The sequence below is a fragment of the Adiantum capillus-veneris genome, chromosome 16, assembly GCF_014529385.1.
Source record: "Adiantum capillus-veneris isolate H3 chromosome 16, ASM1452938v2, whole genome shotgun sequence".
Classification (NCBI taxonomy): domain Eukaryota; kingdom Viridiplantae; phylum Streptophyta; class Polypodiopsida; order Polypodiales; family Pteridaceae; genus Adiantum; species Adiantum capillus-veneris.
In genome coordinates, this window is record NC_140946.1 from 101,031,130 (window position 1) to 101,103,218 (window position 72,089).

General features: G+C 42.6%; 1 protein-coding gene and 1 pseudogene across 1 annotated transcript; both read right to left on the bottom strand.

Annotated features, from left to right (window-relative positions):
• Positions 1–27,700: 27,700 nt before the first annotated feature.
• Positions 27,701–34,041, bottom strand: LOC147439543 (uncharacterized; annotated as a pseudogene).
• A 12,922-nt stretch (positions 34,042–46,963) lies between these two features.
• Positions 46,964–57,276, bottom strand: LOC147439544 (protein ESSENTIAL FOR POTEXVIRUS ACCUMULATION 1-like). The gene is made up of 9 exons (XM_086485368.1): positions 56,989–57,276; positions 54,339–54,430; positions 52,691–53,545; positions 52,470–52,593; positions 52,216–52,383; positions 48,700–52,153; positions 48,430–48,620; positions 48,256–48,351; positions 46,964–47,762 (listed from the first exon to the last, which is right to left on the bottom strand). Exons 1-9 carry the CDS (start codon positions 57,089–57,091, stop codon positions 47,362–47,364), a joined length of 5,484 nt encoding a protein of 1,827 aa, XP_086341494.1. The 5' UTR covers positions 57,092–57,276; the 3' UTR covers positions 46,964–47,361.
• Between the last annotated feature and the right edge of the window lie 14,813 nt (positions 57,277–72,089).

The window sequence follows — 72,089 nt, forward strand, 5'->3', positions numbered from 1 at the left end:
CCTATTTGAGTCGCCTTCTACCAAAGGATCTACCAAAGATCTGTTCAAAGGCCGCTGTCTCATGTAAGTATTGTTACATGAAGCATGAGTGTAACTCCAGCCATAATTCTGAGGGGCCAAACAATGAAGATCTCGTCAAGGACTCTGAAGCACTCTCGTTGGAAAAGATTCTCTATGATGGTACATAAATATACCATCATCCTGGGGGAGGGCTAATGATAGCCGTTTTTCAGCTCTCCATAATTGCCATAGTAAGTTACTCCACCCTACCAAATTCACCCAAACGCTATGGCTATCCCTACCATTTCACTGTACATAGGCGTGTGTGAGTTAGGGGGCTTTTCCCATATCTTCTTAAAAACCCTCAGCTAGCTAGTCACTGGGCTAGTTGAGCCAAAAAAATAAAAAAAATAAAAAAATAAAAGTATATTATGGCCTCTTTGTGTGTAAATATTTCATTGTATATATGGCCTAAATATAGGGATTTTTAATAATTATTTTGGCATTTTATTTAAATATTTCTACTTAGGTGTGTGTTTTATTAAACCTATGTACACCTTCTTTCATTCTCTTACACTATAATTATATTTTTTGCCAATATGTACATACTCTAACCTCATATTTTTCCTTTATACAAATCACTCCCACATTTTCACCCTCACCCTCGTGAAAACAAAAAATTGATTTCTACTCATTGGTTACTTTTATTATATTATTTACTTGCATACCTTTTCCTCTTTCACCCAAAATAATTCAAGGAGGGACCATATCATATGATTCCAATATCTTTCCATATCCATAACTCCTCCATATTTTTATTATTATTTTTACTCATTATTCTAACACCATGTGCTCATTGAGCTAAAGTCCATGAATAGTCCATACACTAGTCCCACCATGTATATATTTCTTTATTCACCAATAATCCTCCTCCATGCATGGGTCAAGGGCAACTTGGATGCTTTGTATTATAATATGACAAAGGAGGGGCTCACTCTTGGATGCATTGTACAAATTCAACAAAGGAGGGGGCCACTAAAAGACTTTTGCAGGCATAAAAAACAGGCTTTTTGGTGAGAATTTTGGCACCTATCTCCACTCTGAATTTGGAGCGGTGGTCAAAAGAGAAAATGTATCCCATGCTCTGAATAATCACCTCAAATTTTTCCATGATTTTTGGAGCTACCAGCGGTGAGCTATGATTTTTTGAGTGGACCCCAGTCTGCCCACTTTTCTCACAAGTAGCCCTTAGTCTTCTCTCACCCTTCCACACACCTACTCACTCTTACACATCCCTCCCTCTCCTTCCCTCACTCAAACCTGCAATTTCCATGGCTTCTCCCACCCTCTTCACCATTACCCTTCTCTCTCATCCCTATAGTTCTTTTATGAACCTCTACATACATACACCCTCTTCATGTCTCTCTCTATTGCTTCTATGTTACAATTTCATTTACCTCTCCTAAAAATATCTAAAATTCAGTATGATAACTTCTGCAAATTGAGGATTTTTCATCAACAAATCCTCTTTTCATCGTGGTGGTCAACCGTGGCGGCGGCGTAAAGAAGCGAAGAAGAAGAAGACCAGCGGTCATTTCTTTCACAATCTACACAAGGGTGAGTTCAAGCTTCTTCAAAGCTTCACCATCTCAATGATTCTCTTTTAATTCACCCCTCTTCCTTCATCAAATCAACTCATCCTACCCATTGTAAATGTATCACTAACAATTCTAGTGATTATTACCACTAACAACTAACTTCTCTTGTAAAAATGCACCCACACTATCAACATATGGAGTAGGCAACCGCACAAGTAAACCAAATTCACTGACTCCCATGGAAGTTTCTCTCCTTTCACCAGATCAATAATTCTCTTACTTGAGCCCACATCCATGTGACTCAAGAGAAAAGAGAGACCCCATTATCATTTGAAATTCATAAAAATTTATAATCTTTGATCTTTCCTAATAAAATTGATTAGGCTTAATCCTAATCAAGGTTTCTAAAACCTATAAATAGAACCCATTCCTCCTTGTAAAAGACATCACTATACCATTGCACACTAGATTGAGCGTACCACACGCCAGTTCTATCTTGGTTGTAAAGAGAGAGTAAGATTTCTATACACCATCACCTTGGTGCATAGAAAAGCTTGAGCTAGTTTGAGTGAGTGCGAGTAAAAGATATTCTTCCTACCATTGTTGTATCTACCCCAACATCAATGAATTGGTAGTTTTGGGTGCAATTCATGTCCAAAGGCTCACGCTTCTCCTCCAATTTGGCTTGGCAAACTCATTCAGCTTCATAAGGTGACTTGTTTCATTGAAGGTTGTTGTTTTGTTGCTTGTGATTCATTGGCTATTGTTTGGCTACAATTGTAAGAGGGTGGATGGTGAGAGGGCTCCCATAACCCTAAGACAATGTGCTAGTGATGCTATAACCAAATCTTGTCACTTGATTCCGCAAGCTTTAAGTTCCTTTTTGTGCAAAATATAAAGTTGAAGCTAAGTTGTACACCATCTCTCTCTCTCTCTCTCTCTCTCTCTCTCTCTCTCTCTCTCTCTCTCTCTCTCTCTCTCTCTCTCTCTCTCTCGTGTTTTAGTGTGTGAGTGTGTGAGAGTGTTCCATTGGTGTTAGGGTTAGTGTAAATTCATTGCTTGTTTGTGGGTTGCTCTAACGATTCTCCTCTTTTGCGTCCTAGTTCGCTCTTAAACTAGGTGGTGCCCCTTGTGTAGTTGGGATTTGGCTGTGGGTTTGTTGTTTTGGTTTGTGTTGTGTTGTGCCCCAGCCCCATTGAGTAGCACGGGAGCCTTGAAGGGTGTCTAGAGGTTGCTCTTCTTGTTGCCCGCCCCGGACCGCCTCAATTTTGGTGCCCCCAATGAGGACAGGCTTGTGTATGTTTTGTGAAGGCTCAACCTTTAGCATAATCAAGTAGCTTGCATGAATCACGAGAATTTGTATGATCGCTTCATTCCCATTGCAAGGCAAAAGGTACACATAATTGTTAGTACTAAGTTGCAATTTCAGCGAGTAATTCGTAGAATTTTAGGTCCTCTTAGGTTGGTAGAGATAAACGCATCAGTAAATCCTTTTATTTTGCCTCTCATTAGGTACGACCTTAGTTTGGACGTCTATATTTTTGTTTTGTTTTAAGAATTAGGTCATGCATAGACCATGGATAATGGCCCAGGAATACAGGTTTTTCCCTTTCATTTCACTCCACACATTAGAGTAAACATTGCAATTAGTAGAAAAATCCATTTTCAACAACGTATGGTATTCATGTTTAGTGCCCAAAGAGTAGGAGAAATTCTCGCGTCACCAAACCCTGTCATTCTACCTCTTATTGATTATCATAGGTCATTTGATGTGAATATTTTTATTTTGTTGTAGAATAGATTGCAATTTACAAAATATTATTGTGTAAATCTTTTGAAGAAAGAAAAAAACAAAAACGCGTCACTTTGAAATCAATTCAATGGAGAGCCAACGCCAAATGTTTGGATATCCTCTTTTCTTTGGAGAGCCTGGAGAGGATGCAGAATTATTTCTAGCGAATTTCAAGATGTCTTGCCGTATCAAGAGGATAGTAACTGATCAAGAACGTGTAGAAATGTTTGAGGTGGTCCTTAGGAAAGATGCTAGCACTTGGTTTGACTCTTTGCCTGAGGAAGTTAAAGGGAATTACACAGAAGTTTTGAATCGTTTCAAGAAATACTTCTTTGATCCCCAAATCACTCAGAAATTATGGCAAGACATTGTTTCTCATAAGCAAAAAGACTTAGATGACTACTACTTGTACAAGCAAGAGTTCCTACGTCTTTGGGCTCTATGGATACGAAATGTTGCTAACCCATGTGATGGTGCAGAATTTCTAAAGAAGGAGAGGTTCATAGCCGGACTCTTTCCTGACCTTAAGGTAGAAGTTGAGGCGGGTGCACCTGCTACCTTTGATGCAGCTGAAACTAGGGCTGCTGAGAAATATAGGAAACTCAAGTGCTTAAGGGGGGAGGTTCCAATAGAAGGTCTTAGACCCAAAGGTAAGTCACAAGCATCAACATCTAAGGAGCTTCCTGAGGTAACGGCGAAAGTGATTGAGAAGTTAAATGAATCTTTAAGCAGCTTGTCAATTCACCTTGCACAAGATGTAGGTCCAAAGGGACAAGCAAAGAAGTCTGAAGAGCAAGACCCACGACCTAGGAGAGTCTTGCAATGTTCGAATTGCGGTGAGTCTGGACATGGGATGTATAATTGTCCTTGGCCCCGTGGGGAGCCAGGGAGACCTAACTTGAATTACCCAGTGATGAATGCAGGTGAAGGAAGTAGTCAGCAACCACGGCTTATACAAAGGCCAAATGGAGCAAGACCACCTCCACAAGGAGTGGAAGGAGTTCCACCTTTGCCAGACCCAAACGTGCATGTGGTAGAGGTGACAAATTCAAGAGAGGTTGACATGGAAGCAAATGGCATTAAGCGTGGCCGACGGAAAGGTAAGGAGAAAGAAGGAGTTACATCACAAAGTGACCATGGAGACTCGACGTCGTATCAACCTCCAAGACTTTCCTCTGTCGGCAGCATGTAGTCACGTTTTTTTTTTTTTGGGGGCATTATGAAGCTCCCCTGTTGGGGTTGGTTCTCGTGGCCGTAGCTTCTCAAAGCTGGCCATCATTAGCTCTCCCCTTTTGGCTAGAGGCATTTATACCTCTAGCTCTGCTTTTGATTCTCTAGCAGCGGAGTTTGAGGGTTCTCCCTCCTCTGGAATATCTACTGAACTTTGGATCAACCCTTAGGAGTACCTCTTTAGCCTCCATCCATTAATTCTAGTCTTGTGAATTCGACCATCTACCTCCATCAATTTGTAGCTACCATTGGCGTATCGCTTTTTGATGATGAATGGCCCTTTCCACCTGGGTTGAAACTTTTTATCTTTCCTAGTGTCGAATCTGCTATCGTATCTCAATACTAACATGCCTTTCTTCACACCCTTTTTCTTAAGCCCTTGATTGAATGTGAGTTGGCATCGTTCAGCTTGCATCGCACAGTGGTTGATCGCATCTTCCCTGTCTAGCTGAAGCCTTTCTAGATCCAAGATGTGGTTGTGAAGATGGGAAATTGGGCGCTGTATAATTGATTAGTCATGATTCGCAAGCTGGCTATATGTACCTCAATGGGTAGAATGGCCTCCTTTCCATATACGAGATGGAAAGGGGTGAAACCTAGTGATGTTCGGTAGGCCAAAGAGCGACCATGAGATGCTTATCCCAATCACTTGTGTGGTGATTCACCTACTTTGAGATGATCTTACAGATCATGCCGTTTACCTTTTCTACTAGACCATTGCACTGTGGATAATATGGAGTGGAGTGTCGACGTGTGATACCCAGCTTTTTCATCAGTTCTCCCACCAAGTCGCCTCTGAAACCTGGCCCTCTATCATATATTATCTCCAGAGGTGTGCCAAAGCGGCAAAAAATGTGCTCAAATATGAAGTTCACCACTTCTTGGGTTGTAGTGTGTGTGGTGGCTGCTGCTTCCGCCCATCGGGTCATGTAGTCTACACCAACTAGAATGTACAGCTTACCCCAGTGAGCCCTCGATAAAGGACCCATTGCATCTATTCCCCACTTCTCAAATGGGACATATGAGATGATAGGAGTCTGTGGCTCATAGGTTAGTGTTCGATCACTGGATACTTGACAAGCTCGGCATGTTTTACACTAATGATGCACATCCCTGTTCAGACTAGGCCAAGAGAATCCTGCCTGTAGAATCTTCCTACTAGTAATATCTAGAGCATAGTGGCCGCCGCAAACACCATCATGGAAACTTGAGATCACCTCCGTGATTTCACTGAAGATTGGCACTCGTCCTGAGAATCTGGTCTTTGCCCTTGCAGTACAAGGTATTGTTTATAAGGCGGTATCTTGTTGCCTTTCGGACAAGCCATTGTTTTGGCCCTTCGTATACTCTTCAGGACATTCTCTTGTATCTAAGAAGCTGATGATATCAGGCATAACATTGCTACCCTGGAAGAGGTGCAGCTTCCGTTTGATTGCTCTTACATAAATATCTTGTATTATTTCCTTGGCTAGAGTGTCTGCTTCTTGATTTTCTGCCCTAGGGACATGAAATAGCCGCACCGCTTCAAACTTTCTTAAAAGATCCTTAACTTGGCGTAATTGGCCAGGCAAAACTTGATTTTTACAAATCCAAGTGTCATTTATTTGCTCTATTAAGAGCATGGCATCACCAAACACATTTAGGTGCTAACCCCTTGCAAAACACATTGTTTTAATCCAAGAATTAGGACCACGTACTCTACTTCGTTGTTGGAGTGGGACTGTAGTAGCTTCCCAAATAGAGGATACCTTTTCCTTTTGCTCATTGAAAATGACAATGCCGGCTGCAGCTTGGTCCATTATTCTTTTGTATGCTCCATCAAAGAAAAGAGAGTGAACTCCTTCTAGCTTAGGAATTTCCGCCATTGGTGTCACTTCTTTGCCTTTTGTGTTGACCTTCAGCTCCTTTTCATACTGACGATGAGTTAGAATACCTGCTAGACTAGCTCTGGTGGAGTTCTTCACTTGCATAGTGTAATCAAACTCTTGTAATCTAACGATCCACTTAGAGATTCTAGATGACACATCCATGTGCTGCATCACATACGGAAAGACCTCTTCCATTGTTGCTCATTTTCTTCACTCCATAAGAAGACATCTCTATGGGTGACTTTTTGTAGAGGGAGAACCACTTGAGAGAGCAAGTGAATGAACCTGCTCAAATACCTTATCTTCTGAACGAAAGAGATCAATTGCTTAGCTGTTGTGGGTGATGACAAAGATACTAAAGCCTGAACCTTTCTTGGATCAACTTCAATTCCTTTTGCTAAAATTACATGGCCAAGAAGAGTGACTTTGCTTTCACCAATATGACACTTATTTATGTTAAGCTGGCCACCCAAGGTTTGCAACCTAGCGAGGTCATCATAGACCTTGCTCAAATGGAGGGAGCGAGATCTATAGATGCAGAAATCATTTATGGAAACCTGTATTGACTTACCAAAGTATGGCTAGAAGACAAAAGATACATAGAGTTGGAATGTGGTCGGAGTGTTGGTGAGGCCAAAAGGCATCACCCTATAAGCAAAACATCCCCATGGTGTTATGAAGGTTGTCTTTTTCTAGTCTTCTTTTGCAATGCTAATATGAAAGTAGCCTAAGTAGCCATCACATACTGTGTAACACTCATGACTTGCTACCTCGTTGAGAATCTCGTCTTCTAATGGGAGGGAAAAATGATCCCTCTTTGTTGCTGCATTGAGAGGTTTGTAGTCTACACAAACCCTCCACTTACCGTTCTTCTTTGGCGTGACCACCTTTGGAGAGACCCACTCTGAGTCCTTGACGGGGTAAATGAAATCTGCCTGTAGAAAATTCCTTACCTCTTTTAGCCATGCCTCTTGCTGAACTACCCCAAGCCTTCTGAGCTTTTGCACTACAGGCTTACTTCCTTCCTTGAGTCTTATGCGGTGTTGCATCACTATGATGCATGTGATCTTATCATAACAATCAATGAAAAGTGTGGTGAAGTTACCCAGCATAGAGATGTATTCTTCTCTCTCTTCACTAGTTAACTCCCTGGAGAGAGTCCAATGTAACTTACTTGTATCTACCAAGGGTTGCGTACCCAATGGTCCCTCTTGGTTCTCCGGTGGTGTTTCAGATTGTGTGAATCTCTTTAGATCTCTGGGCATGACTCCGATCACTTTGATGCTACTATTAGTCTCTTCAATTGTTGTCGTCTCTTCTTCCAAGGTGGTCAAAGAGTCACTGGTGAATTCATCTTCCGATGCCTCCAAGATCATGTTGCGTTGCTTCCTAGTCTTCATAGCGTAGAATATGGACTTTCCTTTAACATCCTTCATCTGAATCATTCCGGTACTCCAGTCTTGCTTAGCCTCCATAGCCATGAGCCATGATCTTCCAAGAATGATAGGGTAGCCCTCCCCTTTGTGCGGCATGACAAAATTTTCTACCTCCACTTTTGTGTTGAATACCGTCACCTTGACTGCATTCACAATGCCTACGCACTTCACTTTGACGTTATTTGCCATTTTAGCTCGGCAAGGTGCCAGCCTACTTACCTCTAGGCCTAGATGGTGCATCATTTTCTTGACGCATATCTGTGCACCGCCACCTGTGTAGATGTTCAAGATGCATTGCCCCTTGACGTGGGCATCCATGATAGGTAGGATGTCGTCAAAATTCCTCCTAGAGATAGCCCTATCTATCCTTAGTCTTGACTTATTAGTACTTACCATCTTCGTCCATTGCCTCCGCATCCTTGGTGCAAGATGGAGTAATTGGGGCCAGGTGATTTTCAGACCCTGCATCAAAACATCTTGAACTAGGTCATATGGTTTAGCATACTCACCCAACAAAAAATCCACGATGTCGATCTTCCATCTAGGCTTAGACGCATGCTTGCTAGACTCTCCTTTTCCCTTCATCGAGGCCTCTTTGTGCCTGGCACGCTTTACTCCCATGGCATCCACTTCTTCTACTTTTCCTTTTCTTTTTTCCTTATCTTTGACACGCTCTTCTACCTTTGCCTTCCCTTTAGCTTCAAGGCTGATGACACTTACTGCTTGGTTTCCAGTAGGTGGTGGCTGTAGTGGTGGAATGAGAGGTTGCGGTGGTGGTGGTTATACGGGATGTCACACGATTTGGACCGGTGGAATCGACTCTCGTTGCCTGGGCGGTGGTGGTCTTGACCTTGGTGGAGAGATCTGATTCTGCCTTCCTCCTCTATAAAAGGTCTACCTTCTTGGATGTGGATAGTAGTACATGCCATGGCCATCCTCTCCACAATTGTCATAATGGTAATCTTGATTCTATCTTCGTTGCCCTCTTCCTTGCTCTAGATTTCTGGTAGGTGAATGCACTTGTTGCACCAGATATATTGAAAGATTCTCTAACTGGTTGGTGATTTGGTTGAGCAGGTCTTGTTGATCTTCAGTCGTTTCCTATGGCTGATTCCTTTGGACGGCTGTTGCAGGTGCGGCTAGGTGTGGTCGGGCCCTTTCCGGTTCCTCTTCCTCAGTAGTTATGGCTTGTAGATGCAACTTCTTATCTTTAAGGTGGGCTACTTCAATTGCTACGTCATATCTAGCACGAAACCTTCCCTTCACCTTCTCTTTAAGAATTGGCCATAAACCATCCGCAAATCGGTCTTTCTTTAGGAAATCGGGTGCCCCTTCACTCTCCCTCAGTGATGCAACCCATCACCCCCATAGATCCACAAACTTTGATTCATTCATATTCAACCATACTTCCTTATTTCAACTCCATCAACAATTACCATAGTTTCTCGAATCTGGTGCCTTCCCCAAACCGCCATAGGAATGCTGCTCTTAGCAGATTCCACCTCTCCTTGGTGGCTAGCACCAAGGCATTGTACCATGATCTTGCTTCCACTTTCATTAAAAATGGAAAAATACACAGACATGAAGCATCGTCATCCCTTCCAGAGACGATACATGCTATTTAAAGATTATCCCACCTTACCCGTGAAGGTTGGGAAGGAAACATTTGTCATTGCAAAAACAATATTTTTCAAACTTTTTTTTTTGTTAAACACAAATGACTTAGCGGCTTATAGAGGCTTTCTTACAAGGCTGGGTGGATAGATTAAAACAGGATGAAAATGGAAACATTGAAGGGGTGATGGTAATCGGACACAGGGAGGATAATGGGGTTTGGGGAGCTAAGGATCTCTCCTAGCACCGCAACACTAAATAGATACACAATATTCTGTTGATAGAAGATTTTTCTATCAACATATTTATTTTCGTGCATGTGTTGCAGAAACCTAAGCGGAAAAGCGGTTGGTCCGTTATCCATGATGCACAGAGTGTAGAGTACTCACTTATACCCTTACCATGCCGATGTTGACAAGCCGACACATCCACAAGAGGTCATCGCCCTTTATAGGCTCCACCTTCCCTTCATTGCTCAGCATGTATGGAGTGATGGCAATGCGTTTGACCACTCCTAGCCTTTTAGCTAGCAGCAGTTGCAAGTAATTACCATAATTGGCTCATTGCATGAATTCCACACCATTTAACTGCAACTCTTCGTCTCTGGTCCACAGGGTTTCACCCATGGTAGACAGTTTCTTTAGGATGAGTTGTATGGGGAGAGGAGGAAGGCCCTCTACCCGCCCTCCAAAACAACAAGGACAATAGCCAAACCACTCCTCTCTAGGGCATGGGAACCTCCTTACCACATCTGCTTCGGGGTTGTCGAAGTGAACTGGCAGCACTCGCATGCGCCATGCGAATCGATAGGCAATCTTCCACCGCTTTGCTTCAGATGACCTTCTTTTTGGTAGCCTAGGAACAATTCTGCTTTTCAAACTCGAAGCACTCGTGTGGCTAGGTGTTTCTTCTTCCTTGGGGGTCATGTGATTTAGGATTGGCCTAGCCCTTCTTTTCCTTTGGCACGAGCAGCCCCTTTGGGCCACTTAGGAGCACAGGCTATACCTTTACTTTCAGATTCCTTGGGGAAGAGAGGCTTTACCAAACTCTTTCCTTCCTTAATCTGGATTATCTCTTCCCGATGGATGACGATGTAGAGGATTTCCGCTTCTCCTTTACCTTCATTATTTGACGGCACTCATTGATAGAGTGTGGTGGATGATAGTAATGAGGGCAGTCTGCAGCCCTCCCTCTGGTGGCTCTTGATCTGCATTTAGAATGAGAGATGCGAGACAAAGGACTTACTTCCTGGATGTTAACGACGGTGTATTTCAACAACAACACTTCAATGAAGGCGGTCAGTGTTTCTTCAATTTCTTCCTCCTCCGTTCTCCAATTGGAGAATTCTCGTAGCCACTTGTCCATGGTCAACGACATGCATCATTTTCAGCATTGTAAACTGAAGGTCTCCAAGAATCCCTCCTCCATGGGGGCACCAAATGACAAGTGCAAGCACAAAATGAACCCTAGTGGCCTCTACGCCAGAATTGTGCATGCCAAACTCGTCACGGGGAGTGAACAGGGGGCACCACCTAGCCTTGAGCGGCTAGGACGTGGACAACATTAATTAAAATAACACTAATACAGCACATCGTAGAGAGAGAGAGAGAGAGAGAGAGAGAGAGAGAGAAACGTAAATGTTGATGATGAAAACCCCTCAAGATGTGAGGGCAACCAGAATCAAAGTGGTATTTATAAAAAACTTAGTTTCGGCGAGATGGAGACCGTGGTGAGAGAGAGAGAGAGAGAGAGAGAGAGAGAGAGAGAGAGAGAGAGAGAGAGAGAGAGAGAGAGAGAGATAGAGAGCCTTTAGTGCGTTCTCTAGGAAAAAATTCCATAAACATGGAGATCCTACTCTTGTGTGGCGACCCTTAGAGTCAGTGTGTGTGCATGGCTTCCTTCTCAAGTGCTGACCCCAAGTGCTACCCTTGATAGTGGCCTCTCAGTATTCTTTTATAGGTGCAGACTGCATTAGTTTAGGATAATCTGATTACGTTTAGGGCCCTAATCACAAGAGACAAAGCAAGGAGCCAGGTCCCAGATGGTTGACCCTTGCTTTGTTTTAGGAGAACTTTAAAAGGATATCTCCTAGGTGGGCCTTTGTGACCATCACCTAGAGAGAGGTGGCAATATACAAATGTTTTTTATACATGGTTTTGGCTTGAAAATGGGAAAATAGATTACTCTATGGATATTTACTATGGAGATGCGTCGTGGACGAGATGCCAGTGAACGGAGGGCTTTGCTGGTGCGTCGATGTAGCACGTTTGTCACTTTCGGGGCGGTGGTCGGGGCATGCCTTCGACGTCATTTCTTGATTTATCATCGCCATTGCGATTTCGGTCGTCATTCTTTGTTGCTTTGGGTGTCGATTGTCAAGCTCCTTCGGTTTTTCTTCTTGTGTATGCGTATGGCATGCATGTGTTTGTTTGAATGTGCACGTGCGAGTGTATATGTGCTTGTGAGTGTGTAGCGTAAATGTGTGTGTGTGTTTGTGAGTGTGGTGAGTGTATGGTAAGAGTTTGTAAGTGTTTGTGGGCGTATGTCTGTGTGTTTATGTGTAGGAAAGTGTGTGTGCGGAGAGAGAGAGAGAGAGAGAGAGAGAGAGAGAGAGAGAGAGAGAGAGAGAGAGAGAGAGAGAGAGATGGCGAGAGTGAGAGAGAGAGAGAGAGAGAGAGAGAGAGAGAGAGAGAGAGAGAGAGAAATCTTTGTTGGACCCTCGGGTTGATGAACAAGAGGGAGAGAGAGAGCCTTTGGCTGCATGCAGACGAACGAGAGGGAGGGGGGGTGGCAATAATGGAGGAGAGGGAGAGGGTGATTCCGGGGGGGGGGGCACTGCGGGCCACAAGTCAAGGGGGGGAAGTGGTGAGGTGGTGGCAGCATGCAATCACATTTTTTTATTTATTTTTTGTTTGCATTATGAAGCTCCCCGATTGGGGTTGGTTCTCGCGGCCGTAGATTCTCAAAGCGGCCATCAATATGAAGAAGACCAAAGCTACAAGAAAAAACATATATGGAGTACGTCACACTCATGGTAGCACCTCCCAATTGGTTTCCTCTACCTCCTCCTGTAGCTGCATCAAAAGGGCCACAAGTCCATGCTTGTACCCATAGTTCTCCTCTTGGCGCATCGGAGGGTACTTCATAACAGCTTCTTGCAAAATATACAACTAACGATAAGATAAAGACTCAAATAATAAATAAATATTCTACAATTTAAAGCATACGTATAATGCTTATAAACTCATGCCAAAGTGTTTCATAACCCCCACTCCCAAGATGTGACGCTCTAGCAGACTCCGTACTTGATCTGGCTGCATGTCTATGCTGCTGAAATCTTTGAGGATTATTTTGTGTCTCTTCTGCAATCCCCATCCACTCCTCTACATCCAAATATGCTAGCTTTGGACTGTCGGCCTTGTACCTATCGCTCCCCTCTGACCAACGGTGTGACATTGTGGAAATCTCCACACTCAATATCCAGTCATTTGGGACTGGAGATCTTACCCCTCTGCAGACGTGTACTCTCTATGAATGGCCTCAAAAATGTAATTCTTTCTTTCATCATCTTGAGCATCCCAAGTCTCCATCACAAAGTGGCCGAACTGAACTGTACAGAGCTCTCAAGTCCTCTGTGGCATGGCTTTTTTTATCCTATCTGCCACAACAGCCCCATCTATGGTCTTGTAAACCTTGCTAGGATCATGCTCGTGTGATCCCCAACATGTATGTTTGTACCAATCAGTGAGATATCTACTAAAGAGAGTGGTTGACACTCTCTTAGTGGTGTGGATGCATCGGTATAACTACTACCACAATAACCACCGTCTCCAGCACAATGCCTATCTCGCCGCAAAGAAGAACCAGCCGTCGATGTAGGAGACACACTCGTCTGAGGTGTAGGGCCAGTCGGTGTAGGGGGCATGCTAGTCCTAGGCATAGGGATGGTCATAGTAGGTCTAGAGGAACCGACTGTCCATAGGTTTTGGGTGTAAGCAACCTACTCTAGTGAAAACCGTGATAAAAATGTACCCATATTCTCGGGTGACATGCCGATCGGAGTGATAGAAAAACTAAAACTAGGAGAGTATGTATCATCGTCATCAGCCATGGCTATAGATACACAACTAACACAAATACAATATGTTAGTTCACAAAAGAAAAGCTTAAGCAATGCAAATAACAAAAAACAAAGCTACAACACAACTCATTATCCACTCTTGTAGATAAGTAAAAGAGTTTTACAAAAGAGTTCCTAGCACAAATCAATAGTCCATCTGTCATCTTCTATGAGAGTTGATGCACCAAAGATGTATACTTAATCTGCATCTTCATCATCAAACTACACTTCTTTGTCTTCTTCGTCGCCTCCACATCAACTTGCATGTTTGAAAGCTCATTTCTAGGTTCAGGCATCTACTCACCAACTAACCTCCTCTTTGAAATCCTCACTTACATCATCTACCGACCGTGCACTTTGATCATGACGCTCTTCGGCCTCATCTTCCAATCCCTCACACACGTGCTTGCTTCATGGAGCAACTTGAACAACATAGAGCCAACTCTTTAGACATATCTTTTTCATTCTTTACTGTACATAGTGGATCCATTGTGAACACAATTTTTTCACAATGATGCAGAAGTACGAATGTATCCCGCGCATCTATCCACACCTGCCTAGAGTTCACTTGAATCGATACACTATTATCTTTGTGCATAGTTGCATTGGGGCCGCTGGTAATAACTTTGAACCACTTGACATCGAAGATAAAAATATCAAACTTCCTAAAGCTAGCCTTCAAGATGTCTTGGATGTAGCCAACGTATTCAAGTTGGCTTGTCTCTGTGTTCTCATCCTTGGCACTACTCCTACGTTTTTGGACAAAGCTTTTCCTAACGCCCCTGTCGAATGTGACCCTTTGTTTGTCTATCCGTTTCACTTTAAAGTGTCCCCCATGCGACCTCAAAGATCCCATATTTTGTATACTTTAGCCACCAAAATGAAATGAACTTTAAGTTACTAAAGTAATGTCATCAAGTGGATCTGCAAAAGGACGTTGTGAAAATATTTACATGCCAATCGCAGCCCCTTGACATCTCCTCTTTCTCTTCAGTAATCAGCACTCGGTTCCTCTTTGCCTCTGAGATTGTCGCATCTAGACACCGCCTAGTAGGAAAGTCAGGCAATTTTTGAAGATGATCTAGAAAAGAAGGTTTCTAGTGGCATGGTTGCACTTGAATTGCAAGCGATCTGTCAAGCATTGTTTCTTTTCCCCTTCATACCTCTCTAGCCACTTTTTCATGATGTCTGAGTTGAGAAGACAAGATATCATAACCTTTTGTGGAATTGTGATATCCATCTTCCTAATGATGCCTTGTCCCAATGACTCTCCCCTATCACCTTGACAGTGACCTCAATAGTCCACAGTCCTAGTATCTCTAAATCCATTGAGCCCAAAAATTCACTGATGAGAATAAGAGACTCTTGTACAAGCCATCCTTTGGCCATGCTACCCTCAGGGGATCCCTTTGATGAATAAACCCCTTTAAAGTCTTCATGAATCTATCTTGAAGAATATCTACATGCTATAGATTACCCCGTCAGTTGCAACTTCATCGACCACATGCACATGTAGATGCATTTGGATGGTAAGAATGTTTTTTAGGAAGTCCTTCTTCACCATACACATTGCTTCAATAGCATTTAAGTGAGCTGCATCTATACTGTCTTTTCTTATCTCTTTTGAATTGATATAGCGTACCAACTCACTGATTTTATAGATTGTTCTTCGAATTTCAATTGTTAGACAATCCTTTATGGGTATTGATAATATCATCTGTTAGACAATCCTTGCAGCTCTTCTGCACGACTCAAAACCCATGGAACTTTTGGTATAGCAAAATTTCCATTGGGTTTAAGTCAAGCTCACATCTTTGGCATTCTACCCACAGCCTGTAGGTCATCTCTTTAGGCCTTGCTCTCCCTTTTTCCAGTGATAGTTTTCCATAGGATCTCCCGCACATTCTTGAAGATGTGCATTGGGTTGAGAAGATGATTAATCAAGGTCACTCCAATATGAGAGTTCATGGAAAAAAGAAAGTCTTCTCATGGAAAAAAGAGAGTCTTCTCATGCTGGGTGGCTTGAAATTTCCCCTCTCTAGCCACATGTTTTCTTCCAATCACTCGCTTTCAATGGATGCATTTCATGCTTGCATATGTTTGGTCCACAAAGCACATGTCCTTCAGACAAAAATCTACCATGATCCTTATAAATTGTCTTGCTCAAATGATCAGAGTGGAGGAAGCCAAGTGGAGGATTGCATTTTGGACATGCATGATTGCCCGAGTACCTCAAGCTTAGAAAATCATAAAATTAAATTAAAAGCATTGGCATAGCTAGGAATAGCATATACGTGAGGGTTTCAAAGATACTTACCTAAACATTCGTTGAAGCCTGGCCAATTGTGCATGGTCCACATGAGAATGCCTTTCACATGTTCAGTTTGTCATCCAATTGGTTGGGACATGTCAACCACATCGATCCCTGTCCATAAGATTTGGAGCTCTTCTATAAGTGGTTCCAGATAGATGTCCATGTTCTTTGCTTTCGTGGGATGATCAATGCCAACAATAGATGTCCCTTCTTGATAGCTAGCCATGGTGGAAGATTATAATTAACCAAGCAAATAGGCCACGTGCTCCATGAAGAACTTTGTAATCTAAATGGGTTTACTCCATTGTCATACCAAAACAGATACATCAAGGTCCATCCTTAAATGTAAGCCATCTTTCCTCTATGTGCTTCCATGTACGAGAGTCACCATGTATCCGCATCACATCATCTGTCGATCTAGTATTTGAGTTCCATGTCATCAAAGCGGCTATAGACTTGCACCTGAACATGCTTTGTAATCTTGGTATGATAGGAAAGTGTTGAACGAGCTTTGTAGGGACAAATTTTCCTTGTGTGTCCTCTCTATTCTTGTTTGATCCACAATTGGGGCACTATTCCAAATTTGCATACTCATTGAAAAAGAGTATACAATCATTAGGGCATGCATGTACTTTGTGATAATCCAAGCCCAAGTTAGTAAGAAGCTTTTTAGTGGCTGGACGGGTAGTAGGGGGCATGTGATTGCCTTCCAGTAAGATTTTCCCGTTGAGAAACCTGTCATTACATCAACAAGTGAACACAAAAATTATATTATTGATCCGTAAATTAGACTTTGGCATGCTTAGGATACAATATATTTAGCTGAAAATCTCTGTGATGGAGGCATCAGACCACCCATAGACAGATTGCAGATTGAGCATTGCCAAAGCGGTACAAAGAACTGAGATTTTTGCACCATTGTAAAAGCGGCATATGTGCAAGATTCTGCATCATGTTTCCCTCTTTATCGTTGCTATCCTGCCATCGATATGGACGGGATGACTGAGGTTTTTTTGTAGTGTCGTCTTGAAGGTTGTCGCCTTCTAGGTTTGCAATGATGGGATCCATGTCAAAGAACACATCTAACATGTGCTCCATCTCAAGTTCTTGAAATGTGGAATCAGATATTGGTGGGGTGGACTCCATCAATGGCTGTTTGTTTGATAGTCGTCTTCTTTAGGATGAAATTAAAGCAATATCTACTTGCTTTAATGGCTGTTTGTTTGATAGTCGTCTTCTTTAGGATGAAATTAAAGCAATATCTACTTGCACGGGTTGATCTACTACCTTCGGGCCATGAGATCGATAACACAGATCTTGTAGTTTCTTTATGGGAAAGCGATAGTCATTGCATATATGCTGATGAGATTTTTTGTTGCAACGCACACAAGGACACGACATCCTATCGTCTATACTTTCTCTACCAATGATGCAACAAATGAACAAATCACTCTTGTTTTAAGTACACACCCATGACTACTGAATAATGCATGTACGAAGTACACAAGTCGTTTCTGAAGACCACTGCATTTTTTAAGTCCGTTTGTAGTTTTTCTAGCATTTGTTGCTAGCTCTAACAACCTCACATTATCTAGCCATGCCCGATCCTCGCACACCTCGGTCTACAAGTGCATGGAGATCAAGACCATCGGGTAGTAATCTCATCTTTATTGGCCAATGCCTATATATTAGGGTTCCACATCAGTACACACCCTTAATTACATGACGATGCATGTACAAAGATCCAATACAAACCGTAATCCTCAACATGCCGCAATTTTTGAAGACCATTTGCGTTTTGAAATCTGTTTGTGTTTTTAAAGTCTTTGTGCACTATTGAAGTCCGCTTGCATTTTTTACTTCGTTTGTCAAAGTTCGTTTGTGTTTTTTAAGTACACGAGCAGATTCTGAAGACTATTGCGTTTCTAAAGTTTGTTCATGGTTTTTTTACTATTTGTCGCTAGCTCTAACAACCTCACATTCTCTAGCCATGCCCTATCCTCGCACACCTTGGTCTATAGGTGCACGGAGATCAAGACCATTGGTAATAATCTCGCCTTTATTGGTGGTCAATGCCTATATATTAGGGCTCGATATAAGTACAAACCCATAACTACATGACAATGCATGTACAAAGATCTAATACAAACCCTAATTCTCAACAGACTGCCATTTTTGAAGATCATTTGCGTTTTTGTAATCAATTTGTCTTTTTGAAGTCTAAGTACGCAATATAAGTCTAATACAAACCCTAATCAACAGACAGCCATTTCTGAAGATCATTTGCATTTTTGTAATCAGTTTGTGTTTTTGAAGTCTAAGTACGTTATTGAAGTCCGTGTGTGTTATTTTACTTTGTTTGTAGAAGTCCATTTGCAGTTTTCTACCAATTGCCACTGGCTCTAGCAACCTCACATTCTCTAGCTATGCCTGATCCCCACACACCTTGGTCTAGAGGTGCACGAAGATTAGGATCATCGGGTCATAATCGTCTTTATTGGTCAATGCCTACATATCAAGGACGTTCATACGACCAAAATCATAAGCGACTATCCCTACCCAACTAATGAAGCAGGTAGGCTTAAACATTTTGACCCGCAAAGAGGTTGTTAACCTAAGTGGCTAGCCCAAAGCAACAAGCCCTAAGCCATAAGTCTTAAGCAGTCTGAATACCGAATCACTCTAAGCAGCTAGCCTTAGTTAAATGACTAAACAAAAAAATAATGATGCGGGTGGGTCTAAGAGGCGTGGCTAAGCAGCTAAATACCTAAGCGGCTAGCCCTATGCGACTATTCCTAAGCGGCTAAACAAATAAGGGGGTAGGACTAAGCGGCACGGTTAAGCAACTACACATCAAAGTGACTAACACTAAACGGCTAGCCGGAGGCGGCTAACACTAAGCAGGTAGCCCTAAGCGTATAGCCTTCAATGGCCTAAACTACGGAGTTGTCCGGCCTGAGCGGCTAAGCGACTAAATACCCAAGCGACTAGCTTTTAGGGACAAGCCTTAATAATACCTACACAACTAGCCCTAAGCGGCTAAGTGACTAAATAACAAAGCTAGTCGAGTTGTGGGTATGAGTAAGCAGGCTTGGCTAAATGAATGATTACCTAAGCAGCAACCTCTAATTAAGCAGCTAGCCTTCACCGGTCTAAATATGATAAGTCCTAGGCGGTGAAACAACTTATTACATAAATGGTTGGTACCTAAACGACCCGTTAGTCTTAAGGGACTAACCTTAGTTAAGCAAATAGCCCAAAATGGACAACTATGTCTGATCGACATAACATCGCTTTGTCCTAAGTGATTGACATAACAACGTAGATTGACAATTTGCAAATTAACGAATAAATTTAATCAAAAGTACTTGGTACCGAGCACTAAAAAGTTTCTAATTACATTTACAACACCTACGATAAGTCACAATTAAAAAAATAACAATATAATTTCTAAATTTATTTACATAAAAATAAAAAAACCAATTATAGAATGACATAAACCAAAAAACTCTTTCTTTTAATGATCAAATTTCATTATCTTTCTTTGTTAATGATGATTTTTTATAAATATTATTTATAAAATAACAAAAGTTATACTATTTTCTAGTTTTTATTTTGTTTTTTGAATTGAAAAACGGTGCATGCGTCATATATAGTGTGTTAACATTGTTTATTGTGCATTTTTAATTTATTTGTGTGCATGTGTATGTGAATGTGTGTGTATGTGTGCATGCAACAAAAGAAAATGATAGAGCACTCACATGTGGCCTGTTTGAGCAAGAAACACTTGAAAAAATGTCGTCAAACCCGCAAAAACAATCACACACACACTATGTTACTTTCTCTCTCTCTCTCTCTCTCTCTCTCTCTCTCTCTCTCTCTCTCTCTCTCTCTCTCTCTCTCTCTCTCTCTCTCTCTCTCTCACACACACACACACACACACACACACACACACGCACAAGTGAACAAATCTCCTATGAAACTTGTAAAAAAGCTTACCTTGTTGATGGGGAGCAATGTATGAGTGGAAATCTCAAGTTCGGCAAGCGGTGTGGCAGCAGATCTGTAGCAAGAGAGGAGGAGAAGGGCAAGAGACAAAAAAAAAACCGAGCGAAATGAGTAGGAGAAACCCGTAGGTTTCTGTTTTTGTAGAGTCCGTCAGTACATGCACCAATATGTGCATCAAAATGCACGCCGAAGTAGGCGCCGGTATAGGCATTTGAACCGGCCTCATCATGCCAATCGGTATAGGCATTAAAAATGTGAAATTTTTGTTGTTGAAATTTGATCTCCATCCAGGTTTATCTACACATATGCCGACGCGCTCCATTGACGTTCGTAATTTGACGTCAGAATTTAAGCAATTTTTTGTAGTGCTCCCTAAAGCCTCAGACGCTCTCGTTAGCCTAGTCTCTGCTACTCTCCTCAAAGAAAACACTGGGCCACTAAAGACCACACCAAGGTAAGTGTATGCCTTTGTATACTCCACCGTCTCTTGACCATATGCAAAGGTAGGTGCGATTCTCCTAACCTACTATGGTGTGGTGTTGAACACCATAACCTTGGTATTGCCAAGGTTCATTGATAAGCCGCTATCACTAGCAAATGTGTGCAATGTATTCAAATGTCATTGCATTCTCTCTGGGAATCTAAGATTAGCACAATTTCATCTACATATAGTAGCAATGTGATCCAAGTCCCTACTAATTTTTTCCTATCCTCTCAATGTAATCTGAAACCCTCATCCACATAAATACCAAATAAAGTATGGTAGAGTGGACAACCCTGTTTCACCCCAATAGTGGAGTGAAAACTCTTAGAAACCCCCTAAGGAGTACAGACTTAACCATTACAGTGCCATGATCCCCCAAATCAGCTCTATGGGTACACCCATCTCCTGTAACCTACGCATCAGTTGAGATCTAGGGATTGTGTCAAATACTTTGTTGAAATCCACAAAAGTATAGTAAATATTAATCCTCCTACCATGTGATCTACCTCCTCAATAATAGCTATGAGTGTCAATATGTGATCAAGAGTAGAAAAACCTCTCCTGAAACTTGCATGTCTTGATGCTCATATGCCTTCTCTCTCTGCCCATCTATTCAATTGTTGCTCAAGAATAGATGCATATAGAGTGGTTAGTGTGTGATAGTTCACAGGCATCATTGGATATCTTGCCTTGACCTGTTCTTGGGAGGGAATTATAAGACCTAGGGGTGCTAGACCTTGAGATCCTCCTCCCAACCTCCCATTATAAGGCAGGCTCCTAGCCTCTTGCCCTAGATGGATCCCCTGTCCACATTGACTAGCCCGGCCGCCTGCTAGCCGTAGTCCATGACTCCCTGGCCTTGCCCTTGTCGTGACATTACTCCCCCCTTAAGAAAGATTTTTCGTCCTCAAAAACAAAAGTGGGAAACTTCTTCTTAAGAGCACTAATGTTTTCGGAAGTGGCGCCTTCTTCAGGTTGATCTTTCCACTTGATTAAAGCTTGTCGACGTACTTGATGACGCAAACGTAAATCATGATAGTCAAGAATTCGTTCAGGTTCATGTGGTGGGAGAGGAGGTTCAACGAAATCGACCAAACTCTGTTAGTCAATGACATTGTCGTCCCCATGTAGTCGCTTATGTAAACGGCTTACATGAAATACCGGATGGACACGAGAGTGTATGAGTAACAATAGTTTGTAGGCATGATCACCAACTTTCTTGCATATTTTGAAAGGCCCACAATATCGTGGAGATAATTTTGGTGATAGCCCAGTTTTCAGACTTTCTAAATGCTCTGGCATATGCAAAAATACTTCTTCCCCTTCCTCAAAGGTAGCTTGCCGCCGTTTCTCATCAGAGTACTTCTTAAACGATCCTGCGCTTACCGGACATTTTTGACGAGCGAGTTTCAGCATATCCATATGATCTTGGAGAAAATCCTTAACCTGTTGGATTTTTTCGGTTGCCAACCCCACCGTAACAGGTGACCTAGGTTGAAAACCATACGTGAGCATGAAAGGACTAAATCTAGCCGTGGCATGCTTAGCACTAGCACTTGGTTAACTCGTTCAGTCTGACTATCCGTTTCTGGATGATCGACTGTACTGAGGTTGAATTGTGTACCCAATCATTTAAACACAGCCCTCCAAAAATGACTATTAAACTTGGAATCACGATCATTCACAATGTTACTTGGCAAGCCATACAACCTGTACAGATTGTTCACAAATAACTTAGCTAATTTTGGAGTCTTAACCGTCGACTTGGTTGGAATAAACTTGCATAGTTTAGTCAACCGGTCTACGACCACCCATACTGAGTCATGGCCTCGTACAGTGGTTGGTAAACCCACAATAAAATCCATAGAGATACTTTCCCATTTCCCATTGGGAATCTCCAAAGGATGTAAGAGTCTTCCTGCCTTCAGGCACTCTGCTTTGTTAACTTGACATTTTTGGCAGTGCAAAACATAATCTTGAACAAAGCCATGTAAACCTGGCCAGTAAAACTGTCGTCGTACGAGAGCATAAGTCTGTTTAATACCCAGGTGCCCTGCACTTGGACTGTCATGACATTCATAAAGAATTTGGCACCGAATGTCTATGCCCGTCGGTACACAAACTCTCCCCTTGCGGAGTAGGTACCCATTGTCGATGGTAAAATTCTTCCATTGTTGTAGTTCATCACTCGATACAGGAGAACTGTGTGTGGAGGTTAACAACACACTACCAGCATTGGAGTGAGAAGGATCCCTCATTTGCACATGACTCCACACTTTGGAATATGCATCATCATGCTCATATTTGCCCTTTAGAGAATCCAAAAATTCATTGCGCAATTTTGTGAACAAAAGAGAATTGATCTCAGGCATATGACTAAGAGCATCAGCCACCACATTGTATCGTCCTTTACAATACCGGAACTTTGCGTCATACTTCTGAAGTATCTCAGCCCACCTGGCTTTTCGACCCTTGTTGTGTAAACCATTTAATACTTTCATGGTCAAACACAATCTCGAATTGAGCTCCATACAAACAATGTCGCCAGGTCTTCAAGGCAGACACTATTGCATAGAGTTCGCGTTCATAAGCAGAATAATTTTGTTGTGCTGAATCAAGCTTCTTGCTTTTAAGTGCAATTGGCCTCCCTTCTTGTAGCAGGACTGCTCCAATAGCATGGTTACTGGCATTTGTTTCCAAAACAAATGGTTTCAAAGGATCCACAATAGCTAGAATAGGAGTTGTGGCTAATGCATTCTTGAGTGTATCAAAACTATGCTACTGAGCAAGCCCCCACGGAAGGTCTTGGCTTTGTCTTTCAGTTGGTCCGTCATGGGAACAACAATATTAGCATAGTTTTGTACGAACCTTCGATAAAAACCTACAAATCCCAAGAAAATCTGTAACTCTTCCATAATTTTAGGAGAAGGCCACCACCACATGGTATCCACTTTGGGTGCAGCCCAGTAGCTGAGATAACATGCCCAAGATAGTGAATTTCCTCCTTGAGAAAATCACACTTGGATTCTTTGGCATATAATTGATTTGTTGGTAACAATTCAAACACCTGCCTCAGATGTTGCAAGGGTTCTTCCTCAAAAGCACTGTATACTAGAATGTCATCAAGAAAACAATAACAAATTTGCCCAAGTACAGTTTAAAGACACTATCCATAAGTGTCACGAATGTTGCGGACGCATTGGTTAACCCAAAAGGCATAACCAAAAACTCGTAATGCCCAAATCTTGTTCGGAATGTAGTTTCGGAATGATATCAGCAAGTCAAATACGTACTTGGTGATAACCCAACCGTAAGTCTATTTTCGTAAAAATACGAGCATGAGTGAGCTTGTCAAACAACTCATCCACGTGTGGCAATGGGTACTTGTTCTTAACAGTAACTGCATTTAATCCACGGTAATCTACACACATGCACATACTACCATCCTTTTCCTTCACTAATAGGATAGGAGAAGCCCATGGTGAAGAACTGGGTTGAATAAACCCTCTGCTAAGATAATCAGTAAGCTGACCTTCCACCTCAGTAGCTTCAGAACAACTCATTTTGTAGGGTGATTTACTGATTGGTTTACAGCTTGCAACCACGTCGATGCTGTGTTGCACCAATCATGTCGGCGGTAATCTTGATGGTAAATCATTAGGAAAAACATCATAAAATTCCTTTAATAAATTTTTTAAGTCACTAGCAACCTTTGCTTGTTGAGAAGTAGCCATTGGTGCAAGAGATGAGAGAGAAACATGCGGCATTGATGAATGTTCAACAGATTCAACATTGGAAAGAAAATGACACAATAAGTAACACAAGAAAGCTTCATCTATTTTATTATCAGAAACGAGCTACATAAGCTCTGTTGTACATATCAGTGGTGAGGAAGGCACATCCTTCTCTCCTAACAACAACACATGTGCGCCATGGGATTCAAACATCAAGCTGTTGTGCTCGTAGCTACACTTCAGTGTGGTTCTAAGCTATGCAACCATTCCCTACCAAGTACCACATATGCCCTCTCCATATTCATAACCTAAAAATCCAAGGTAGCCTTGTATTTCCAACGGTACAGCTCTGACTTGAGTATCCCATATTTCGGCACCATAACCATTCATCATTGCTACCTTGTAGTGGTGGGAACTTGGAGTTTGTGGCAATTTGAGAGTTTTTTCACTAATCCATAGTTAATGAAATTGTGAGTAGCACCATCATCTACCAAGATGCGCACCTTGTGCCCTTGAAGAGATCCGTGATACACACTAACTCATGTGGACCAAAGGTCTGTTGCCACATGGAAGCTGTGATACAGCATTCATGCACCACCTCAGTGTGTGTTACTTCCACCGTAGAGAATCGTGAGGAAGACTCAAGAGGCAGCACTTGCACCGTGTGCACTGCTTTCTCCTTGCCGTGAGTAGCAGATTTTCCCTTGGGACAATCCTTTTTGCCAAGGCCGCTTCCCAAGCATTGAAAGCATAACTTCTCTCTTTTAGCCTTGTCAAAGTCCTCAGGAGAGAGAGGACCACGGGACCCCTTGGGTTTTTTAGCTGCTTCAGAATTGGCTACTATATATTTCCTTTTATTGTGCCCATACTGTGTGCGTGTATTGCCATGTGTATTAGCAGGCACATGATTATTATGTGATTTCTTTTCATTTGGATCATCATGAATGTGTGCTTTCACTATGGCCTCCTCAAGTGTTTTAGGGTCCTGAGTCTTGACGTGCTTCTTAAGCTCGGGCGTTAAACCCACATACTTGCTGAAAGGTGTCTAGTCCTTCCAACTTGAGGATAACATCTCGATAGTAAGAGATATATTCAAGTAATGATGGGTGTTGGCACATGGCACACGTGTCCCAAGCCGTACAATTTCAATCTGCCTCATTCGTAAACAGAAATTCTTTTTGAAACATAGCCTCAAAGGTTGCCCAACTCTATGGTATGCTATTCTTCTCCTTGAGAGACATCCACCATTTGAAGGCCTTGCCTTCTAGAGTCAAACTTGTCTCCAGTGCTCTGTTTGCATCCGGAGTACGCCGTAAGGCGTGAATTCCATCCCACTTGTTGAGAAAGATATTCACTGCATCCTTATTGCGATCTCGGTCGTTTCCCTTAAAAGTCGGTGGTTTGGTGTTTTTCAACAACTTGTCCACCTCCTTTGCAGTGAGAGAGTGCAAAGAGTCCAGAGATGGACCTTGTCCATGATCAAAAGGGCCTTGCCCCTAATCGGCAACGTGCTCATGCATGTGTGTGTCAACAAAGCCCTTGGCCTACTGCTATATAAATTATATCGCTAAAGTGGATAATTTAGTGACATGTTCATTTAGGGATGCAAAATTTGTTTCCATTACTGAGATGCGTGTTTGAAGTGCTCGAAATTCCTGAATATCGAGCAATTCATAAGCGTCATCACCTCCCGTAGCGTCGCGGGCACCCTCTGTGAGAGTATTCGGTCGTGAGCCATCATGGGAAGGATCAGGCATATTATGCTCGAAATCAAATGTCATATTGATATCTGAATCCATGGCAACACCGTGTAGTGTAAGAAAGAGAAAGAAGAATACCTTGATTCAAAAAACAATCTTGTAGCCGTAGTATGCACCACAAAAGGTGAGAATTGGTCGTGCTAATTATGGTGTTCATCAAAGCTTTGTAAGTCCACCCGTTCACTTACATTGCTTGAACGCATCGCCGTCGATTCAAGCTTCCAAAGAAAACAAGTGGTGTTGGATACTTGTTTGAAAACCTTAAAGCCGTTGTAAATTAACCTTGATGCAGTGCTGCAATTTTTGTAAATTTGCAAGAAATCGACAGCCTGTCGAAGAGTTCTCGGCCCTTGTCGACATGGTTATGTTGCCCTTGGCCGACTACAAAATTGATGTTCAATCTGGAGGTATTACTGTACAATAATTGCGTGCAAGATTCTGCAACTTTAATTACTCATGGCTTGCTGAAAGGAATGCTGAGAATCAAGGACCTTGCCCCACTTTGTATGCCGAGGCATGTTTGGCTTGTATGGGGGTATGTCTGGGTTGGCATGCACCCTATGTTGACAATTTTGCCCAAGGTCGTTGGCCTTAGGGCACCGTGTGAAAAGCCAAGCCAAAGAGGCGATGGCGTGCTGCTGCAGAGCCGCGAGAGGCGAGTAGGACTCCTTGTGTCGCGTGAGCGTGTTCGATTGCACCCACCACAGAGACGGACTTCCTTCAGCTCGGGCTCACGTGCTATTGAAGGCTGAAATCGCTCGGTTTCGTGCAGGTGATCTAGCCGCCTTCCCTCCTCGCAAGCGGGGTTGCCACCATAGTGATCGCCGCCGATTGCCCTATGTAGAGCGGCTTCACGCCTCATGCACATGCAAAAGCTAAAAGTATGGGTGGCTCTCGACGCCTTTGTGTCCCAAAATAGTGGTTGGCTGTGATACCAGTATAAGACCTAGGGGTGCTAGACCTTGAGATCCTCCTCCCAACATCCCATTATATAGGCAAGCTCCTAGCCTCTTGCCCTGTCCACATTGTCTACCCCGGCCGCCTGTTGGCCGTAGTCCGTGACTCCCTGGCATTGCCCTTGTCCTGACAAGAAGGTGTTCAAGAGTCGAGCACTTCTCATAGTCACACAAATTGTGAGGTACTGTTTTTTTGGGCATATGTCTGGAAGGCAAGAAACAATCGAATATTCGAGAGCACATTGGAGACAGGTAAATTCACAAAGATAGTCCAAGCAAATAGGGAGGCAGTCATGGCCTTCAGAAAATAGAAAAGTATGATGAGTGGAGCAAGGTTGCTACCGTTATGTCGGTCTCTCTAGGGTGAAAGGGTGGTCTTATGACTTTCATTGGGGGTGCCTCCCCCATCAACTGATGTAAGGTTGACCTAGGAAAGTTGTCATGGCTCGGCTTGAGCATGGTATGAACTTGTATTTTTCTCGCTGCGTTGATATAATCCACTCACAATTGTGATTTTTGCCAAGAAGAAAAAGAATAAAAAAGAAGACAAACAAACATCATGGATCTTTTCTCGTGTTCATGAGCTCATTTCAAATCTTATATAGCAACGTGGCTCGACAATTGAATTCATAATTGACCATAAAAGCATGAGGTAAGAGCTTAAACTATTAAAGCTACAACTCCATTATTATGTCATACATACACATGTCATCCCTGATAAAGTCACATGTGTATATATACACATGTAACTTAATTTGTATGTGTATAAATGTTTGTATCAATGGCTTATTGTCCATTTGTGCCTGAAGCCCAAATGGTTTCCCCTGTTTCCTGAAGGTAAAGGACAAGATTCCCATCATCTTGTACGGCAAGGTAGGTTCGAGACCAACAACCAGGTCCACTAGAGCATTGAGTAGGGGTCCACCAAAGTGGCTTACCATTAACATTATACACAGCAAAAGTCCCGTCTAGGTTGATATGAGAAAAACATTGTGTACCATGATTTAAGCATTTAAAATCTGGACATGCCCATATTGGTTTGTTTGTACCATCGGGCATGGCATGGTATAGCACCAAATTGCAATCGCTTTGCATAATCAAGAGGGTGAGCATATGAGGTCCGGGTAATTAGTGTTAGCAGCTTCACTCATAAGCACATTGATATCATAATTAGACGTGAATAGACCATAATTCCATGGGGGCCAATCTTCTAAAGAATCTTCCTGTGAAATGAGGCTCGTTGTATTGCTAGTATTGAACGATACTCGTGAAATGTTGTTGGTTATGTTGCTACGAAGAATATGTCCATGTTGAGAAGGATGGCTCTCATACGTGGTGTTGATGGGGAGTGAATCAATATTTTTGCTCACTACTGAGCTTCTTTTTCTCTTGGGAACACCTGAATATTTTAAAAAACGTATGATTAGGTTGTCAAAATGGACTTTTTTAAGCTAAAACATAGCTCATTCTGGAAATTGTCCTTTAATCAAACAAACACATATAAAATGATCACTACAATCTTCATCTTCTCAAAGACCCCCCCCCCCCCCCCCCCCCCCCCCCCCCCCCCCCCCCCCCCCCCTTTTGCCTTTGTGTGTGTGTAGGCAGTTGTGCCGCCTCCATTTTTTACAAAACTTAATATATGTGAAAATCCATACATGATAGTACCTGTAACCACAAAAAGCTCATCATGACGATTAGAATTATTATCTGAGCCACCCTCTGCTTCTCCTGTGTTAGGGGTGGATGCTCCATTGTCAGCTCCACCTATCCTCTCCACCCAATAATAGAATTGTGCAGAGAGACCTTCTTGAACTGAGTTTGGATCACCTGCACCCTCCACCACAACTCCAAATCCAAATCCACTTCTTATTTGATCCGTATGGTATCAAGAATATTGTTGACAAATACCTGTTCATGAAAAGGAAAAAATGGTGATTAGTGTACCATACCGAAGCTTAAAGCAATTTAACCTTATGCAAGTTGAGATGGTGGATTTTTGTTTCTACCTTGATTAAGGGCTGAATGTTGGATATTATGTAATTTTAAGATTACCTTCAAGCTACAATTTTTATAAGATGATTTTGAGGTACTATATTACAGAATAATCTTGTTCATGATGATAATGCAGTTTGCGTAGAATGCACATGTTTGACTGTGTGTATCATATATGTGGGGAGAGGAACACAATGACCATGCCTGAACAAGGTCGTATCCAATGATTGCTCCAACACCTTGTCCAAAGCATCCACCAGTATCGTAAAGTACTAAACTAATATGAAGGCGTAGAGTATTTGAGATGTCGACGTCTATGGTAGATATAAATCCTGGTGGATATTACTGATCACTATGAATAGGCGCTGTCATAAAGTCCTCAGTGTCTTCAATTGCGTCTTCTTGTGCCTGGACATTTAAAGTGACAAAATTTAGTAACGGCTACTATTATCACTCTAAATACACACATTTATTTATTTTTCCAAGGCTGCAACCTGTTATGGTGATATTATAACTTCCTCATTTACAACAATGAGCCTTATAGTATCATCAACAAGAAGCTTGAGCAAAAATAGAAAATGGCACCAGGTTTTAAGCGTTGGAAATATTCACATTTGAAACTCATTCACATATTGGCCCCAGTGAATTGACCTTGCCTTGTTCTTCGTCTACAAAACATGATAGAATTCAAAGGCTTGGCCTTGTTTATACAAGAGATAAAAAAGTTGGCATTGTTCTTTAGGATAAGGTGAAATACCAAAATTTCTATCTTTGTTGTGGAGAGCGGTGATGACTGAAATTCGGCAACCCCCCCCCCCCCCGCCCCCCCAACACACACACACACACAAACCCACCCCTTCTTGAATTTTCGTCCGATACCCCTACTTTTATAGCTACATTAGCATATCAAATGCTCTCTTGGTTACCACCACGATGCTATGCCAATGATAATGTGTTCACGTGCGTGCATGTTGGCGAGAGTTCTTGTAGTCATGAGATGAGGAGTTGGTTGTGATTCACCTTCGTAATAATCTCTTGTGTTTGTTCTCACTTGCCGTTTAGATATGTGTCCTGCTCAACTCTTGGAGAGGTCGCAATGTTTTAACCTCATATGCATTGGAAGTGCAATAATGTGGTCTTGCTATGACTCCTAAATTGTTGTGCAAGCTGCTCATAATCATGCGTACATGCCTAATTAACACTAGTTTTGTACTTGGACGCTCAAGTGTCCGAAGACACAAAAATGTTCCTTTTTTTTTTTAATCAATCTAACATAATTATTTGTGAAACAAAATTTTCTTAATTAAATTGAATATAATTTCTCATCAAAATACGATTTTGCATAGGTTTTGAGGTTTACGATAAGAAAGTGTTTTATAACAAGAACTTGAGCTTCATAGATTTTTTTAATGATAAAAAGACCCAAAATCTATTGAAAGACAGTAAAATTTTGGTATTTCAAAGCCTCTTTCATTAACCTAAGGTTCTGTGAAAAAATGTAACGTTTTATAATGTATCTATAGTCCGACACCATCAACTAGGCGTTTTCAAGGTTTTAAACTCACAGACATCTTGTGTTTTGAGCTCATTTGAGATAATTTAGAGTGTAATATCTTGCAAAACACACATTGCTATGAAAAACCAACGCAAGTGTGCATATGGACTCTCCAATTGTGTCGATATGATGTATTTGTATACAAACAAATGAGATGAGAAAATAAATCCAAAAGTGGAATTTATTTTAAGATTGATCTAAATAATAATTATTTTAACAAGCATAGTTTTTGGGCTATAACATAAATCATCAAATGTGGCTTTCATACACATCAAATAGTATCATTTTAAATAATGGCGTGGTAGATCTAGTATATCTACATCACAAGAAAATGCAAATTTAGATGAATTGAATGTTTTTCGTGGTCATTAATTGAATGCACAAATGGTGTATATTTGACCCACATAACTATATATAATTAATTATAGTCACAAAGAATCATTTTTTCATATGAGAGTTGCAAAAAGGTCAAACACAAATATATGTAGTTACCATCAATTATGTTGAGGTTCATGCAAGCTAGCTGGACGCCCAATATCTTACTAACCCATCATTAACCTTATCGTTTATAATGTATCGAATAAGGAGCTATGAAACATCGTTATCCTCATTGTGCTCCACCCACTTTGGGAGTTTGCTCTTCTTCTAACTCACACTTTGTACGCACCACACACTCAACAAATGATATCAGAGATCAAACCAAAGGTCTTGTGAAGAGCTCAGAGTAGATGAGAGAGAGAGAGAGAGAGAGAGATGAAATTCACACCTACTTAGTGTGTGTGCAATTCTTTTACTTAGCACTCAGTACAACACCACACACTATACAAGTGGTATCAGAGCTTAGATCACAAGTCTTTGAAGAGTTCAGAGAAGATGAGAGAGAGAGAGAGAGAGAGAGAGAGATTAAATTCACATCTATGGGTGGATTTGATGTAGCTTCTTCACTATGACGGGAGTATTTCTAGCAGATGACATGCAATTTTACCCTCGTTTCAAATCCATTTATGCTCTCAATATCTCCATTGAGCAGCATAGTAGAAGGTATTTTCAACCAAAAATTTTCAACACCCCATTCAACTCTCAATGCTTCTCTAGCATTAAACATCGACTTCGGTGATAGAGGGAGATTAGATGCTCCTTATACAACATCGGACAAAGGGAAGCAGTGTGTGTGCTTTTTGACACACACACACTCCGCATCCACAAGTTCTCCCCTTGGCATGCAGTCTTAAAGTTATGTATGGAGCCAAGAAGATCATCGCTTGTATACGTGGAAGTTAAATGATGCTTTACTTATCATCTTGATACTTTATGTTGATGATATACTCATTTCCATAAATTCTAAAGCCGAGATCTCCATTTTGAAAACACTTAGTATGTGGTATGATATGCAGGATTTGGAAGCTACAAGTCACTTTTATGGTATGCCTATCAAAAGAGATCAGAAATGTTGAATATTAGAGTTATCAAAGGAATGTACATCCACAAGTTCTTGTAGTGTTTTAATATGTAGGAGGGAAGGTTCCATTGAGTACACTAGTCAGGCATATGCAAAACTTAGCAAGCATGATGATTCTAAGGATGATGTTGAGAAATAAAAAATGAAAAGATTGCCATATTCTTTGACAATAGCAACCTGGGTAGGCACTCTCATGTACTCCATGGTAGCCACCCAACCATACGTTGCATTTTTTGTGGGAGTGGTTAGCAGATTTATGGTAAATAGTAAGAGAAAGTACTGGGAGGTAATGAAGCACACAGTCAACGATCAATGTCTAGTTATGTATTCATATTTACTCGAGTAGCCCTGTCATGGAGATCATGTCTCAAGGATTTCACTTTGACTTTCAACACAAAGGCAGAGTATGTTGCAATTTCTAGTGCTAGCAAGGAAGCTATATCTAATGGGAGACCTTAGCATTTATTAAACTTCAGTGTTCCATTGTGATAGTCAGAGTGCTATTACACTAAAAATGAACCTTGTGTTTCACTCCATATCAAAACACAAAGAAGTTAGGTAGCATGGGATACAAGACATATTGGCTAGTGATTGCATCGAGATAGTCAAGGTTCATACAGATGACAACCCTCCAGATGCTCTTACGAAGAACCTAGACTTTGAGCGGGTTTTGGATTGCATTGAGATGATGGGTGTTGGGTGAAGCCACTCAAATGCTTCACGGATATACAAGTTGTGCATACATATGCCTTCTTCTATGCACATCATTTGATAAATATCCCAATTTCATGCACCATCTACACACTAGCTCTCTCTCTATACATCTGTGAATATGATCTTTCTAAAATAAGTCTTGACTCAAAACTACCTGCCCTTCTACTTGCTTATGTCACTCTCAATGTTTTTTTAAAACCCAAGCGTTGTGTCACACAATATTTTTGAAGGCAATGACCTATTATCTCAAACATTTCCCAGCTTTTGTGTGGTGTAAGGTTGGCTTCAGATTGCATATCCAAGAGGAATCCACATGTGCATCTACAGGATGTGACAAGAGTTGGTTCGTTGCGAAAAATATAAACTTTATGGGAACCACCTTCTACATGGGCAACCTCACACACGAACACTAGAAGATTCCAATTTTTTTCAGGATAGATGGTAGGTATGGTTTGTGTGCAGGTCAGGCTAGATCTTTGTTGTTCAATCAAGCAAGCTCTAACACAGGAATTTTTTTTCCTCCTACAATGTGAATTTGAGTGTTTTAGGAGGAATATGAAACCCTGCCTAATTTGTCTATGCTTGCCCTTGCCTTCATTATAAGAGTCAAAATCTATTATTTTTTTACTCTTACTAGGTGTGTGCACCTCCATGGCCACATCATGCTACCCTCTAACACCACCTTCATTCAAACTTACAATGGTAGCTACATGCACCTCCCCCCGCCTTCATTTTAACTTGCAATTGTAGAACTTGTCGTTGACTAATTTTGTGAAATGGGATGGACGTGACGTAAAACATAACGGCCATAACAAGCATTCTTTAATCAAAAAATTCCATGTCAACTATAAACTCCATTGGTTTTATAATGTATAAGGCAGAGAAATGATGCTTCAGTTATCATCTTGATACTTTATGTTGATGATATACTCAATTCCATAAATTCTAAAGCACAGATCTCCATTTTGAAAACACTTAGTACGTAGTATGATATGAAGGATTTGGAAGATACAAGTCACTTTTATGGTATGCATATCAAAAGGGATTAGAAATGTTGAATATTAGAGTTATCTAGCTGCAGTTGCTCTAACGTCCCCCACCCAAATAACAATTTACCCCTCACCTCAAGTGCGAATGTAAAATGAGGGGGTAAAAAATATTTGAATAACCAATTACCCGGGGCCTCTAAGCATGTAATAGTTTCCTACGACGTTAAAACTCTCTTCTTCTTCTTCTTCTCTGCCTGTTTGTGACTAGTAGTAGAGTAAAACGCATGGCTTACATTGGTGTCGGAGAGATCGGCCGGCCGGCCCTGCTCACTGGAGAGCGCATGAGCGTGCAAATTATCAAAGGCAGCATGATGAGCAAATAGTTGCGTATACAACTAGATGATGGAGCTGCCATGGGGATCTCTCTCTCTGCAACGAAGGGTCTCATGCAGGAACACCTTCACTACGCATTATAAATGTGCATTGGCCATGGTAAATGCCAATTGCATCCGGCTTCGATTTCTTATTTTAACGAGAAGATCTGTTGTCCCCTGCATCCACGTCCGCTCCGCCATAGATACTTAGTTTCCTTCACCAAGTGATCCCCCACGACAGATCTTCTAGCATGTGAATCAGGATTTGAATCTTGTAACATGTGAAGAATATCATGGGGTGCTATAAAAATAATATATATATATATATTTCACTCATATACATACACACACACACACACACACACACATATATATATATATATATCAACGAGTGAGACTCCCTCTGCCTCCGACAGAGTGGCCGCCTTCGGAGACAAAAAAATAGAACTTTACACTATCTACGTGCAATACCTTTGGACACGCAAGAGAAGTGGCCGTGGAAGACATGGTTATCATTAATCCCATGTGCCTAGGCTAGCTAACTTTCGCTATGCACCTGGACTACATGTACAATATGAGGCACAAAAGGCAATGGATTCTGAATGCTTGAGAAGAGAAGAGGAGCGGCCATTACCGATGAATCCAAGGCGAGGTTTTTGAATGCATGTGGGCTACGTGTACAATGGATTGCATTGCATCAATCCATACCGTACTGGCTGTGTGGCCTCGGGCCGCAAGGTTATGCCCTCCAACTGGCTCTAGCGAGGCTAAAAATATTAGTCAACTGTTCAATATGAATGCTCAAAAGAGTTGGTGCTCATGCCCACCCCTTGAAATTAGGAGAATGGTAGTGACGGATACATTTGACTGGTTGACTCTTGTAGTAAGCTGAGGAAACCTTGTCATTTTGCAACTAATAATAGCATGCACTATATCGTCGTGCTATTACAACAGTGGCACCTCTCGTGGTGCTATGTGGTTTCTATTTGCTTAGACATGCCAAGGCAAAAGGTTGCTGCTAATAAAGCACAAAAGAGCTCAAGCCTTTCAACAAAATGATTGGGTCTTGCTTAAGTTTCCCAAGGCTCAATGAAGGCACACAACGGGCAAGAATCCTACGGGACACCAAAAGTACTATGCTAAGTTAGCAAAAAGATACTATGGTCCCTTCCAGATTCTTAGATCAATCAATGAGATGGCCTATCAACTCAAGTTTCCCAGTCATTGGCTCATACACAATTCTTTCCATGTGAGCCTACTAAAGCCTTACAAAGGAGAGCCACCTCAAGAACCAACTATTGAAGACCCACCGGAGATCGAGGACCAAGAAGAGGTACTGCAGCCCGAGTCCATTCTCCAATATGAAGACAAGGTATTGAGAGGCGGTAAGATTATCCGACAGTATCTTATTAAGTTTAAGAACTATCCTTTTGAATATGCTAGATGGATGCAAGGCATAAAGTTAAAGGATAATCTAAACCTTGTCAATGCTTACAATACTTCCCTAGAGTAAGCAAGTGTAAAATTGTTTAAATGAACAAACTTTTTGGCTTATAAGACTCTCTTTTTCTTTATTGTGCACAAATGTTAAGAAGTATGCATGCTTAGGATCAAGTTTGCGGAGACGAGGTCTCCCAAAAACCAAGTAGAGCTTGTCACTCTACTATGGAATATTGATAGAACTAATGCATAGACATGCTTGCAGCAGCTTAGGCTCTCAAGCGCCAAATGGATTAGTCATCCATTCTGGAACGTGTCGTAGGGTAAAATTGGGATCCTCTGCCCGCTATGAAAAGGACTAATGACTAGGGTTTATTGTCTCTACCTCATAGTCGAGGACGACTATGATCTCAAGAGAGAGGTAACGTCATAATAACTAATATCTAATTCTCCTAAATGATTTTCTCATGCTAAACTGATCATTTAATATGGGGAAGTACCAAGGGAGAAAAATCTAGAATATTGGTAAGGCTAGTAGACTGGTCACAATAGGGATCCAAAGAGGGACCATCTGCAAAAGAGCAATGTGCATGAATGGTACTATAAAGACCCTAAGTTTTAGCCCATTAGGACTTCCAAAAGTTAAGGTTTCAAAAGTTCGATTAAAATTTCCATTGGCAAATTTTAGGAAACTTGGATGCTTGTGGGAAGACTCAAAAGTCTTTCCACATCCCTATCAAGGAGGGGGCGAGCCCTAAAGGTAGGGGAAGAGCGAGAAGAAGTGAGAGAAACACACACACACACACACACTCCCAAGCTCCCTTTACACAAAGGGCATAGTGGACACATGACGGGCTCCTAGGCCAATTGCCCCCAAACCCCCATTCAAATCCTATTGGATAGCCAAAGAGGTGGACCAATGAGAATTAGGCTGGAGTAAATTTAGTCTGATTGATTTAAAAACACTTGATAAAAGAACCAATGAAAATTAAGTTCCCTAAAGACTATTGGACAGTCTGTCAAGGGGTCCAATGAGAATTAAGTAGCCCAATGGCTTGCTTTAGTCGTATTGTCCAGAAGACTAAAAGGTCCAATGGGAATTTAAATGAATTATTTGAATTACCTAAGCTCTCACTAAAGAAGAAAGGAGGACACTTGTTAGAAGGCTCATGATTCTGCCTCTTATTTTATTGGCTAAGCTTGGCATGAGCCAATGAGGGGCCAGCAAGAGGAAATAGCAACAGGGGTCGACCAAGAGAGAGAGGGGGCTGATTTTGCAAAGGCATTATCACACACACACACTCGTAGAACTCATGTGTGGAGCAAAGAACTCTCTCTCCTTCTCCAAGCTTTGATTGAAAGCTCGTCATCTTCTCCAAATCTTTTGAGAAGGGAGGCCTACACCAACAACTCTTGACTTTGTGATGCAAATCCAACCAACATCCAAGCTTCAATGCAATCTCATCTCCTCTACCATGCTAATTACTAGGCTAAGCTAAGCTAATAAGAGTGATAATGTGAGGAGAAATACTTCTTTCTCGTAAGAATACTTCTTCTTCCTCTAGATCTACTCTCATACCCAGCTAGCTCTCACCATCTTCGAAGGTGTGTGAGGTCTTGGGTCTGAGACCCTGAGGGAAATAATGTTGTGTTTTTCAAGTGTAAGCTTGGTGCTTGAAGCCTCCATCCTCATTGCACGAGCAAGTTATTGAAGGAACACAAAGTATTGTATTGTAAAATGTCTCCCTTGATGGGGGAAACCTATAATACAAAGCCTTTTGGAGAGGGGATCGGCTCCATGTACATCCGATCCTCAATTGTTGTCGATAGCTTAATTTATCTCTCATTTTGAAGTATTGTTCATGCCTTATTCTAACAAGGTGTAATGCTTTTGTTGCTCTCTCTCCAACCAAGCACGCTTGCTATGCTGATTAGGAATATATTCTTAATGAAATGCTCACTATGTCTATGTTAATTTCAGCTACACATAAGTTACTACCCCATTAAATGTTACATCTCTTTTATCGAGTTGGAGGATTTTTTATTAGGGGTTTCATATCAAGGTGCATATCAATGATGCAGTATGCGATCAAGTTGTAGGTTTTTAGAGATCATAAATTTGGAAACGCTTGTTATTTTTAGCATCAAAATTTGTGTCGGATTTACAGGGTCTACATACACATGAAGGCTCGTTGGGCGTGGATGTACATGAGCATTTACATGGTTTGAGTATACCAGATTTTGAGATCTTGGATGTGCAAGAGCATGGGTTTGAAGATCCACAAGTTGATGATTTAGAGGGATATAGGGAAAGAGAGAATGAGGGAGAGAATAAGAGAGGGAAATAGAGATAGAGGGAGAGGGAGATAGAGTGAGGGAGAGGGATAGAGGGAAAGTGTTAGGGGTTCCATCGTTGCAATAGCTCCAATGACCGACAAAATTGTCAATACGGAGGGATGAGCTATCCGGCTAGGGCATGGAAACACTCACACGGTTAGTGAGCTAATCGTGGCAACACAATTGGTTAACTCTACGAGGTGAGCTTCTCGGCCTATGGAGGAGCTAAGCCACAATGAAGGACAATCTCCATATCCACTTCTCTTCACCTCCAATCAACCCCATCACACACACTACAATTGCAAGATGCACACAACACTAATCCTATCATGCAACACACTAATCACAAGCACACACACATAGATCTATCGAGCACCACACTCCAATCAAACCTACATGCACACACAAGAAAAAGAAGTCAATCACACAAGATTAGAGAGGGATTAACCACTAATTAGTTAAGATATAGCTAATCTAAGAATCATAGGCAATCATAAGAAGCATGAGAGAGGCATAATGAGAGAGAATGAATCATTGATTAGTGTTAATCAAGTCTCATGAGCAAGGAGAAGCTCAAGGAATCCATAGCCACACACCTCAAGAGCTCTCACCAAAGAGTGCTCTCAACAAATGAGCTTGAGAACCCTCATTTCTTTTACACACTGTCTTATATACCTAGGGTAAAAATATGCAGTGTCCGGGCGCCCAAGGCCTTTAGGGCTCCACCACTTACTGAATCTGCAACGTAGGCACACTAACTGACCTGTTCTTTACAACTTGGAACTCCCATTGAGCCCGTAACACATTAAAATATTACAATGGTTTGAAATAATTCAGGAATTTACAATATGAAACCATTTTGGGAAAACGTGAAAAATGTATGACTTGATTTTCTAAATTTCCTATCGGCAAACTGAATGTAAAATACCCTTCATTTTCTAATATTTCCTCTTAGAAAACTAAAGGAAAAAGGACTTTTGTATGCTTGAAAAATGCAAACACTGCCACTAGTGTTCGGGAAAAATGTGTCTCAGCTTAATATCATGCCGTTTTCAATTTAAAACATGACAGTTGAAGGCAAGCGTGAATGGAGCCAAGAATGCATGCAGTTACCATTGACCAGTGTTCGAGAAAATTGTGTCTCAGCTTAATATCGTGCCATTTCTAATTTCAAAAAATGTCGGTTGAGGGCAAGGGAGAAAGGAGAAATTTTGCCCCAAAATAGAGAAAAACAATGTAAAAACCCGAAAAATACCCTTGTTTTTTTACAATTTCCTCTTGGCAAACTGAAGGAAAAAGCAAATTTGTATGCTAGGAAAAATGCGAACACTGCCACCAGCGTTTGGGAAAAATGTGTCTCAGGTTAATATCATGCCGGTTTCAATTTCAAAAATGCCAGATGAAGGCAAGCGTAAAAGGAGAAATCCCGCCCCAAACTAGAGAAAATAGTGTTTTTTTTTAAATGACTATTTTTTTTTAAATCCTCTTAACAATTTCAAGAAAATAAATTTTGTATGTTTGGGAAAATGGTTTTTCCCGAGCACTCACTGCCACTCACTAGTACACTCTCTCTCTCTCTCTCTCTCTCTCTCTCTCTCTCAGGCTTCGACACAAACAGTTGCACTATTGCCAGGAATCAGGGATCACTGTTAGAACGCAACCTTCAGCTTGTGCAGCAACTACAGAAGTTGACAGTGCGGTATGGCACTACCGACTTGGGCATATGAGTGCCAAAGGAATGCAAATCCTTCAAACAAAGAAGCTTCTACCAGGTTTGAAAGAAGTGGACTTAGAGTTCTGTGAAGATTGTGTTTATGGTAAACAAAAGAGGGTAAAATTTCAAAAATCAGGAAATGAAAGAAAAAATAAAAAACTTGAGTTGGTTCATTCTGATGTTGGGGTCCTGCAAGTACACCATCACTTGGTGGCTCATTGTACTATGTAACATTCATAGACGATGCGACTAGAAAAACATGGGTTTATGTCATGAAGAATATGTTATGGTTTATGGTAGAGATTGTACTTGAGTTTTTGCTCAGTTTTTAGAAAAAACTATGCCGTATTTTTTCCAGATTCTCACCATGGTTTATGTGTATCCGCGGTTTGCTCTCTGCTGGTTTAGTGGTCGAGTTTACTCCCACTCTGGCACTTATCTGTAGTTTTTTGGTTTGTGATTTGCGTTGAGTTTTGGCACATTTTGCAAAGAAAACTCTGTTCATTTTTTCCCGTCTTCTTGCCATAAAAGTTTGCAGTGTTATGCCATCTTGTACAGTGGTCGATATATTCCCACTTTGACAGTGAGTGTTTACTCTCACTTTGAGAGGTTTGGTCAACTTGAACATGGTTTGGTGCTCTTGTACCCACTCTTGTAGGAGTGAGAATTGCGTATGCTTGTGTAGCTACAGACTTTGCTAGTTACAGGTTTCACGGATTTTTACACATTTTTCAATCAATTTCTCTTGTGGGATGCGTTTTGAGCTGCTCTCTACTTGCGTACATGGTTATGCACTTTACGCTCGGTTGAGCAGTTTGTGCTTACATATAGCACATAGTGGAATGTTTTATGCATATGTGAACATCAGTCTTGATGCGATTGGTCGTGGTTTTCATGATTGTGTAGTGGTTAAGTGATCTCCCACTTTTGTTGCCATTTTTTTGCGTTCACTTATGTCAGCCGATATGTGTGACAATGAGAGACGATGGTCTCGTTCTTGTAGATACGTACAATGTTGGCATTGTGATCACACAGGGCACATTAGGCACCGTTGTTTGAGGCATATGAGACAGCAACGGAGATCTATGCATGGTGCACATGAGGTTTTGACACATGCTAGAGTAGTGGCTTCATATGCCAGTGAGGTGATGTCACAATCCTTTAATATTCCTCCTGATTTCATGTCTTTGAGCAGTGACACTTCTCCACATTGGTTGTTAGATGAGGATGTAGTTTTTCATGTCACACCGCATCGTGACTGGTTTAGCACCTTCTCTAGTGGGAGTTTTGGTTGTCTACACTTGGCAGATGGTTTGGCATTTAACATAGGAGACGTTTGTTTGTCTTTGTCCAGTGGTGCATCATACATGCTATGGCATGTGCGCTACGTTCCTCAATTGAGACAGAGCTTGATCTTAGTGAGACAGTTTTAGCAGACTTTGGTTGTTAGATACTGCTTAGAGAGCAGTCTTTCCAGATGCATTGCGGTTCATTAGTGATTGCCTCTATCCTATAGCCGCCTGGTATATCCTATGCATGTGTGTAAGGTTTGAGACGGCATAGTTTCAATTTTTCTGTTGGCATGCTTTGAGCGAGAGACGAGACATGTCTCCTTTGCAGGTGAGCTCCACCATGCTCACGAAACAGAGCATTTAGCTGTGCAGGACATGCCAGTAGACTCTGTAGAGACAGAGGTAGATCATCAGTGCTCTAGTGAGACGCAGCAGGTGTTGTCACAGTTTGTGTAGCTCTTCTCCCTAGAGACACAGACAAAGATGACAGACATGAAGTTCTTTGATATGCTCATGTTAGAGGCTGATGAGTTGGTACCAGGACGCATAGTTTCGCCTATGGGTGAGAGGGACGTAGCTATCCCAGTGTCGGTGTTGACACATCCATATGCGATGGGTAGTCTTGATGATGTAGTGATTGCAGATAGTACGTGGAAGGTGAATACAACCAGGTTTGCGCAAATTTTGTCAGCGTTTGGGCGTCTCATGTCTTGTTAGTGTTGAGGCCCGATCTAGCAGCTACAATGGGAGCATTTTCAATAGGGATTGTCAGTCGTGTGATGATTGACACTAGCATGATGCATAGTAGAGTTTTGCAGACCATACAGAGTAGTCTGCGAGATTTACATGCAAGCTCTAGAGTGGGTATGCTCGCTCGCCTACCACTAAAGCCGATACAACTACGTGTAGATCGACAGAGTGAGCCAATGAGCATAGGTTGAGAGAGTCTCCCACCTAGTTTCTTGTACATAGTAGTAGTTTAGCTAGTAGGCCTCACTTAGTGGCGCATCACCTTTAAGTGGGAGTTTGTTGGGGTAAATACGGTGTGTCTCTTACCTCTGTCAGACACTTCAGAGATGTCTGACCATCCATAACTTGTACACACCTTATCCTTTACTAGATAGAAGAATAAGGGGCTCTCTCACACAGATAGTGTTGAGCTCCTTCACCCACATCTTGTGCTCTCTCTCTCTCTCCCCTTCTCACTCTCCGCACACGCACCGCATTCGCGCACTCACATAGTAATAGGCCTTCCCGTACTAATAATTGACAAGTATATGTGACCTCCTTGAATCAAGAGCTATCTCCTTGAGATGCTGAAGCATTGTCGGTTGGACTTGCTTTTGCAGCAAAAGTTAACCTTCTAAAGACCTCTTACAATATGAAATCATACATAAAGCTAAAAAGCTCATGAAAACAGGAAATCTCAAACCTGATGATCGTACTCAGTTGAGGTACTCTGGTCAGTGTGTTGCATGGGAAGAAGTCGTGCTTCTCATTGAGACCATTTCTTACTCAAGCCTTGCTTGATTGTGATCTTCAAACCAATCTTTGGTCTTTGCTAACGGTGTACTTGGAAAAAATGTGGTGCTTATGGTAAAATCCACAAGCCTTACTTGTGCCTTGAGTGCTTGAATTGCACAATTATGGAAAACTTCTATGGCAGCACGCACGTTTGTTGCATACCAGAGCTATGAAGCACATTCTCAATAAAAGTAAAAATCAACTTCTACCTCATGAAGTACTCGTGTTAACTTGTCTTGCCGCCGTAACAATTGATTGAGTTTCAATCAAGAAGAAAACATATAAATTCTACTTGGCCGCTTTGTAAACGCCCGTCAAAAAGCAACCGTGTCAAATTCGAGCGTCGCAAATTTATCAATTCAAAGATAGAATAGTATTTTGCTAGCACCACCAATCAATATGGTACACCTCCTTGCAATTGTCATCTTGAATAGTTGGTAAGGGTCGCCAAATACTCTTGAAGAAAGGTATACTTTTGAAATCTTTTGTAAGTTTCTGAAATTTTTGGAATTTGCAAAGATTTCGTAACTTGAGAATCTGCAGAGAGTCCGTATATCCACTTGTCGTAGCCTTGCTTTACCCGTTTGTCTCTGGCTTCTTAGTCGAGGATGTGAGGAGTTTGGGGAGGAACTAGCCGTGGGCTTTTTCTTTTTTGCTTTCTAAAAGAAACCTTAGTGTTGTGTTGGGTTAGGGAGAATTTCATTGTTTTCAATGCATGATGGAGACTTATTTTAAATGTTTATTTCACTTTCATTTCATACCCTGACATGTCTTGACTTTTTTTGCATTCTATTGTTTTAGAATGTTAAAGTAAAACTTCACTTGCATAAAACTAGTAAATTCTATGGATACACACACATATATTAATGAGTTTTTTTAATTTCACATTTCATTTCATAGCCTCACATTCCTTGACTTTTCTTACATTATATAACTTAATTCTAGTCAATATTCAAGAAAGTCTCTTTTATTAAGCAGTCGTCGACTAAGCTTCCTTCCCACAAAGAAGCGAACCGAAAATACTAGCATAAATTTAAAATTTACAAGATTTTTGAACTATTTTCTCACATATTTCACCAGTTTTTCTTCCCTTTACCATGGTTTGGAACCAGATAGTCTCCATTTTCAATCGGGTCAAGGTTAAGCTGAGGTAATCCTTTCTTGAACACTGATTCTATTTAAACTCAACCTAATGATTTATCACGTTCTAATTATTTTAAAAACCCACCGTAATTCTTTCACTTGTTTAACTTTAAGGGCCAACCCTAACTTAGGTTGGGCGCCCCAAGTGGGGAATCGAAGCTCCTCTGTATCCCAAATTGAAGGCTCCGTGCAAGGAAGAAGGGCTCACACCGTGAGTGGTGTTGCTCACCCGGCATACTTCCTAGGACAAGAAAGGCCCGGCAAAATGCTACAATCTCAACATAAAGCAACTTTGTAAACTCCTTTTTCGTACTTCAATGTTACCCATCTCACTAAATACAAACCTTGACCCATAATGTTTAAAATTCATGCCTCCAATACCATAGTCTCTGTTGGGGGTCCCATCGTTGCAATAGCTCCAATGACCAACAAAATTATCAATCCGGAGGGATGAGCTACCCAGCTAGGATATGGAAACATTCACACGGTTTGTGAGCTAATCGTGGAAACACAAATGGTTAACTCTACGAGGTGAGATTCTCGGCCTATGGAGAAGCTAAGCCGCAATGAAAGGTAATCTCCATATCTACTTCTCTTCACCTCTAATCAACCCAATCACACACACTACGATTGTAAGATGCACACAACATTAATCCTATCATGCAACACATCACTCACTCACTCACTCACACACACACACACACACACACACACAAAGCACACAATTTTGTGAAGGCCGGCTCCTCCCCTCTCCACGGCTAAGCCCGCCTTCCCACATGGCATAGTCATCGTCTTCCTTGTTCTGCTAAGCCGGCGTGCACAAAGTTTATTTATCTAAACACATGCACAGATAGCTATTTAAGAGATTGCAATGTGTGCCTTCATGTTTTGATTGTTGACTGATATTTGGTTCTTGGTGTTGACGTAGACACCTTTTATTACTGCCTTGTCGATGGCTTGATAGCCTTTCTCCAAGGAATTAATTGCATTTAATTCTTTATTATTTGTTCTTCAATTTAAAACTTGTTCATCTCGAAAGCTTTGGCTTACTGCAAAATGGTCTCCAAAACGTAAGATGAATAATTATATGCACACACAATAATTTTCTTCTTTGATAGAGAGGGTATTACTGCAAATTATTGTACAAATGATCTCAAACTGCTCTTCTGTTTGGTGGTCGATTGTCAGTAGATTTGCATCCTCCTTGTGTATAGATTCCATTGTGAGCCCTCTTAAGAGGAGGAAAGCATATGGTGAAGTACCTTGAGCTCTGAGGCTCTACAAAAGGCATAACAAGGCTATGAGCTATGCTAGCTACTAAAAACAATCTATCAAGGGACAATCTCATCTCATAGAATTGAAAGCTTTGGCAAAGTAATCAACCCAGTTGGGGGTGGAAAAGAGGTTGTATGAGATGACTTTTAAATTGAATTACCTTCCATACAATGAGATTATATGGAATGAATTTGAGAGCCATTGCATATATTGAGTTTGATACCCCACAAGTAACATGTTGAACACCAAATTAAACTCATCTAGGTTTTTGCCTTTGTCACTGCTTCTAACAAAACATTAGATGACATGTGTAGACAGGCTCCTTGACAGAATTTTGCTACTATAACCTCCTCCTAATGTATCAAGGATCTTGCTTAGAACTAATCTCAGGATGAGAAACTCACAGATTAAGGCGGTGCACCCATTCTTCTTAAGGTACGAAGGATCTTTGTTTGAAACAGATGCCAAATAAAGGAAAACATGGATAGCAAGTCACATATAAGCTGTATGTGTGTGTGTGTCTGTGTGTGTCCAGGATAAACCCAAATTCACCCTGAACGAAAAGTGAAAGGTACACCCTTATGGCAGTTGCCCACAAGACAATATAACCATTCATGCACAGTATTGACTAAATGCTGCAACATCCCCACTAACATCGTGAGAATTAGTCAATCGAGTATGTCTATCGCAGTTGCATGCAATTATACACCTAAGAAGACCAAGGCCATAACCTTGTGACAAGCGACTGAAAGGGGCAAACTGGTTAGTAGGGATGCAATTTCTAGGAAAAAGGGACCAGAGGATGCTATAGTTGCGCGGCCAAAGGTGATATAAGAGGTTGCATGGATGAGTAGAGAGCTTACTCCTCATTGATGGCAAATGCACCAGCCTCCATGCATTCACCTCACACAGCCCACCCTCTATGTATGCACCTCTCCATTCACACATGCCAATGAACTTGACTTGGAGCTCAATCCGTCACAAAGTAGTAATCCCCGAACATCATGATCACAATGCATCAAAATCAAAACTTGTACACCTGTCTGTCTGCTATTGGCAAGAGTTTTTATAGGTCAAAACCCAAGGGCTCACATTGCACCTAGGGTCATACCTCATCTCAACTATTTGTTAAATGAGAGGTGCAGAATACGATCACTCACTTCCAGGCCTTTCAACTACGCTTGGACACTTTTTTGAATGCAACCTTAAACTGCTACAAAGTTCAAATCATGACACAGTTTTCTTATTTGGGTTGATACACATGAGAAAAATGTGGATAGTGGGCTCGTTAAGATCTCTTTCCCCTCTACTTAAAGACGCATAAGTATTTGCCCCAACGTCCCCAAACTAACTCCCCAGAATGATCACAAGGCAAAGAGCAGTTGGTCCCCTCAATTGTAAAGAGGCCCTCTTTGAGAAGATGCAGAGTTGGATACACATCCATTTCTCACCAGTCCCCTACCAAAAAACTCATGAGGAAAAAACCCCATGAGGAACCTATCTCAATGAAAGCCCCATCCAGTCAAAATCAGTGGACTAACGAGTTGAGTCAGGATATAACAAGGCATACATTAAGCATTGAAAAGCAGGGACTGAACTGACTTCTCAAAATATACTAGAAAGATTTGGCTCCAGGTAAAAACAAGGTCAAAAGTCACAATGGCCTCCTTACTGCCCCATTTTACAGAAATAGAAATCGATTGTCAACTATCCCTCACGCAGGCCTACATGTACAGAAGACCATGCTTGCTTAATGCCCTTCTTTATAAGAAAAACAGGAACAAAACAAGTTTGCTATCATGTAGGTGCCATGTGGCACTAATCGACGAGCCTGATCCAACAGTCCACAATTGCTCACAAGACTTCCATGGTTACGTTACATAAAAACAGGAGATAGGGTCAAAAAAATACTTCCCTTCATGGTTAAGCGATCAGCTCCATTAGTTTTTGTGACAACATCACCATTACTATGCATGCATAACGATAATGGGCTAAAAACAAAAGGCTATAAATGGTTATTGATAGCATTATACAAAAAAAAAAAAAAACTTGTGTTGTCAAGTGAGAGATGATAGATAGCTGCCATTTACACGCCGTCACGAAGAGCCATTACCTCAAAACAGTTGAGTAAAAAAACTTGAACAGCTTATGGCCATGATTCATCAATGTCCCAAATTACACGGCCAACCCTAGTCCTCTACAGACATATCAATGACACCCAGTACAGAAGATGATGCATCCATTCCCAAAGTAGTCGTCTTCATTGCCTCTCCAGCATTTAAAGCAAATGGACTTGGCCTCAACATCCATGACCAAATGAGTCCGTAACAGAAGCGCATGCATATACAGCAGCAGTGCTTCATATATGTGTGGATAAATGAGCAAGAGCTCCAAAAATGATTTACCCAAAAGGGGGCAGAATGTTAGAGCTAATTTCTTCGAAAAACAGGATGCCAGCTCACTATAGTCTCTAGCATACTCCAACAGAAACAAGCAAAAAATTAATCTCTACTCCCTCACCAACAAGCAAGAAACAGCACTGCTAATTGAGGAAGAGAACCATAGAACCTTCGCTTTGAAGCTCCAGTCCCATCATGTTATTTACATACTCTTACAAAAATTGCCCGCCCTTCGGGTCAATCTTCCACATGCTGGATCTCACCCATGAGTATCCTCGAGCTTGTTACACTAAATCCCAAAAGTGACGGATCCACCACTTTCTTGCTTTTCTTACCTTTCTTCTTGCCGCTTTTGCTGGTAGACTCATTCCCTTCTGCCACAGTCGATGATCGGACTGAAGCTCCTGACCCTGCCTGTTTGCCTGTGGTCGCCATATCCAACTTAGTATCACCTTTCAAAACTGCCCCACTTGGTGCAAAGAGTTGACATAATATGTCTTGAGGCAACATATCCTTCTGTCGCATGAACTCTATCTCAAAAGCTTCAATTTCAGCCCCTTTACCAAGATAGCAAGACAAGTACTCTCCTGCTTCCTTACTGGTAGGTAGAGCGATGCAGAAGTCTAGGAGTGTCATATCTATGAGACCGTGTCAAGGAACTTCATATATAGCAAACATACCAACATCAGCTGTACATGCATATACTACCATCCTGAAACAACAGCCAGTATCTGCTTTTATCTATACACATCGGTTAATAATGACAGAAAGAAAGGAAGCCTTTCAATGATTACATTTAGCTAGTAATCAAGCAATGCTACTGTGCGTTCGTCTTTAAAACACCCGAAGAGTTTGTATTGCAATTCACATGATGATAAGCTGGAGTGCTCATTGGACAAAAATTCCATGAAACCTCAACCGAGAGGCTCCATGGCAGGAAATGTTCCTTGTCCAAAACTCGCGTGAAATAGCATAAAGAAGCAGCTAAGCGGGATAGACCACTTCCCACAAAATTGGGATAATTCTCGCACAGGCAATGACTCATTGGTTTATGCTAGACCACACGTGTTAAAACCGACACAAAATTAGAAAATAAAGACACTAAACATTAAGCATCTACTTAAAGGATACCAGTGCTGCCTGTTAAATTCTTTATCTGCCCTAGGCACCATTCATGGAAAGCCTTGCAATCTGATAGTGTGCTATCAGGAACAGATGCTGATGATACTGAAAACACCATGAGAACAGATTAGAGCTAAAAATAATTGCTTTGAGTAATCTCTTTATAGCATTCAAGAAAGCTACCTGTTTCAGACTGTTTTCCTGCCTTCTGTTTCTTTCCCTTAGCAGGGGTTGAAGACTTCTTGGATGCAGAAACGACTGGAAAAGCAGGAAAATCTTTTGCAGCAGCATCTACAGAGGCTCCATCATTGAGGTCTGTGTAATCTGATTTGGACAAAGACTTTGAAGCCTTTGCAGAGAGGCCACTTGGATTGCTGGAAATATGCAAAAGTATGTCAAAGATGTGCCAAAATGGTCTGATAAGAGGCGCTATAAAAATTTAAGAGGAAGTACCTGTCCACCTTAGAAGACTTCTTTACATTGCTGCTTATCTGGACAGCATCTGGGTAATCCCAAAAAAGCTCATCGTCATCATCAGGAATCTTCTTTTTAGCCTTTGATGTGTTAGCACCCATAAACCCTTGTACTAAAGGAGGAGAGATTGAGGGTTGTTGCCAAGCTGACTTTGAGTTACTGCCGGTTGATGAAGCTGATTTGACATTACTGCTATTTGTTGGCACAGACACCTTTGGTATCGCTTGGTTTTGAGGCTGCTGCTGAGAGGGAGACTGTGAGAACTTTTTTTGCTCTAGCTTCCCTTTCTTTTCCAGCTCCTGTATCTCCTTAAGTGATAAAGCAGCTGATTGTTGCTTCCACGGATCAACAGACCAGGCAGGTAAAGGCTGGGGAGCCTGCACATCTTCCTTTGGAAAAAGAAAATCCCCCAGAGAGGGGCCTGGAGGTGGCGCAGACAGTGTTTCTTTAACAGGTTCCTGGGTCTTCCCAGTTTTGGCAGGTACCGGCACAACTGCAACGGGATCAGGAGTAGAGGCAGGCATTGTCTTGTTGGCACCTGACTTCCCTTTCGAATTGCGCCTTTTACTTTTCTTGACCTCCTTAGGCTCCAAAAAATCGTTGTCATCAACCTCACATGACAGAGATGCAGACACTGCCAGCTTGCCCCCATGATAATTTAGCTTTATATCATCGTTGACCTTGCCAGACGAGCTTGGAGGTAAAACATCCTTCACTTTGCTGGCCTTTGAATTAACTGCTTCAGGTTCTTTAAAAGCCTGCACTAAGTCATCGGTCTTTTCCTTACTGATCACAGCAGAGTCCGATGAACCAGCAGAGCTAACCACTTTTGACGTGTATCTTAAGGCTTCTTCTTCTTGAATCTGCTTGAAAGACTTCGAAACTAGCAAAGTGTTAGATGTTACCCAAGGTCCCGAGCTAACTGCTTCTCCAGAAGCCGGTGTAGTCATCCCCTGAAAAACTTCTTCACTTCTGCTTAAACGTTCCTCCTCCAGCTTTGCCTCTTCCTGTATTTCAAGTAAAGACTTTGGCTTCAAAGGCTGCTTAGCTTTCCATGCAGGCTCAACAAAAATCTCTGAAGAAGATAATTGGGGCTCCAAAGAAGGTAGCCCAAAAGTTGGAGGGTGTGCGGCAGACTTGCTCAGCAATATAGAACTTGCTAAATGTTTGTCTTCTTCAACTGGTGTACCTTGATTGTCTTGCAAGTTCCTAGATGCTTGCACAGAAAAGAACCAATCTCCTTCATGTGAGTCCATAAAAACCTTTTTCCTGTCAAGACTGGGACTTAAGTGAGGCTCAGAAAAAGAGAGGCCCAGATTTGATGATGTGTAAATTCCACTTTCATCTTGCAATTCCTGAGACACTCTATTTGAAGGTAGCGTGTGTGTCAGCGGGAAGGAGGATTCATATTGACTTACACTGTCCGGCCTCACATCATCATAAACTTGCTCTTCAAGATGAATCGCAGACCTTATTGGAGCCACATCTATAGCTGATGCTGGACTCTTTTCCAGGGGCAGCAAAATTCTCGTTATCACATCAGGTAAGTCAGATCTTCTATGGTCATTGTCTTCAACCTGCTCTAGATTGTGGCCAATTGGCATAGTCCCTGAAGGATGCATGTGCATTGGCATAGAAGGTTGAGACTGCCCATTCAAGTTAGCCGGGTCGTGACTCAGGAACCTAGACTCAGAGAAATGCATAGCCTCCTCCAAGCCTCTACCATCAGGCCACATCTGGGATTGTTCGTTTCTTTGTCCTTGCATTAATACCTTCAAAGCCAGATCCTCAGGTAAATGTTGCTCTGCGTAGGAAGATCCCAGAGGTGCATGTTGTGGAGCCAATGACTCATGTGTCTGCCTGGAGAGAAGGTGATCAACATTTTTGTTATGAGACAAACCAGAATGTGCTGCCAGGGTTTGCAGTTCTAAAGACGAGTTGCCAAAAAAATGGGATTGTTGAGCCTCTATCTGTACTGCATCTCCTGGCTGCCTCAACAAAATCTGATCAACAAGAGCATTTTGAGATGGAGGCTGAAGGTGTTGCTGCCTAAGCCATTGATCAGCCAAAACTGGAAGCTGAAGCTGCTGCTGTTGTTGTTGTTGTTGCTGCTGCTGCTGCTGCAACCTCAATAACTGATCCAACACAGGGGTCGATGGTGAGACTGGAACATAAGCAGGCTGTGGTTGGGTAGAAGCCTGCAATGCTGAAAGTTGTTGAAGTACAGTCAAGCTGACATTTTGTGTGAGGCCTGGATAACGGGTTTGTCCAAAAGCAGACGTCCCATGCATAGCATTCAAGTTTGCTTCTTGAGCTGGTGAAGGGTGTGTTACACTCACTTGGTGGGGTGGCAATTGAGAATGGTAAGGATCCTGACCAACTCGTTGCATCAACTGCTGCCGTGACTGTTGCTCCAGCATGTGAGCCTGAAATGGATCAAGGACCCCATGCGGAAGACTTCGATTGGCTGAGATGCTGGCATCTTCGCTTAATTTCAAGGGCGTGCAAGCGGAACCTGAAAAACTATCTGAGGGAAAATGATATGGTTCTGGATTGAGCTCGAAAGCAGCTGAGTTTACCAAACTAGAAATTGCAGGAGATTTCTCAGGAGTGTCCCTGTTTCGCCACGGGCGCCCAAGAGGCTGTGCATTTTCCACATACAGAGAATCTGTGGATGGGTAACCCGACACCCTATTCTGAAAGAAAAGGCTCTCCTTTTGCCCTGCAGCATCAGCTTTGAATCCATGGTTGATAGGTTCATGCCCAAAATTACTGAGAGATGCAGAAGCATGGATTGAATGGCGACTCTGTAAGCTTTGTCTCTCCTCCTCTACCTGTTTGACAGAATTGAAACCAGGAGGTACCTTTGGCTTTGGCTTCAAGTGTGGCATCATATTTCCTAGTGCCATAAATTGAGTGCCATTTGGAGCGTTGGCAAGGCGTACAGGTAAGTCTATACCAAAAAACCCTCCTTCAAACCATCCAATGATGTCAACACCAAGGAATGGCCCTTGAATTTCACCTTGAGGGTCCATATATACTAAAGACAGATCCTCTGGAGAAGTCAGCGGGCTTGACCACCTTGCAGTGTCTTTCTTGTCATTATCCACAGTACTGGAGGTTCCAACTCTGGTAAATGAAGTGTCAGCATTGGATATATAGGTTTCTCTGTCAGTATTATAAACTGCATCCCCATGGCTGGATCGCTTAAACAACTCTGGATTATCACTCTCTTTCTCAACAGTGTATGCAGAGGCACTCCGTTCAAGGGGACTATGGAGCTGATCCTCTCTGAAGTGTGGTTTCTGGCTGCTCTCCAAATTCAAATCGCCCGACTTGCTACGTCGCCAAATCCCATCACTTCGAGAATCCTTCCGCCGGCTCAAGTCATCAGATTCTAGAACCCTGTTCGGTCTCCAAACACTTGCAGCACCTGGAGCACAGAGTATTAGAAACAAATAAAATAAAGTCCTTAGAACGAACATTCACAAATACCTTCAGTGTCCAGAATGCCAATGCCTGGCGTGGCTTTTCTTGCTATGCCTTCATGGGACTCAAATGGAGCCCTATATCTCGAAGGCACATCATCCACAGTATTCTCAGTCGCATGTTCCACACTGGGCATTTCAGCCTGTATGTGTTCGAAAGCGTGATCACCTGAGCCTGCAGACCACACTCACGAGAAAATATGAGAACAAACTATTGACTTTAGCCTCAGGCTACAAAAGATGCATAGTTAAGCCCAGTACCCTTTCCACGTCCATGCAACCGAGAAGAGTCATCAAAACTCCTGCTGCTGTGCAAGTCTTTACTCGGAGTAGAAGCAGCTCCACCTGTTATGATGTCTCCTTTCTCTATCCCCTCTAGGACAGCCTGTTCGTGAGTTGATATTTGTAAGGAACATTACTAAATGAAAAGCAGTCCTGTCTTGAATATCAAGATACTTTATCAAGATAGGCAAACCTGGTACCTCTTCCTCTTTGCTAGGGATCGAAAGAGCCAAGGGCTTTGCTATCACGGTGGATGTTAATGGATGAACCTCGGCAAGTCCTTCAGGAAGTTTAGAGAATGAAGGTGCTGCACTGCTTTGCCGATAAATATCCAAAAGCTTTGCCCTTGAATATCGTAAAGTTCGCCCGCTACTATCTTGCTTCTCAATGAGAGAAACGCCACCAATAGAAACAGAGGTAAGGTTTCCATTACGCAAGTTAATGCTAGAAGTACTACCTCGGCCTCTGCCAGCAAAAAACCCAGTGGCAGAGCTATCGTTACGGGCCCTTCCTGCTCCAAAACCAGGCGCATGTTTCTGTGATGGTCCAAAAGACGGACTTTCACCACGTCCCCGAATACTCAGAGATTGAGGCCGCCAGATACTATCTCGTTCATGTGCATTATCAACTTTTGTATTTCCTGGAGAAGCGAACTTCCCCTCGTCTTTGTCAGGCCCTATCCATTTGTCTCGCCGAGCCTCATAATCTTTGTCTTCAGGACCCCACTTGTTACTCCACTTAATATCCCGCCGCGAATCAAATGAACTGTCACGGTGCTCAGGCAATCGCCGGCTCTCACCAGGGTCTTTGAAAAGAGGATCCCCCCAGCGTTCTCCCCTTCGCAGATCTTTCAAATCCCTTTCCTCCTCTTTCCAGCGATCATGACGATTTCCACTAAAATTGCTCTCACGCTCCTCCTCAGACCAGCGGTCTTTACGACCAGTCTCACTTTCAGCACGCCAGCGATCATTCTTCTTGTCAGAACATTGTGCTGCATCACGCTTGATCGAATGATCTGAGCCACTTGTACATTGATTATTTGTTCCAAACAGCTCCTACAAGAAAAAATCACTCTCGATATAAGAAACATTTACCCAGTTACGGATCTGCAAGGTACAAAAAGTAACCACCCAATAACCAATTAGAAGCCACAACACTTATAACTCGATGATATTCCAGGAGAGCAAGGAGCACCAAATTCGCAAGACAAAAACCTCCTAGATTTTGATAAGTCTCCCTGTCACTTCGAGATAATAGAGCAGCAAATGCAAGAGTTAAGTAGGATCAAGTGAAAGCTGTTAGCAGACACGGATACAAATGCAACAATTGAGTGACAGAGAGAGAGCCATGAATTTGTTTCTCCCAAACAATATGGGGTCTCTTTTGGTACCTTGAGGGCACATGCCCCAAGATAAAATATATAAAGATGCTAATTTCCACACAGGGGTAATCCCACTATGGGCTTCCTTCCTCTTTGAAGCTTCTCCTTGCATCAATGTTCACAATGTTTTAGTGTTAAGGTATCATGCTGTATAGTCAGAAAATCCATTGTCAAAGGGACCAAGGGTGTCTGATACATAAAGATGGTTGGATTAAAGGCAGCAGTTGAAAACCACAAGAAATCATTCTGTATAGTCAGAAAATCGTTTGTCAAAGGGTGTCTGATACATCCAGATGGTTAGGTTAAAAGGAAGTGGTTGAAAACCATAACTGTTAGTATCTGTTTGTTAAAAATGCAGTAGGATGCATAAAAATCTGCGATCCAAGACTTTCTTGCACATAGATGTTTCTTGCACATAGATGAATTTTTTGATGAAAAACCAGAGATGTAGCCCTAAACATTCATACCCCTGGCAATTGAGATGGTTTTGGATCACTAGAAGGCTTCGGAAAGAGCCATTGCGGAGAAAGAGGAACATGATTCTCATGGACCGACAAATCTGCAAATGGAGAAGTAAAAGTCATGTTAACTCCAATTAAGTGCTCTTGGCAAAACACACAAGCACTTGAAAACAACCACACCCCTTCTATTCTTACGCACAAAATCCTAGGAACAGCAAATCTAGTCTAACAAGTCAGCATTCAAGATACAAAACAGCAACTAACAAGGCATTCCTTCAACAAAGTGCAACCTGTCACAAGTGTACTTACAAACAAATACGTGTACAACGTACACATGTATGTAAAACTTTGGATGTCCATTAGGAATGCATGCAATTCAAGCGTACAAAGAGACAATTTTAATAGATATGCGCCAACATCCCGGACAGGTATCCCAGGCCAGCGACAAGGACGAAACCCATCAACCCTTTAACACATGTAACCTTCAAAAGTAACCCTGCTCGATAACAAAAGTCTTCACAAATTACCAGTATGCACGATGATAGATTACATTAAATGTCTTAAATACAGTAGAAACTGCTTTGAATACGTTGCCGTTCACCTTGACATTGAATATGTTGATGTTTTCGTACAATAATTTAGTCCTTACAAGGTAATTAACCACAATTTTCCATAAAGATACAGCAGCTATGATACTCTTTACTAATTTCTATTTTAACCTGCATCAAATGTAAACACATTCTCACAAGACAAGTTGTGATCTGGTACATTCAATTGACATACTTATGCCACAGGTCGACAGTGTTTTCATAAACCCTTGAGATTTACCACATGAAGAAACCATACACATGCCATATAATCTCTTAAAACAGGCAAAACAAAGTCTCGCACTTGCCATGCGTTTCTTATTTGAAAAGTCACCAAGCTAGATTAACCAAGGAATTTCCAGCAAGCAACCAAAAGCAACTGTATAATAATGACCATGTGTTTCTTATTCAAAAAGTTGCGAAGCTAGTTAAATGAAACAAACACAACACTTCGACGTTAACAATTAACAAATGAGACAATAAAAAGTTGACTTGATAGAGTGAGATTTACACTAATCGAGATTTCCATTACCAAGGGATTTCAAACAAGTAACAAAGGAAGCCATGACTCGTGCACACTAAGAAACAACAAACCAACTCGCATGATCAAGCTAAAAGATGAGAAGAGTAACACGCACTATTGGTAACTAAAAATGCCACTAAATGACCAAAAAGTAGCTGTACTATAAATTGATGGCATTTAGCAAAGAACTTCTCTTATCCCTAGAGCACAACCAATCATAGAGGCAGTTTGGCCAGGAACACCAACACTCAAAAGTCACCAGCGCATTGCAACAGCTTGTTGGTGCCGCCAAGAAATTTTAGCTGTATAGAATACTTCATCCTTTAACAATTCTGGCCAATCTAGTGACAAGATACAGACACTTCTCTCATTTCTAGAGTGCAACCAATCAAAGAGACAGTTTTTGGCCAGGAAAACCAACACTCAAAAATCTCTAGAACATTGCAACATCTTGTTGATACTGCCCAAACAAATAACTAATTCATCCTATAGATTTCCAGCCATTGGTAGTGATAAATACAGCAATGGCTGCTTAGTAAGACAGCTGGCTAAGGCCACCTATAACGTAACTCTTTGGTTGCTTTCTTCTAGACTCATTTGTTGCAAGACCATAAAGAAATGATCCAGGAGAAGACAAAGGCCCTATAAACTCAAAAACTTGTCCGTCTGTGCAGAGTAGAGTAGCTTCAGCCGTCAGTATCAACAATTGATCTGCCCCAAAAAACTGAAACACGAATCCTTGGACTACAAGATGTTTCTAGAGGTACAAAAACATTTCATAGACGGTATACAGTTCATGAAATAACTTGGATTGAACTGCCTGGAGCCTTGAGGGCTGCTTTTTGAAAAGTTGATTATTCAATATACAGCATGTGGTCGAGCTTACCACAGCTAAACTTACAAAGCGAGAACAATGAGGGGAATCACCCTGAGGTGTAGAATGCACCAACTTTACAAAATATTACATTGAATCTCTGGCCACAAACGTAGATGTGACATCGCCATCCAAGAAACAAAACATAACCTACAATTGCTAGGAGGCTTATTTTGTGAATGGTAGATCCAGTAGTGTACCACTATAAGAGAAAGGACGATAAGTGTAAGGCTTGAATTCATGGACTAGAGACAAATAGTATACCAGATTATTGACTCCAAGCTCCGAATCTCAAGCATACACATTGCAAGCTTACTGCACGAAATGCTAGCTTGTAGATAACTCACCAAATGTCTGTGTGACAATTTTTGACCTTCTTCATTAGACATGTTTTTTAGCATCCAGGTCCCATTGAGAAGCCCACAGCACTTAGGCCTCTGTCTATGTCTTTTTATCTCTCAAAAACACACACCCGTATACATTTACATGCACTTCAAAATGGGAAAAAGCTACACACACCGATAGACATTGCTGACGATGGAAGCAAAGAAGCCAGTAACAACAATACTCTTCCAGCAAAAAACAGTGCATTGCCAAACAGCATTGCTGCAGCAGACGGCTTTTCTAGGGTTTCAAGAGAAGCTGAGGAGGCAAAGAGACGGCGAAAATTACCAGTAGGGTTCCATGGATCGAGCCGCGGTATCGCTTCAAGGGAGGAGCTTGAATCGCGGGAAGGAGCCTCGCCTTTCTGCTCGACAGCCATTGAGGACGACATGGTTGGATCGAAAGTGGCGGAGCGCGACGATGCAGACTTTAGGCGGGCTGCAAGCTCCTTGAGTGACGCTGGTGGCGAGAGTCAGAGGCGCAATCGCAAAGGTTCTCTCTTTCTGCTTTGGTGGCTATGGCGGGGACTTGGGAGGGCAGAGGTTCTTTACACGAGATGTTAAGGATAAAAATTAATTCGGGAAAAAAAATGATCATCGTGTGGGTTTTGGGGGGTGGGAAAAAAATGGTGATGGCTTTTTACATCGATTTGAGGCCAAAGTCGACTTATGAGAAAATCAAATATACATGTGTGCGTCCTCTGTCTTTTGTGAAAGGACAAAAGTACAAAGTAACATAATGTGGCCCTGTGGTGGGGAGGGGGTGATCAATTTGAGGCTAGGATGAAAGATACATGGTGGAGCGGAGGGGGTATGGGTGCACATCTATATGGTGAGGGAAGTACAATCATGAAGTGTGTCAAGGTGACTAGCTCCATCATATCTCAAGCTGGGGGTGTGAGATCCGGTACATGGGTGGGTGTGGTGTAAGAGCTGCACGCATCTGAGCAAGCTGCCTAATGGTGGTGAGTATGGATCTTCTCAATTTGTATGTGATGAAATCTCATGAGTGTCTCTCTATGTCTCTGTAACTCCACTAGCAAACTAGCATTGGTGTCCAATGCAAAGAGCCTCGTATATGTCTCTAATATTCTCATATGCTCTACATCTATAGACAAAGTGCTCCTCGTCATCAGTAAACCTCTTTGTGCAAAACTAGCAGAAAGCTCAAGGGGTATTGAGTAGCTCTTCCTGTCTCTATCTCTAGTCAATGTGATGATACTCGAAGCTAACTAATCACCACTCATGAGCTATGTGGCATGTATGTGTCCATGTAGTGTGGTCTCTAAATGAACCCCTCATCTAGCGTGGTTAAGAGGTTGTCTAAGTGTGATCCATGTCCATGTCCCTCTAATATAGAGCTACCATAGATCATATATGAGTACTCTCACTATGTGAGAGTTGGATGAAGGCTGAGTCTAGGTCATACTGGAAGGGTGGTAATCTACCCGTGTCTAGTCCATGCAAACCATTCTCTCACCTACTGAAAGCTATCTGATGGTCTCAAAGGCTCTACATGTGTGTCTATCTGATGGCATCTCTCTCATCCTATGAATGAGGCAAACTATTTGGAAAATAGCCTCGACTAGCATGGGTGGAGTAGTTAATTGTGCTCTAATAATGTCGTGTAGTATTGAGGGCTTGCTACGGAACAAGCATGATATCAAACATATGGGTGCTCTCTCAATCAATGTCCATGAGTTAGTTAATAGTCAATGGGCCCACATTGCTACTGCATACATCAAAGTTGAGGTGACCAACATGTTATAGAGCCACCCCTTAGTGCAGGGCTCCTGAAAGTGTGCCTAATGGCATCTTCTCTCTGGCATGGCCAAAACTACATATCCGTTGGTGAGCATGTCTATTGTTGCCTTTGCCATGGTGAAGTGTCCGCGTGGGTTGGCAAATGTGACTCCGAAGTATACATAAGACTCCACCACTCTACATGTCCACCTATAGCCATAAAGAATAATGCACTCTTGTCTGCCTTGGAAGTATGAAAGATCATGACCTTAGTTTTCCCAAGGTTCATGGTCAACACTCTTGTAATGCCAAGGGCAAACCTAGGGAGGTCACGAACCCAAGCCAAAGGGCCAACTGCTAGGTGTGGACAGGGGGTTCTAGATCTGATGGCCAAGGGCCTATAAAAAGGGTGGTAGGGCGCAAGGCAGTTCCCTGGGTTCTTAGATTGGTATCACAGCTCAGGGGAGGGGGGAGCTATGGAGGATCTCTCTCTCTCTCTCTCTCTCTCTCTCTCTCTCTCTCTCTCTCTCTCTCTCTCTCTCTCTCTCTCTCTCTCTCTCTCGTGTAACCTGCAACTCCCTGCAGCCCATCCCTTGCGCGTAACTAGTAGCCCCTGCAGCACTGTCGTGCAGCTCCGCTCCCATGCTAAGAAAGTTGCCATAAAAATGCACTTCGAGCTTATTTGAAGCTTACCTGATTAATGATTAGTGTTCAGGCTTGTTAACATGCCAAGTTTAATGCTTGATGTACGCCAGATGCGGCTTTAAAGGGCCAACAGATGCCTTAATGATGCTAAAAAGGAGTATGCTTGAAGTGATCACAAAGCGAAGATTATGATCTAGAACTGTTGTGCTTGAAGTGCTCTACTGGCCTGTCTTTACGGCTCGTTGATTGGAGCTACGGTGCAAAAGTTATGGTAGGTTGAAGTTTAAGTTGATGCAGATACGTACCGGATTGGGCAATTGCAGCTGACAGGACAGAGATGAAATGAATGCATGGGCACGGAGTGCTCACTTTGTGGAGTGCGTTGGTCTTTTCAGATCCGCGATCGGAGTTTCGGTCGCCAAGATATTGGCCATTAAAGATTCACCAAGGGTCGGTTTTGTACCAGTATGGTCAGCTCAGTCGGTGTGCCATTGAGGGTTTTGGAGCCTTGTCGGGTGATGTGTATGTTCTAAGCAGCGTATGAAGGTCATAGGAAGTGACGGCACGACAAACAGAATCCAGACAGGCAAGTTATGGCAATTTCAAATCGACGACTGTTATTAGCCGGGAGGGATCTGTGCGGTGCTCGTACGGAAGCACATAAGGTTATGAAGAGCTTCATATCCGGAATGTCGTCTCTTGGAATGCAATGATCGTGGGATACACCCAATAGATGCAAGGCGAGGAAGCTGACTATTTGAGCAGATGCAAAGAGAGGAAAACTCTCCTAATGTAATCACCTATACTTGCATCTTGAAGGTTGTGGTGGCATTCAACACACAAGGTGGCAGCAGCATTCACTGTGATATTACTAGTCAGGGGATGTTGGAAAGTGATGTCATGCAAGGCATTGCCTTGGCCGATATGTATGCCAAATGTGATGCCCTTCATAAGGCCGCCCATAAGCCCATAACCGCCCGGCCATTGCCTAAGGAGGGGTGGCCACCCAATTAAAGGGTTAATTGAATGCGAAAGAAGAAGGAAGGAAAGGGAGAAAGCGTGCAGGCAACGGGCAAGAGCGCAGAGAGGAGGAAGAGGTGCATTAAACTCTTCTAACACCATCAGTGCTGTTAACGGCAAACATTTGTAATCGAATTCCACTCCGGCTAATCATTAGCAGCTTAGAACATTCTGGTTGTCAAATTTTAAGCATTTAAGGTGTTGTCAGAGTCTTTTGCTTTGTGTCTTGTATCTAGTCTCTCACACCTCCCACAGCCAGAGGCCCGCGCCTGCCTCGCTCACGTTTCGAACACATATCCCCTGACAGAGCATAACCTGCAGACCACCCCCCGCATAACCTCTACCCCCCCCCTCGGTTTTCGCGTGCGTGCCCCCCACCGCCCAGCATCATCCCCCTCCCTCCCCCAGCACGTGCAGGTTCCCACACGAGTTTCAAACGGCTTTCTCAGGGGAAACAATAATTGCAAGCAAAATTCAGAAATTTACAGAATTTTCAAAATTTGCAGAGCTTACAGAAACTGCAGAATTTGCAGTTGTTGCAGAAAGCGGGAATTTGTTTTGATTTGCAGAAATTGCAGGAAAGGAAAAATGTATGCCATGTATGCTTAAAGTGGGGAGAACATGTATGCATAGTGTGGTGCATGTAGGGCGGTCTCCTACTACCATCGCAAATTTCCCTCTCGTTTTTTTGCGGCGACCAAGCATGAGGAATCGGAATGATAAGCTTGACCCTTTAGAGGATCCTATTCAAAAGTGCAAAGAAGAAATGACCGAAACAATCAACAAGATCAACCGCAACTTATTGGGCACAATAAAAATGCTCGACGCACGTGTGTTGGCCCAAGAAAGCAAGATAGCTACACTGGGAGATCGTGTGATGGCCCAAGACGAAGAGATTGCGTCACTCAAGAGGGAGCTCACAAGAGCACGATCACGAAATACACTTGAAGAGGGAGAATTGCAACCTTCAGTAATAGAAGAGCTAAACACGATCAAAGAGCAAGTGCGAGACATCAAAGAGGGGGAAGAGCAACACAAAGAAATGACGACCTCTTGGGTGGACGTCATTACAAAGACTCAACAAAAGGCAGATGAGGCCGAGAAGTGGATCGAGGTTGCCAAGAAAGGGAAAAGCAAGGAAACAACTACGTCCACACCCACCATCATTAACCTGACACTTGAAGAGGAGCAAAGAAGGCATGTGCGCTGTCTACATGTGAGGGTTTGCGGTCTTAAAGACAAAGATAATGTGGACGAAGAGGTAAAAGAACTCATGGCTTTGATGGGTGTGCGAGCCGATGCACTCAAGAGCTCGGAGAGTGGGCAACAAGAAAAATGGGAGCAAAGGTTCGTTTTCCCTCCATAGAAGCGAAGAAGGACTTTTTGAAGAAGAGACCAACTCTTAAGAAAACGGGCATCTTCCTCGGGGATGACCTTACCCTCTCACAAATAGCTCATATGTAGGAGGTAATGCAAGAGATTAGAGCGGCAAGGGAAAAAGGTAAGATTGCTTTTTACCGAGCTGGAAGAGTGGTGATATTGGAGCCAGGCTCCACATGACGTTGCGAGACCTATGGGACAACACTCAAAGTTGCTATCTGGAATTGTAATGGATCTATGCATCTAGATGTGGCTGCTTTTGAGGAAAGTTTGAGTGGGAGAGATATCATCTTCTACTCTGAGACACATCAGACCCCTGGGCAGCCTATGCCTCACATTAGTGGATACATATGGGAGACCGCATGTAGACAGGAGACACGATCAGAGCACAAAGGGCGGGGCTCAGGTGGAGTTTCAGTGTTATTTAGGGAGGAGTTGCAGCCATTGATACATATAGCTCGCAGGGATGACAAGCTAGGTACGTGTGGGTGAGATTGAGAGCAGAGATAGGCATCTTTACATTGCTATTTGCTACTTTCCCCCGAGTACGTCAGTGTATGCACCACTTAGAGGACAGTCCCCCTTTTCTATTTTGGATGATGCCATCTGGGAGTTCTCTAGAGATGATGACATCATCATTCTAGGGGATTTCAATGCTAGGACTGCCCATCATTGGACAGTTTTTTATGATACTTCAGAGGAGATGCTAAAGGTCTGGATGTTGCAGAGACGGGCCTATCCAGACTATCATAGGATGGGGAGCATATTGAGTATGGACGACACTTGATAGACATGGGGATTGCACATGGATTGGTCATCTTGAATGGCCTACAGAGATTTCCCACTGCGGGGGGTTTTACATGCTTTCCACACAGACATAGAGCTAGCACAGTGGATTATGTCATGGCACAGCCGAGTCTCATCTCTGGTATCCGAGACCTCACGGTTGTGGACCCAGACCTGTTGGTGTGGCAGTGGACCATGCTCTCGTGTCGTCGTTGACCATCTCTTTCGAGTTTAGTGTAGCACACAGGCCACAGGCAGCAGCTCCTACTCGCTACACCTTCACGCAGGAGACGCACTCTGTATACATAGATGGGATCTAGAGACGCTTGTGTATAGAAGAGCTAGGTGACCTTTGGAGGAGCTTACTACTATACTGACACAGACGTTACATGATGCAGTAGCAAAGGCATACCCACACACACAGCCTGAGTAAAGACGCCGTTCTGGAAGCATGCCCCAGAACAATTGGCATAATGAGGAAGACCAGAGCTAAGACCAGAGCTAAGACCAGAGCTAGACTTCAGAGGGAGGTGCTTTTGGGGGACATCACTCACAGACATTCACAGATTGACTTTCGACGCCTAGTGCGGCGAAAGAAGGGGGCATTTTTGGCTCACCTAGAGCAGGATCTATACCAACTATTCTTGAGTCGAGACACTCACATAAGGCATTGCGGCTCTTTCATGAGCCACCCCCCCCCCCCCCCCCCCCCCCCCCCCCCCCCCTCGCCATTACCTCTACAGAGACCTGGGGCCAGTACGCGTCATCTCTGTACACAGTTCCTAGACAACCACCCCTCCCGACCCCCCCAATCCATGCCTCCACACATGTGCTTTTTTCACCGCTAAGATGGTGAGGAAGGCCATTGACAGGATGAGGACTGGGAGAGCATATGATCATGATGGCTTTAGTGGCTGAGCACTTCATGCATGGCAGAGATCTACTAGCAGAGCTCCTAGCAGTTATGTTTAACCGTGCCATGTTGAGGGCTTGCCTGCTACTTGGGGCTTATTTACTATTCTACCTACCTTCAAGTCACGAGACCATATGGAGCCTGGGAATTATCGCACTATCATGATCGGACACACATTGGCACGGTTGTATGCATCCATTCTTGAGCATGCCATCCTCTGATTGCACAAACTGAATACCCAAGTAATAATGTAGCAAACCAAGATCAGACATCTCAAAGGTTTTTCTCAAAGCATCTTTAAACGCTTCAATTTCATCTGCAGTATTGCCTGTAAGAAGCATATCATCCACATAAAGTGTTAGCATAATGAGAACTCCATCTCTCTTTTTGACATACAAAGTACTTTCTGTTGGACTATTCTGAAATCCCTGGCCAATCAAATAAGTATGTATCTTCTCATACCATGCTCTTGGAGCCTGTTTGAGACCATACAAAGCTTTACGCAATCTACATACCTTTTGCTCTTGACCTTTTACAACAAAACCACTTGGTTGACTTACATTAACTTCTTCCTGCAAATCACCATTCAAAAAAGCAATTTTGATATCCAACTGATGCACTTTCCAACCATGATGAGCAGCAATTGCAACTAGTGATCTAATTGTGGACACGCAAGAAGTAGGAGCAAAGGTTTCATCATAATCTATGCCTTTTTGTTGCGCATAGCCTTTTGCCACAAGCCTTGCTTTGTACCTGTCAACAGTACCATCTTCTTTCCTTTTTACCTTAAAAACCCACTTTGTACCAATAGGCTTTTTACCTGTAGGCAAGTCCACTAGATCCCATGTATGATTCTTATGAATAGAATCAATTTCTTGCTGCATAGCATCTTTCCACTGAACACACTCTAAAGCTTGTTCAACTGAATCAAGCTCATCTGCATCACAAAGAGTGCTAAAGCAAGCCAAATCTACTTGCTCTCTGCCAAAAGTAGTACCAGCACGTGTTTTTCGTGGCAACGGTGCATCCAACTTGCTATCCTACAAAGTTTTTTGAACCCATTTAGGCAAGGTTCTTTCTTCCCTGAGAACTTCTTGCTCTTCACGCACAATTTCCTCTACATCATGAGGTGTCACATGCTGATCAAAAGATTGATCAAGATTATCAACCTGTTGTGATTCTTGATTCTCCACAAAAGAAGGAAGCAAACCTTCAAATACATCATGTGTCTGCATATGAGGTACATCAAAAGCAACCATAGGTTAAGCAGTAGTTTCTGCAAAAATTACATTACGACTTTCAAAAATCTTGTTTGTAGCAGGATTGTAAAGTCTATAACCTTTACTTCCACTATTGTACCCCACAAATAAACATTTGATTGCCTTATCATCAAGCTTCCCACGTAATTGTTGAGGGATGTGAGCATAAGCAAGACAACCAAAAACACGAAGATAACTGACTGAAGGTTTTCTGTCATACCAAGCTTCATATGGAGTAATGGTCTTCAAGGCACAAGTAGGACACCTGTTCAAAACATGTGCTGCACAAGCAACTGCCTCCATCCATAGCTTATGAGGCAAACTCTTAGCCTTGAGCATACATCTAGCCGTCTCCATTAAAGACCTGTTCTTCCTTTCTGCAACACCATTCTGTTGTGGTGTGTATGGCATAGTGCATTGGTGTTTAATGCCTTTCTTTCCCAAAAAATCCTTAAATGCACCTGACATGTATTCACCTCCTCGATCGGTACGAAGAGTCTGTACTTTGCAGCCTGTTTCATTTTCAACCATGGCGACATAATGTTGAAAAATTGCAAACACATCTGACTTTGCTTTGAGTGGATACACCCAACAAAACCTGGAAAGTCATCAATGAAGGTCACAAAATAAAGGTTGTTTCCTATAGATGGCATCCTCATAGGACCACATACATCACTGTGTACAAGCTGCAACTTTCGTGTCCCTCTAACTGAACCATCCTGCGAAAATGCAAATCTGTGCATCTTTCCAAGAATGCAACCTTCACATACATGTCTTGGTGGCATCTCCAATAAAGACAAATCATGCACCATATTATGACGTTGTAAAGTCATCAAACTGCCATAACCAACATGCCCAAATCTAGCATGCCACAACTCAGCATCCTGCATGGCCTGAGTCTTTGTTTCTACAATACATACCTGAATCTGCCTTTCATAACGATCTAGCACAAATAGTCCATTTTCCAGCGTACCTGTAGTGATAAGAGAATAACCATTCTCTCGATCTCGTACAACACATCTGTCATCCTCAAAAATGACCCGAAGACCATTTTTTGCAAGAGAGGATACAGACAACAAATTCTTCTTTATCCCTGGAACATATAAGACATCTGGCAAGCATAAATCTGAACCATCTGAAATGGTAATCAAAATCTTACCAACGCCTTTGATTGGATAAGAAACATTATTTGCACATGTCACCTTCTTTCCTGCTGGAGCTGCATCCAATGAACAAAACAAATCCTTCCTTGAAGTAATATGCCTGGATGCACCATTATCAAAGTACCAAATCATTTGTGTCTCGTCAACACTGTAAGCAGAAAAATCTGAATATACTAAGAAGGCATAAGAATCCTGCACAAAGTTTGCAGACTCTTCTTTAGTTGTAGAAGAATCACCAGAAGCTGAAACAACCAAAAATCTCTTTCTCCGTAGATTGAGCCATACTGTGGATGCACACAACAGAGCAAAAGAACCTCCAAGAGATTCACAAATCTCCTCTCCAATGCAAGCAAAACTCTACACAAAATCTCAGCACAAAGCTAAGACAAGCTGCTTCCCAAAAGAACTGTTTACCTGAAGAAAATCTATCAAAAAGCACACCCTCTTTATCTAAACGCCTCCGAAAAGTAACTTCTGCTACGCTACTCAGAACAAAATTCTGAGGGCTCGAACGGCTTCAAAAGGGCGGTAAAACCGCACGTCACCTGCTCAGAATACTCCCGGAACGTCGAGGATGCTCCCACGAGCAAATTTTTCGAAAACTGCCTGAAAACTGCGATTGTGTGCGCGGACGCGAAAACGCAAGTAGAGGCTCTAGAAATCACCTTGCTCTGATACCAATTGTTGAAGATGATGAAACAGGAAACAGAAGGAAGACAACAACTCATTGTAGGAAGAAGATGGAGAAGGAGAAGACACAGAGCTTGCGTACGAGATCTCTGTAGTCTATCTCTCTGTATTAGAATAATAGAGTATGTACAAACTCAGAGCTACAAAGCTTATATGAAACCCTAAGAGATAAGGTGTCCTTTCACACCAGATGTCCAGGGGGAAAAACCCAGTGGGAGAAAAGTGCCCCTGGTGAAGCACGTATACACACTAACACTACTACATGTCTACAAGATTCAGGAGAGGTTTTTCTACTCTTGACCATATCTTGACACTCAGAGCCATCATTGAGGAGGGCAGATCACATGGGAGACGGATCTATTGCAGCTTTGTGGACTTTCGCAAAGCGTTTAACACAGTTCCCAGAGCTAGATTGATGCGCAGATTACAGGAGATGGGAGTACCCACAGAGCTCATTTGGGGGATCATGGCACTATACAAGTCAGTAGTGGGGCATGTACGCACCTCAGAGGGCCTATCTACAACGGTTCATTTCACTATTGGGGTGAAGCAGGGTTGCTTGCTCTCTCCTACTCTCTTTGGTATGTATGTGGATGAGGTTTCTTACTACATTGAGAGAGATGGTGATAGAGGTGCACAACTGGCAGGAACATGGATTCCACTATTGTTATATGCTAATGATATTGTGTTGATCTTCGACTCTCCGGAGGGGATGCAACATCACTTGGATGCTTTGCATAGGTTTGCCCATGAAAGTGATTTGTCTGTCAACCTCGATAAAACCAAGGTCATGGTATTTAATACCACCCCACAGTGGATCAGGAGGTCAGCACCGAATTCACATATGGCCAGGAGACATTGGAGTATACAGATGCTTACACCTACCTTGGAGTGGTTTTTAGTGGACCAGCATTTTCATTGAGAAGAGCACCAAAGACTAGATTGACCAGAGGCCATGTAGCATTGGGTAGATTGGAGAGGATGTGTTCACATGTTTAGTTTAAGGAGCCTCGGATGAAGCTCTAGCTCTTTGACACCCTGGTGGCTTCTGTTAACCCTCGTGGCTCACGGACACCCTATCGCCTACGACGGACACCGTAACCGTATTATTTATTTAAGTAGAGTCAGGCACCGGGCTTGTCGGTCCAATAGGGAAAGGTAGAGTGATCGCCGATGAGAGGCGCACTCTAACACGAACATGCTAGGGTTAGTTGGCTAAGCATGGGTGCCCAAGTGTGAATGGGGTGAGCTCACATAAAAGCCAATTAAACCTAAAATTGAGTCATTCTCTCATTGTGTAATAGAAGCTGCTCTTGCTCCATCTCCACCTTCTCCTTCACCATCTCCTTGTGTGTGTGCGTGTGAGAGAGTGTGAGAGTGTGTGTGCGATCGAGCGTTGCGGCGGCACGACGGCGGCGAGGCGGTTGAGCGCGGCGTAGCGGCGTCTCCCTCTTCTTCGCGGCGCGGGAATCCTTCATTCGCAACTACGCAGGAAGGTGAGTGACACACCGTTCTTCCTTGTGAGCTTGTCTGTTGTATGACTGTGTGCTAGGAGCTTTTGTGGCTCTCACACGGCGCGTAGCAAGTCCCTAGCCTTGACATTTTTGGCGCCGCTGCCGGGGAGCTGCTGCGCGTGAAGCTCCAATGGCGACCTGTAAATTGTATTGAAGCTATTTTTTATGTAGGAAAGGCGCGGCTTAAGTTTGATCATTGTTGTTATGCAAAAACAATAGAGAAAGACACAATGTTGTTGACTGCATTCAAGTTTTCTGTGTTCTGTTAAGCTCTGTTTTGTTAGTTCTATTAAGCTCCGATTTCAGCTTACACAGTTAGCATTTCTTGCGTTTCTGCGTTTTTTGCATTTTCTGGTTTGCACTGCACAGTTCTGTCAAGTTTCAATTTTCTGCATTTTCTGTGTTTTCTGGTTTGTGCACAGTTAGGCGCACAGTTAGTTAATTAAGTAGGTTAGTAATTAGGTGAACCACTGATTAGCGGGTAAGTAGGTAGGTGGGACAGTAAATAGTTAGGTGAGGTCAACGCGCACCAAAACGCGTACCAAATAATATCCAAAATAATAATAATAATAATAATTTTTTTTTAAAAAAATAAAATCTTTTTCGAAAAAAAAATATCGAAAAATAAAAACGTGAGTGAGGGGGAGGTTAGATTTTCGAAAATAAAAAACATGAGTTATAAAAACGGACGGGTTGGTTTGTATAAAAGTTAGATCGGGATCATTTGCCCAAGCCCAAGCCCAAGCCCAGGCCCAGGCCTCAGTCCTCAGTCTTATGATATATACTAGACTCACTCTTATATATATACCCTACCCCCTCAAGAGGGAATGAGAGCATGTGGGACAAGTCCTCCACTCTCCTCCCTTCTCTTCCCACTTGCACCCTTAGACTTGCTAGTTGGAGCCTAGTTCCCCAGCTAGGAAAAGACTGTTTCGGGTTTCTGGAGCAAAATAGAACCAAACGGTGGGCTGTAAAGCACAGCGTATCCCTCCTAGCGATACGCTTGTTTTGAGCTATCACACGGCCCATTCCACGACACGTTCTAAAAAATCTAGCAAAAAAACAAACAAAAAACATGCAAAAAACTAGTCACAAGGCCTCCTAGAGCAGCTTTTTGACACCTTAGGGTATCAAAAGCACATGCACTTACGCTCTGGGCGGGTGCTAGAACACGAGCATATTGAGGGTGCCTCTGTTCATACTGACGCCCATTACCCATCCACGATAGGCTCTAGACCCTCAGCGGGGACACAAGGTAGCACCACCCAAGACCCTAAAATAGCCGCTAGTGATTCCTCCTCCGACTCAGAAATCATGGAAGCATACCCTACCCAAAACACTGAGAGAGAAGGCCATGCACCTCCCAAAGCTCCACAGCCTAGTACTAGTATGTTTAGCTGTTTCATGGAAACATTAGGTAGAGCTACTCGCTCGGAACCTGATGCAAATGAAGCACATAAAGGGGGTGGGGAAGTGGACTCTCCTTTCACATCGCACGTGGACCCCACACCCCCAAAGAGTGTCCATGTGGATATCCTGCCAACTTCTTACCAAGAAGGCCCTGTTGAGCTGCCTCCTTCAGAAGTTCCCTCTAGAGTACCGTTGGTGACAAGTAAAACCACGGGGAGCAACATTGCTTCTACCTCACAAGAAACCGTTAACACGTCGACTCTAGAAGGATTGTTCATTAATGATCATTGGACATACGACCTCCACACTGAGGTGTTGACGGATCTACACTCTGGCCACGCCTACCATGTAGGATGGATAGAGATTGTACAATCCACCTCTAGTGCCACGAGCATCGAAGATCAACAGAAAATGATCTGTAATGTTATCCATGGCATTATTCAATCGGAAAGGCAAAACCGAGGGGTAAATATACTCTCAATTGGCCCCATGAGATTTCTGGATACGAGCAAGGCTCAACAGCCTACTCTATCACAAATGGAGACTCCTCTAATGAGTCCCATGGACCCATCTTACGTCATTTCACCTGGGGTCTCTATGCAATCTGAGCCTCCGAGCGACAACTTTAGCTTTCCTAACTTGGCTCAACCCTCTATTAAGGAAAACACAGTGCTCACTCCAGGGATAAGCCTGACAGAGAATGTACCGATGACATCTACGATTAGCGCAGTGCCACTACCTAGTGTCGTAGTACCTAATATGGAGTCTCGACCGTATGTGCCTCTAGCCCCTTATGCACACATGGCCCCCACACCTCCAATTGTACCACTTGTTTATGCTCCTCGAGTGCTGCTCCCTAGCCCTTATCCGAGTGGACCTATGCCCGGTTATGTTCCATATCCTGCATCATCCACACATATGCCAAGACCGGTACCCGTCCCTCTCCCACATATGATTCCAAGAGTACCTCCACCGGCCCTGCCTCCTCACATAGGTGACTTGGCAGCGTTTGCTCAAACCATAGGTCGATCTATCGCGGAAAATATGCGTCATGCATCTGATAGAGAGCCTAGAAGTAAGGCAGTACAAATTGCCAAACTCACGCAAAAATTCAATGGGGACGAAGATGCTAGAAAACACATTGAAGTGTTTGAACAAGTATGTGATTCCTTAGGGGAACGCAACGAACTACATAAGTGCAATGCCTTAAGCTTGACATTAAGTGGGAAGGCTGGAGATTGGTATAGAACCCTAAGGGTGGACGAGAAAACAATCTACCCTACCCTTCGAAGGTTGTTTCTAAAGGAGTACATACGAGAAGGTGTGCTTTGGGGTGTAGCATCTCAGCTACAGAAGGCCGAACGTAAGGAAGGAGAGTCAGTAAGGGACTTCATTAGTCGTCTAAAGCACTTAAACTCTCGCTGCCCTGTAAATGAGCGCTTCAACAATAACCAACTGCTTGATCGATTCATTCGAGGGTTGAGGAATGAAGGAATCTATAATGGACTAGTGATTAGAGGTATCACAACCTGGGAAGATGTCATTGCCAATGCAATCCAATTAGAGGACAACTTGATGATAGCAGGCATGAGGGTGTCTACTGACACGAGATCCACTAGCTCACAAGCCATTGAGTATGAACCCATGACTGCAAAGCCCATTGCCAATGAGCCAAAGGTATTTGAGACATTCTTGACAGACCTCACCAAGGCAATCCAAGAGTCTCTTAAGGATAATCGACCCCCTCAAAATAGTCACATGTATCCAAGAAGGGAGCAACAATGGTGTTCCATTTGCTTAGGTCCACATAGCACTAGTGAGTGCCCTACGTTTAGAGTAAAATTTAATGGAACTTGCAACGCATGTGGTAGGTATGGTCACCAAGCTAAGGATTGTTTAATGATCAAACGTAAGATGGCAAATAGACCACCTGTAGCCTGGACGGATGCACCTCGAGCTCCTGTATTGATGCCTGCTCCACCTGTTGAGCAACTACCGCAACACATGGTCCCTAGATCTCAAAATGTTGTACAAGCTACACCGCTACCACCTCCTGTGCTAGGACCGCAGCCCCCGCATCCAAGAGTCGCCCCTATGAACCAAGTGGGTTGCGAGCCATCTAATGCTTATGCAAATGGCTGTGAGGAGGAAATAGACACTAGTATTGCCTACGGACTTGATATATTGGAAGAGTGTCCTATATACTACATGGAAGATTGTTGGGAGCAAGTCAAGCCGGTTTATCAAGCTGTTGCTCTCGCATCCAGAGGTCAAAATATCAACACCCAGGCTAGGAGGCCACCTCTTCAATGCTACGAGTGTGGTGGACCACATCGGGCAGCGGAGTACCCTATTAGGTTGCAAAAGAATGTTGCACAGATGCAAATGAATCAAGGGAGCACGTCTGCAATGCCAATACTCACATGTAATCGTTGTGGCATAGATCACTTGATTGCCCAATGCCCCTATAACCCAAATGCGCCTAAAATCACACCCCTAAATTTGGTCGAAATTGCTAGTGTGACATCGCCAATACCACTCGTCGCACCCGCTTATGCGATTACACGGTCCATGCTTCAAGGGCCAGGCCATATCCTCGAAGAGAGAGATACCGCGTCAGTTATCCAAGCAAAGAAAAAGAAGACACGAAGGAAGAGGTCGCAAAATACGGGAAATTCAAAGCCAAGTTCCAAAACAAACATAGGAACAGGAGATGACCCCGTGTATATGAATGACCTCGAGGATGATTCAGATTCAGTCGAGACAATGGAGACTAGAACCAATACCACAAAGGGAAAGACCGACAAAGAAAACCGTAACATGGAACCAAATGAAAACCGAATAAGAGAAAACCATAAAGAGCCTCT

Coding starts and splice junctions, on each gene's coding strand:
- LOC147439544 (XM_086485368.1), bottom strand. CDS start 57,091: ATGTCGTCCTCAATGGCTGTCGAGCAGAAAGGCGAGGCTCCTTCCCGC. Junction 53,546..54,338: donor AACCATCTCAATTGCCAGGG/GTATGAATGTTT, acceptor TTTTTCTTGTAG/GAGCTGTTTGGAACAAATAA. Junction 52,384..52,469: donor GTTGCATGGACGTGGAAAGG/GTACTGGGCTTA, acceptor TGTGGTCTGCAG/GCTCAGGTGATCACGCTTTC.